The sequence below is a fragment of the Ochotona princeps genome, chromosome 2 (assembly GCF_030435755.1).
Source record: "Ochotona princeps isolate mOchPri1 chromosome 2, mOchPri1.hap1, whole genome shotgun sequence".
Classification (NCBI taxonomy): domain Eukaryota; kingdom Metazoa; phylum Chordata; class Mammalia; order Lagomorpha; family Ochotonidae; genus Ochotona; species Ochotona princeps.
Window position 1 is genome coordinate 127,691,476 of NC_080833.1, and position 71,840 is coordinate 127,763,315.

The 71,840-nt window shown below is 48.0% G+C and overlaps 1 protein-coding gene and 2 pseudogenes across 1 annotated transcript; 1 reads left to right on the plus strand and 2 right to left on the minus strand.

The window, feature by feature from the left end:
* The first annotated feature begins 31,055 nt into the window (after positions 1 to 31,055).
* LOC101518757 (pre-mRNA-splicing factor SYF1-like) lies at positions 31,056 to 33,637 on the plus strand (annotated as a pseudogene).
* Positions 33,638 to 37,433: 3,796 nt separating this feature from the next.
* LOC131478240 (protein FAM50A-like) lies at positions 37,434 to 38,047 on the minus strand (annotated as a pseudogene).
* A 1,655-nt stretch (positions 38,048 to 39,702) lies between these two features.
* On the minus strand, positions 39,703 to 41,383 carry LOC131479619 (parafibromin-like). Its single transcript, XM_058660972.1, has one exon. The coding sequence runs from the start codon at positions 41,381 to 41,383 to the stop codon at positions 39,788 to 39,790; it is 1,596 nt and encodes a 531-aa protein (XP_058516955.1). The 3' UTR covers positions 39,703 to 39,787.
* Between the last annotated feature and the right edge of the window lie 30,457 nt (positions 41,384 to 71,840).

Consider the following 71,840-nt stretch of genomic DNA (forward strand, 5'->3'; position numbering starts at 1 on the left):
CCCAGCATTCCCTGCCCTTGCCCATCCTCGCCCTTCTTTCCCCATCCTCACCGGCCCTTCCCTTCCTCACCCGGCCTTCCCCGTCCCAACCCCCCCTGCATCCTCGCCCATCCTTCCCCAGCTTCACCCGTCCTCCCCAGCCTTCGCTCTCCTTCTCCAGCAACGCCCATCCTTCTGTGTCCTTCTCCGGCCTCACCTGTCCTCGCCGTCCTTGCCCGTCCTCCCCCATCCTTGCTCATCCTTCCCTGTCACCACCCGTCTTTCCCTGACCTCCCTGGCCTTTCCAGTCCTTCCCTGGTCTCCCCCGTACTCGCTGGTCCTTCCGCATCCTCACCTGGCCTTCCCCGGCCTTCCCAGGCCTTTCCGGTCCTTCACCGTCCCCCTCCCCATCCTCGCCCATCCTTCTCTGTCACTGCCCGTCCTTCCCCGGCTTCCCCAGGCCTTTCCGGCCTTCCTCGTCCCCTGAACCGCCCCCCCCCCCCGTCCTTGCCGGTCCTTGCCCTTCATCCCCCATCCTCGCGGGTCCTTCCCGTCCTACCCCCATTCTCGCCCATCCTTCTCCGGCTTCACCCGTCCTCCCCGAGCCTTCCCTCTCCTTCTCCAGCAATGCCCATCCTTCTGTGTCCTTTCCCAGCCTCACCTGTCCTCGCCGTCCTTCCCCATCCTTGCTCATCCTTTCCTGGCCTCCTGGCCTTTCCGGTCCTTCCCTGCCCTCCCCCCTATTCGCTGGTCCTTCAGCATCCTCCCCTGGCCTTCCCTGGCCTCCCCAGGCCTTTCCAGCCTTCCTCGTCCCCTGCCGCCCCCCCAGTCCTCGCCGGTCCTCCCCGTCCCCTCCCCATCCTCCTCATCCTTTCCTATCCTTCCCGGGCCTCCCCCCGGCCTTTCAGGTCCTTCCCCAGCCACCCCTGGCCTTTCTGGGCCTTTCTGGCCTTCCCCGTCCCCTGCCCAGCCTGCCGGCCTTACCTTGCTGCTGCTTCGTTTCTGGACTGTGCCCTCTCTTTCCATCTTGCTCTGTGGCGGGCACAAAAAAGAACACAAAAGTAGCAACCCCAAAGAGTTCCACAAACAGCAACACAAACAGCAACACAAAGAAGAAACAGGAAAACATAAAACATGCGGCTAGCCTCCCCGCCACTCCAAAGGCAACACATTCCGTCAATCATGGAGGCTGCCATTCCCGGAAGGAGGACGAAGGAGGCAGGAAGAGGAGGAACACAAGCGTCCGTCCCTCATCCGCACTCCGCCGGAAGGAGCCTTTGTGCCAGGCAGGGAGGAATGCGGTATTCTCCCAGTTTTAGCATTTCACACATGCGCAGTTTTGTCCCTTCATTGCACATGCATCTTCCACATTTGTTTTATTGAGCATGCGCGGTACTTCAGGGTTAGGGTTAGGGTACAGCTTGGGGTACAGGTAAGGAAATGGTTAGGATTAGGGTACTGGTAAGGGTACGGGTTAAGGTACAGGTACAGCTACTGGTACAGGTACGGGTCAGTGTTAGGGGTTAGGGTTACAGTACGGGTTATGGTTAGGGTTAGGGCTAGGATTAGGCTTAGTGTATGGGTTAGGGTTAGGGTTCGGGTTAGGATTAGGGTTTGGGTTAGGGTTAGGGTAAAGATACGGGTTAGGGTTAAGGTATGGGTTAGGGTTAGGGGTTAGGGTTAGTGTTAGGGTTCGGGTACAGGTTAGGGTTAGGGTTAGGGTGCGTGTTTGGGTTAGGGTTAGGATTAAGGTTAGAGTATGGGTTAGGGTACGGGTATGGGTACAGGTTAGAGTATGGATAACAATTTGGGTAAAGTTTAGGCTTTGGGTACGGGTACAGGTATGGGTTAGTGTTACGGGTTAGGGTAAGGGTACAGGCTAGGGTTAGTGTTAGGGTTAGGGTTACAGTTAGGGAACAGGTGCAGGGTATAGGTTAGTGTTAGGGTTATGGTATGGGTTAGGTTTAGGGTTATGGTTATGGTACAAGTTAGGTTTTGGGTTCTCGTTCGGGTTAGGGTTAGGGGTTCAGGTTAGGGTTATGTGCATTAGGGTTAGGGTTAGGGAACTGGTTAGGGTATCATTTAGGGTACAGGTACGAGTTAGGGTACAAGTTAGGGTATCGGTTAAGTTTAGGGTTGGGGTTAGGTTTCGGGTTCAGGTTTGGCTTAGGTTTGGGGTTAGGATTAGGGTTTTAGGTTAGGGTTAAGAGTAGGTGTTCAGATTAGTGTTAGGTTTAGGGTTAGTGTTAGGAGAATCCATACCTTTGACATCCTCACTGACATCCTTGAAGCAATCCCCCTAGAAATCACGAGATGACCATACTTCTTGTGGCTTAGTGTTTACTACACAGGTTCCCGGCATGAGAGATGACATCCCCAATGCTCAAGAGGAACTGCTGGCTCCTCTCCCCTCCTTTTTGAAAAAGAGACAACTAAGAGGAGCAAGTGAGCAGGGTGCACTGTCTTGAGGCTTCCTCTCCCCAGCCCTGAGGGAGGGACATGGCTGTCTGGGGCTGGGCAGGGGTCTGAGCCGTCTGCTTGGGTAGCTGGGCTCCTCCTGTCAGTATAGCCTGTGTGTGTTCAAACAGCACAAACCTCTGGGTGCTGACCCCAGGACCCACTGGCTCTGTGGCAACTGGAGGCTGTGACTGTTTCCATGGCAAATAACAAATAACATTACAAATTACAAACAGCATTAACAACGATATGTAGGGCTTCTCCCTTTTCTTTCCCTTTTCCCCAGAGACAGAAAAAAAAAACAATAATAATAATGTGGAAACAATGGTCTTATACACTTTCCTATAGCCTTTGACCCTTTGTGCCCTAACTATGTGAAGATTGTCAAAATAATTATAAAAAAATACTATTCTCAGTTAAATAACTCACCATGAACAAGTAACTGAGTATTGATAATCTGTTAATTTTGCTTCTGTATTGATTGCTTCTGCTTTAAGTGTAAGAGACAAGACTAACGCCATGATAGGCATGAAGTAAGAGAGTAGGCCTAAGTCTCATTTCCCAAAGGTGACAGTGCAGGCTCTGGGAGACGGCCCGGAGAAATGCAACCAGACAGAAAAGAGATTTAAGAAGCCCTTAGCCTTGGGTGAAGGCTACAGACTGGTCATTGTCAGCTCTCTCCGTCCTCTGTGTACTTTGATCTGCACTATTTGTGACATGCAGTATGTAACTCAGAAGAGATAATGAACAAAGTGTAATTGACTTGGACGATAGAAAAACCACTTGGGAGAAACGAGCAGGGACCTTGTCAAGACTTCAATGCATTGGATGAGTCATGGACCCTAGCTGGAGCTAGCAATAAAATGTCGTGGCCTTTGCATTGTTGCGTGTGGAACTTGTCTGTCCACAGTCCGGAGATCTCTTGGCCCTAATACACACACACACAGCCAAAGAGACACCCAGGCCTCTATGGGGGGAAGGAGAGTGGTCGGAGCCGCCTGCCGCTGCTGCTCCTCCCGCTGCTGCTCCTACCTCTGCTCCTGCCTCTGCTTCTCCCTCTGCTCCTCCCACTGTGCCTCCCTCTGCTCCTCCCACTGCGCCTGCCTTGCTCCTCCAGCTACTCCTGCTGCTGCTCCTGCCTCTGCTCCTCCTGCTGCTCCTGCCTCTGCTCCTCCTGCTGCTCCTCCCTCTGCTCCTGCCTCTGCTCCTCCCACTGTGCCTCCCTCTGCTCCTCCCACTGCGCCTGCCTTGCTCCTCCAGCTACTCCTGCTGCTCCTCCTGCCTCTGCTCCTCCTGCTGCTCCTCCCTCTGCTCCTGCTACTGCTCCTCCTGCTGCTCTTCCCACTCCTCCAGCTGGTCGTTGCCACTCCCCCTCTGGCCTTTGGAGAAACTGTGGATAGATGTTTCTGTGCAGGAAGCCAGATGCGCAGGAGATTGTGCATTGGGGCAGTCAGGCGGGGAGAGGTAGGGAGCCTGGCAATACTGCCGGGGGAGGGATTCCAGAATGTGCTCAGGCACCAGCGTGTCTGGCCTCCTGGCGAGCGGCCTGAGGGCTGAGGGAGTGGAGGGTCAGACAGACAGACCCTGCCTCCTGCGCCTGCTCTCTGGCTGCCTGCCTTCCTGCCTCAGTGCTGCCCTCTGGCGGCCGCGTGGCCTCAGCACAAGCCGGACAAAGCCATGGGACTTTGTTGTAACAGAGGCAGATGGTTCTCCTTAGGGGGCAGGCGGCCCTGGTAATGGCGGGGTGGTGGAAGGGTGATGGCCCGGTGATGGCGTGGTGATGGCCAGTTGATGGCCGGGTGACAGCCTAGCTATGGCTGAGTGACACCGGAGTAATAGCCAGGTGGTGGCCTGTTGACAGCCTGGTGATGGCCAGGGTGATGGCCAGGTGGTGGCCTGGTGATGGCCTGGTGATGGCCAGGTGATGGCCAGGTGGTGGTAGGGTGATGGCCTGGTGATGGCCGGGCGATGGCCTGGGGATGTTCAGGTGATAGCCAGGTCTGCGGTGGCAGTGCTATCAAACCCCCAGCCCTGCACACAATGAAGCACACACACTCGCACACACTGACCCAGAGAAACAAGCAGCCCCAGGCCTGGTGCTAGCCCTGGGCTGAGCTCAGAGACACTGAAGCGGGAACTAGGCCCAAGCAGGGGATCAAGGGAGCCATTGACCCTGTAGGCCTGCGGGCATGTAGGCGGGCAGGGAGCAGCAGGTAAAGAGTCAAGCAGGCCCAGGGTGGCCTGAGGGTAGGTTGGCCGGCTACAGAAACTCCAGCAACTCCTGCCTTTGCTCCAGAAACCTCACAAAAGTGTGGGCCGGTGGACCAATTGGCCAGTTGCAGAAACTGCAGGATTCCTTTGCTGGGGAAAAGTGCACGAAAATGTTGGGCCTCCCAGGGGCCAGTCCAGGGGCTGAGGGAGGAAGGTACCAGCCTGCCAGACCCCAGCCTCCCGCTCCTGCCCCTCAGTAGCCAGCAGCCCTTCGCTTGCCTGGGCGCCCTGAGGCGGCTGCCATCAGCAGCACAAGTGGACTAGTCGCCTTGCTTTCTCAAGAAACTCCAGTGGCTCTCAAAGCGGCAGCACAGCACCTTGGAGGTGGCTGGACTGAATCCCAGTGGCGGCGGCTGCAGCAAGGGTGGCGGCAGGAACCCAGGTAAGCAGGTGATCCTGGGATGAGAAGGGAGCGGGTAGCAGGGGGATAGACAGGCAGGACCAGGACCGCTGAAGGGGGGATAGGCAGGCAGGTCAGAGAGAAGGGTGTGGTGGGTCAAAGAGAGCCAGAAAACTTACTTTTCAAAAAATTGTTTTAAAAATGTATCGAATGTGTGAGAAATAAGAATGGAAGAGGATTCTAAGTGCATGTCACAGATTGTGCTAAAGGACTCTTAGGCTGTGACAGGCAGAGTGCGTGTGAGACTCAGCGTCTGGGACTGGGAGTCTGGGTGGGTTCACTCTGGGACTGGGAGTCTGGGACTCAGGGTGTGGTTGTGGTTTAGTCTTGCCTGATGCGTGTTCACACGGTGGGAGGATTCTGAGTCTGACACTTAAAGTCCAAGGCTCAGCCAGCTTCTCTCTGTGCTTGAAGTTTTGGTGGCCTACCTACCATCCAACCTGTTTGTTTCCAGGCACCATGAATAGGCAATATGATGCTAAGTGAGTGGAGGGGTGTCTAGGAGTGCAGTGCTTGGTGGGGTTAGCTCAGACATAAATATTCATCAAGTAGGAGGGGTGGAAACAGTCTGACAGACACAGTCTGGCATAGTCTGAGATTCAGTGGTGAGTGCACATGAATATGGAATATTATTCTAAGTGTGTGGGAGGGGTCTCAGACACACACACACACACACACACACACACACACACACACACAGGGCTTTTTCATATCGGGGACCAGGAATGGTTTGGAGGCTGGGTGGGACTTCTCCCTTTGTTTCTCCCCTGTCCCAGATACAGGGGGAAAATGACATTAGTGTGGAAACAATGGTCTTACCCACTTTCCTGTAGCCCTTGACATCTTGCACCCTAATCAACTATGTCAGAATATAAAAAATATCATTGCAAAAAATAAAAAATAGTTTTCTTTAGTATTTTAATGTAATTTTAAGTTCATCACCTTACATAATGCATTCAGTAGTTACCTCATTTTTTGAAGATTGTATTATTTAGTTGCATGAATTGCATGGTTACAGAGAAGAGAGAATTAGAGTGAGAGAAAGAGAGCCTGTAACATAGAAACAATGAGACAGATGTGAAGAGAGGGAGAGAGAGAGAGGGAGGGAGTGAGAGGGTTGGAGGGAGGAAGTGACAGAGAGGAGAAGGAGGAGGAGGAGAGAGAGAGGTGGAGAGAGTGTGGCTTACACTCTCGTACTGTCCAGGGCCGCCTCAGGCCACTGCCAGAAGCTTCATTTGTGTCTCCCACATAAGAGACAGTGACCCAAGGTCTTGGGCAAGCTTCTGATTTCACAGGCTAAGGAGCAGGTGAGATGAAGCAGCAAAGAATCAAACTGGTGCCGAAGCTGGATACCAACTTAGAAGGCAGCAGCATCGGGCGCTACACCTCACCAACCACTCACTTACATTCAACATCTACAGGATGAGTGGTGGATCTCAGGAAGGTTAGCCACATCTCACCCATTAGAGTCGTTGTTTAAAGTGTTGGGATGGTCCTCATTTATTACATGTTTTTCTTTTATTTTTCATGACACATTTTTGTAAGTATATGGAGTCTCCTTTTGCATTCCAAATTCTTCTCCCCATTTTCGCTTCCACCATTTTCCCCATATTATTACAGCAGTACAGGCCTTTAGTAACAGTTACAAGTATAACATGCGGCTACTTCAGTACATCGTTGAATTTTAAATATAGACAGATACAAACTAATATCATATTTCTGTGGCTTGTTTAAATGTTTCACTTGGAATTTTCTTTTTATTCTGGAGTAGAGAGGCTTATTGCAATATAACTCACTTCCCAGTATGTTGGTCTTTATTATCCAGCATGATTGAATAATGGGGAATATATAATATTGTTTTTCACTTATATATTGATTTGCTTGTGCTTTTCATGAATGTTGCCTTACAGACAAAATATATATTTGCCGGGCCTAGCGGCGTGGCCTAGTGGCTAAAGTCCTCGCCTTGAACGCGCCCCGGGATCCCATAGGGGCGCCGGTTCTAATCCCGGCAGCTCCACTTCCCATCCAGCTCCCTGCTTGTGGCCTGGGAAAACAGTTGAGGACGGTCCAAAGCTTTGGGACCCTGCACCCATGTGGGAGACCCAGAAAGAGGTTCCAGGTTCCCGGCATCGGATTGGCGCGCACCGGCCCATTGCGGCTCACTTGGGGAGTGAAACATCGGATGGAAGATCTTCCTCTCTGTCTCTCCTCCTCTCTGTATATCCGGCTTTCCAACAATAATAAAATTTTAAATATATATATATATATATAAGTATATATATATATATACACATATATTTGCCTTACTTCCCTGAGCATAATGGTCTGCAGCTGGGGCCATTTTGCTACAAATTGTAGAATCTTATTCCTTGTAATGGCTGTGTAATATTTCATGGAATACATGTACCATAGTTTCTTTATGACTTCCCTTTCAATGGACATCTGGAGTGTTTCCATATTTTTGCTGTTGCGCATTGGCTGCTGCGAATATAGGATTGCAGATCACTTCCTCACACACAGATTTCATGTCCTTTGGGTGTATTCCCAGTAGCAGGCTAGCTGGGTCACACAGTACACCACTCCCCAGTTCTCTGAGCTAGCCTCTCCATAGTGACTTCCGTAGTAGCTGCACTATGTATATGTAGTAGGTGCCTTTTTCTCCAAATCTGTGTCAGCAGTTTTGTTAGTAGAGTTCTGAATGCAGGCCATTCTCACTGGAGTTTGTCAGAAACTCCATGTGGTTTTTATTTCTATTTCCCTAGTAGCTAGGAAGCCCAAGGATTTTTTTCATATATCTAATAACAATTTGAATTTATTCTCTTGAAAAATATTCACTTCTTGGTCTATTTCTAGACAGGACTGTTTGTTTTTCAGTTGCTGAATTTCTGAAGCTTTTTGTAAATCCTGAACATTAGTGCCCCATCTGTTGTGTAGTGTTGAAAGATTTCCTCCCATTCTGTTAGTTGCTTCTTCTCTTAGTTGATCATCTCCTTTGCTGTACAGAAACTTTTTAGTCTGATACAGTCCTAGTTATTTATTTTGGCTTTGACTGTGCTTTTGGTAACTTTTCTGAGAATTCTTTACCAATGCTTTTATTTGTAGGATGCCCCCTGTGTTTTCCCCTAAAAATTTGCTGTTTCTGGATGCAGATTTAGGTTGTTGATCCATGTAGAGCTGATTTTTGCATAATATGAAAGGGGTGTGTGTGTGTGTGTGTGGCGGGGGTCATCTTTCTTCTTCTTTTTTTTTTAAGATTCATTTATTTGTATTGGAAAGGCAGATGTACAGAGAGGAGAAGAGACAGAGTGGAAAACTTCCGTCCAATGGTTTACTCCCCAAGCGAGCGCAATGGCTGGTGCTGTGCCGATCCGAAGCCAGGAGCTCCTCCTGGCCTCCCATGCAGTTGCAGGGTCCCAAGACTTTGGGCCATCCTCACCTCCTTGCCCAGGCCACAAGCAGGGAGCTGAATGGGAAGTATGACCGTCGGGATTTGAACCAGTGACCATATGCTATCCCAGCGTGTGCAATGCGAGGTCCTTAACCACTATGCTATAGCGCTGGGCCCAGGTCATCTTTCTTCTTTCTTTTGCATGTTGCTACCCAATTGTCCTAATGGCATTTGTTGAAGAGTAAAAACTTTTTCCTGGGTTACATTCGGTTTTCTTGTAGAAAATTCATTGTATGTGCATGTGCGGGTTCACTTTTGGGGTTTCTGTTCTGTTCTGTTCTTTTGGGGTTGTCTTCTGTTTCTGTATGAGCCCAGACTGTTTGGATGACCACCGCCCTGTAGTGTGTCTTGAGATCTGGAATTGTGATTCATCCAGGTATATTTTTATTCCTTAAGATAGCTTTGGCTTTGTGGTCTCTTGTGGTTTCAGATATACCTTTGTTTAGCCCTTCCAAATCTGATAAAAATGCTGTTGGGATTTTGATAGGATGCACAATGGAACTGGATAATATTTTTGGTAATATGGACATTTTAATGATATTGATTCTACTGATTCAAGAACATGGTAAATTTCTCCATGTTTTAATGTCTTATTTCTTTTTGATGTTTTAATTTCTTTAATGTTTTGTAATTTGCATCATGTCTTAGGTTAAGTTTATTCCAAGGTTTATAAGGTTTATTTTGAGAACTTTTTCAGAAGATTTAACAATTTTTTAATTGGAAAAGCAAATTTCTAAAGAGAAGGAGAGGCAGAGAAAAGATCTTCGATCCTTTGATTCACTTATCAAATGGCTGCAATAGTCAGAACTGTACCAGAACAAATCTCTGAGCCGGCAGCCTCCTCCTGTCTCCCATGTGGATGCAGGGTCTCTCTCTCCCCACTGCACCCTCCTCTTCTCCATCTCCCTCTCTCTTTCTCTTTATGCTCTTTCTTTCATTCTACCTATTTGTACTGTTTCTATTCAATGTAATATTAAAAGTTCTAGTCAAAACTGGCCAAAATAAAAAAATAGTAATCTAAATTGGGAAGAAATATAAAGTTACATGCAAGCAAACTTAGAAATACCAGTAAATCATAAGTAAGAATACTTATTTAAAGTGATAAAGAAACTTTAACAAATCAGGTGTATTTTACAAGCAAACACAAATATGGCCTGTAATTGTAATTAATTACTTCATATCAAAACTGTATTTTTCTGTATATCTTCTGCTTGCATACTCTTTGATATCTTGTTTCTATTTTGATGATTTGGTAATATTCTTTATATAACTCCCCCATAGCAGAGTTGATAGTATTTGCTTTACAATTAGCTTTTGGGGACATAGAAGTTGTACCTTCACCCGCATAAGTCACAGCTGTGGTTGCATTGCAGGCTCATATCCTGAAAATGTATGGCAGATATATCACTAGATGTGCATCATTACTGCATATGCTTTGGATAGAAGGATACTTTTATTTTGATGAGACATTTATGGGAATCATGCTCTGAGCTTTGAATTTCACGTGTCCAACAACTGTAAGAATGCCTGGGGACGAGCCTCTGCTTCCACACATTCCTAACCATGTTCTCACATCCCCTGCCAAGGTCACTTTAGAGATGGGTGCAATCTTACTGCAGAGGGACCATTTGCCCACATCCTGAGCCAAGGTGTTAGTGAGTTAGTACTTTGGGTAAATATATTCTTGGACACCAGCTATGGCCGGGTCACCTAGCCATAACTGAGCCGTAGCTGGTACAGAAACAATGACAAATCCTAAAAATATGTTCTATTAGCCTGGAATAGTTGTGAGATCCCCAGGCTCACTTCACCTTGTCCAGATCCAGATCCAGCTGCTATCCATGAGCACCTGCAGCCATCTACCTAAAATGTTATATGAGGAATGGAATGCGGAATAAAGAGTGGCACCCGAATGGATTGTGTTTAATGTCACACTTTGGGGATTATGGAAAAGCTTCCACCACTGAGCGCTCAGGGGATTTTTTCCTAGGCCTGTGGAAGGACCTGGGCAAGCATGAGGTCCTGGAGGTGACTTTCCATCACATCTGTTTCTGCCTCTGATCCTTTGCTCATGAGCACTTCTGAGAGTATACTCAACTCTTTTCAATTACACAGGAACCTGCATGGTTCATTATCCTCCAAAAAATCCCAACCTCTGTGCATGATTTGTGCTTGGCTGGGGGATTTCCATTTCCTTCAAAAAATGAGTTAGCAGGCCTTTGAAGGCTTCCCAAATGCTCGATTTCTACCTGAGTTCATCACTCATAGGCTACAAAAAGAAGAAAGATCAAGTGCAGAACCTAGGACCCTGCACCCCCTCTGCTTGAAACGCAGTAGTTTATGAAGAACAATTTTGGTAGAACTGGATCATAAAGTTTTAGCTTAGTAACTCCCCCTGTGATGAGAGATCAAATAAAAAATAATTAGAATTACAAAGCTATGTAGAGCAGGAGAAATCGATAGAGTTTCAAAAATGCACTCAGCCTGTCAAAGACTTGCATGAAAAACTTGTGTTCACTTCACTACAGCCTAATGGAAAGGTCCTGTGGATACGGAGAAACTTGGGGGATGGCAGCAGACCCCTGGGGGCCTTACTGCAGCCTGTGGCTTTTTTGAAGGGTCCATGGGAAAGGGCCAGATCCAAAGGGGGGGCCTCCTGGCTTCTGACCTGTGAGCACCCCGAGCAGGATCAGACTTGAGAAACAGGTTTGGGGGCAGAGCTTGGCATGGAAGGCGCTACAGGCCAGCAGGTGCTGGAGAGTTTCATCTCAGACACAGCAGGCAGCTGGGCTCATAGCCTGCACCCTCACCCGGCTTCCTGTCGCATGCCGGGTCATAGATACACATGTGCTGACACATGGATACAGAGTGACACATACCCACACACTGAGCCATGGATGCAAACACAGCCTGAGGCCTGCCCTAAGGCGCTGGCCTTGCCTGGGCCAGTGGCTCGGGACTGAAGCAGGTCTTTGGGTTGTGCCTACTGACACTCAGGGGTGTGGAGGCAACCTCTCCAGGAGGGAGTCACTGTGCCAGGAAAGTCTGCAGAGCAGCAGGGGGCTGGATGCAGCCTTGCTCCTGGCTGAGGGCCGGTGCACACAGGGCCTCTCTGCTGGCCTATGCATGTGTCTATGCAGGGAGGGAGGGTGTCCGGGGAGTGGAGCATGGGCCACCCACCCTGAGGAGGGCCTTCCAGCAACAGGCGCATTCTGAGGCCCGACCCTGGATAGACCTGGGTGTGGTTCACAGCAAGGGCTTTGCTGGGTGGGCACTGTGCAGACCCATGCCCATTTAGGGTTTGTTTTATGTGAAGAAAGAAAAGATGAGCTGCACAAGGGAATGGTGAGCTGGAGGCCTGCTGACCTCACCTGCTGACCTCACCTCCCAGGCTGAGTCCTTGAGTCCTCAGGGACCTCACAGGGACTCCCTGGGGCTGGAGCCTGGAAGGCCACAGAATAAGGAGCTCCTCCCAGGCTCAGCCACTTGCCCTTGTGCCCACAGCATGCCAGCCTGGCTCAGGAGCCAGCTGTGTCTGCACAGGAGGTCAGAGTGCATGACCACAGGCCAGTGAGGGACAGGTATCCCTGACATTCTCTGCACAGTGGCAGGTCAGGCAGGTGGATCTGCAGCCACTTCAGCACCCTGGGGTTCTGAAGGCAGGTAGCCCTTCTACCTGGCAGCACAGCCAAGCTGGGGTTTGTCAGCAACCTCCCTGTCCCAGGGCAGGGTCAGGGGCTGGGCCAGCCAAGGGTGGCTTTCCTCAGGCGTCCTGTGCCTTGCCCTAACACCACATGCGTGACATCCTATTTTGCAAAGCCCATCTTATTCCAGAAGCAGCCCACAGGCACATGTAGTGGAGCAGCCTCCATGGTCACCAGAAAGCCCAGAGCCTGGACAGCTATTGCAGAGACAAGGTCAGAGGTCAGAGGTCACCTGACTGCAGACACACACGGGACACAGGCTGTGCCATGACAGAGGTGCTGTGGGCCTTTCTGTCCCACCCCTGGTCTGCCCTTGAACAAGCCCAAGTCCAGCGTAACACCAGGACTGGGACACAACCCTCTAGCAAGTTGAGGTCAGCAGTGCCACCCCTGAGCACTGACAGCGTGGAGGACCTGAGTGTCCAGCAGGCTTCGGCCAGGACAACTCTGGGAGGACAGAGGCTTCAGCAAAGACCAGCTCTAACCCTGTGTCTGGGGCTTTTCCACATGCATGTAGAACAGCAGCTCAGTGACCATCACCACTTGCTGGGACTTCACAGTTGCCGCACTTACAAACTGGGTGGAGGGCAGGCCCTCTGCAGGTTTCAACACCCTGCACGCCAGGAACGCCCTGGCCCAGCCTGATCAGGACAGACACCCTGCATTTCAAGCAGGTGCCTCAGCTGGTGGTGCTGAGCAGCGGTTCTCTCCACAGGGCCCTTCTGTACCTCACCCCCTGGACAGTGTCCAGCCACAGGCGTGGGTGACTGCAAGCAGGTACAACCTTCTGCTGCAGCCCGCGGTGCTCACGGCTGTCTGGGCACAGCAGACAGCCATGCAGGAGCCGCAAGGGCAGCTCCTGACCCACAAGTGGGCACAGCTGACAGCCATGCAGGAGCCACAGGCTGCCCCTGTTTATGGCTGCCTGGGAACAGCAGACAGCCACATCAGGAGTCTCAGACTGCCTGGCTGTTCCCGGCTGCCCCATGGGCACAGCAGACAGCCATGCAGGAGCTGCAGGCCGCCTGTGCTCACAGCTGCCTGGACACAGCAGATAGCCATGCAGGAGCTGCAGGCCGCCTGTGCTCACAGCTGCCTGGGCACAGCAGACAGCCACAGCAGCAGCTGCAGACCGTCCGTGCTCACGGCTGCCTGGGCATAGCAGACAACCGTGCAGTAGTGACATGGACAGCTCCTGACCACGAGTGGGCACATGGTGTTGCTATGCAGGGTCTGTGGGCTCCATGGGCTCCAAGTACGCATGGTCCTTTGGCTGATGCCCGGTTCTCCCCCGGATCCCCAGGGGAGGGGAGGTAATAGGGAAGTGCTGATCCTGTACCAGGTCACACGCGGTGGGCACCAGGCCTAGGTAGGCTCCTCTGAAGACAGGCAAGCCCGAGCACCGTGCCTGTGCACCGCATCGCCTATCTCAGCACCATGTCTGCACACTGCACCGCTGGCCTCTCTGCTCTGAGCCATGCCTGTCTCTGTACCTCTCCCGGAGCCATTTCCTCTCCTAGAAGCATTTGTTTCTTGTGGTCACACTTTGCTACAGCCTCATGCAAAACTGAGGCTGAAACTATTTTATATACAGCGACTCCCAGCCCTGGAAGGAGTTTAAAATAGCAACCAGAACAGTTTCCCCTCTGAGGGCTGGGAGAGAGCCTGCTGGCTTGCGCGCACTTTCCATTTGCTGACCGTGGGGAAAGGGGAAAAGGAAATTGCTGACCACTTTGACGAAATGCTTCCCTTGACAATTACCCTTGGAAGAGACAGCGCTCTGGGCTCAGAGCTGACCCTGGCCGCATACCTGACCCGGGCTGCATGACTGACCCCGGGATACAAGGCAACCTCCTCCCGCTGCCCTGTGAGAGAGGACTGCAAAGGACCTCAACACTGGCAGCCCCTTCCCTCCAGGCTCCCATTCTACTGAGCCCTGGGAAGCCTGCTCTTGGCACCTTCTTGGGAACAGGGCTGGGGAATGCAGCCATGGCTTGGGGTGCTTGTGCAGGCACCCTTCCCCCATGTCTCCTCCTTTGAGCTGCCCTGAAGGCTGAGCAGTTTCAGGGTGCCTGTGACATGAGGGTGAATTCATGGGAAGAATAGCAATCAGTCCACCCTGAGTGCTTGAGCAAGCAGTGCTTTGGATTCTTTTTTAAAAATAAGATTTATTATGTGTTTGAAAGAGGAAGGAGAAACTGAGAGCTCTTCCATGTGCTGACTACTTATTTCTCAAATGCCCACATCCATGGGAGCTGGGCCAGACCAAAGCCAGGAGCCAAAAGTTCATCCAGGCTCCCTGGTGGGTGCTAAGGGCATGAAGCTGGGGGGCTCACCCGAGTTGTGCAGTGTGGGGGCAGACACGCCAAGAGTCAGCTTACAGTGGACAGCACATGCCCACCACAGCGGGAGTTGTTTGTCAGAGTCCAGATTTCCTGTATCTGTCTCTCTTGGGGTCTTCTGTCCAGCAGGCCTCGAGACCACCAAGGGGTGAGGTGGCAGTGTTCTTCTGCAGCAAAAACACTGGAGACAAACTGGTGGTGAGGGATGTTCCTTAATGGGAGAGAAGTCACAAGCTTATGTCGGGTAGGAAAAGGGGGCAGGCAGAAGGGTGGTCCCAACAGTACTTCCACCCAACAATGACACTTTGACAGGCTTGTAGGTATGTCTCTCTTTGGACCATCCAATAAAGTTAAAGGTCAGGCAGCAGAGGAAGCTGTGTCTCAGGGCAAACTTGTTACTTGATGAAAAGCAGGTTGAATGTAACATTTGACCTCTTAGAATTGTTTACAGAGGAAGTCCTAACAGAGTAGGGAAGAGAGACTGGGTCATACAGCCCATGGCTCTTGTTGCATGCCCAGGTGATGTTGGGGTCTGTTAGCCAAGGGCACAGTGTGCCGTGTGCCTATGGCCTCCAATATGGGCTAGGCAGGCAGTGATCCAGGGGAACTCCCAAGGTCTCCTGACTGTCGATTCTACTTTCCTAACCCTCTGTCCTTCTCGCTAGCTCTCATATTTATTTTATTTGAATGGTGAGATGCAGAGAGAGATTTACACACAAACACACACACAATTTTCCACCCACTACTTGACACACTAAATGTCTGCAAAAGCCAGGGCCTGGGCTCCATGAGAGCCTGCAATATGGGTGCAGGCCCATAGCACTGGGACCACGTCCTGCTGTCCTCCCACAGGCTCAGCCCATCTCCCACTGCCCTCCTGCAGTCCTTGGACCACCTCCCACTGTCCTCCCACAGGCTCAGACCACCTCCTGCTGCCCTCCTGCAGGCTTAAACCATCTCCTGCTGCCCTCCAACAGTCCTTGGACCACCTCCTGCTGCCCTCCCACAGGCTCAGATCACTTTCCTCTGCCCTCCTGCAGGCTCAGACCACCTCCTGCTGCTCTCCTGGATGGCTGGGCACCCAGAGAGATATCAACTTTGTCCTGGCACCCAGAAGTACAGGTCTCACTAAGAACATTCCATCAGTCAGTCCCAAAGTTAGAATACAAATTCAGAGATGCCACAGTACCCCAAGACCCTTGGACTAGACACTTATTCCCCAAATTGCAACATGTCTGGAGAGAAATCCAGGCAGGTGTGGAAAAATTGTGGACAGTGCTGTCCAGCTCTGCCCACGTAGCTGTGATGCCACCTGAGTGCCAAACAGGAGAGAAACTGGGCCGAGCTGCCAGGAAATGAGGCCAGTCCAGGGAAGCAGCTCTGTGCCTCTTTCAGGAATTGTGGAAATATGCGATAAGAAAACCTCTGTAATGAGCACAGTCTCTGCTGACGGCCATGTCCCAGGTGCTGCTGACCGTCCAGGCATGGAGAAGAGGATGACAGGGTGGAAGAATGTAGGGACAGATGTGAGTGATCACAGGATGGGCACACTGCCCGGCAGTGTGGGCCGGCTGGTGTGGAAAACAGGATGTTGCTTCCTGGGAAAGCCAGAAGAACTCGCCATGGTCTGTTCACTGATCAGCACGTGGCTGCACAAGCCTCTCTGGGGAGAGCCGGGAGCCAATTACCGAGCTAATGAGCTAGCTTGCACTCCCTGTTTTTGTTTGTTTGTTTGTTTGTTTTTAGTTTTGCTAATTTTACCATTGACTGGAAAAGCCACCTAAAAGGTACTTCCTTGGCTCAGTAGTCTCTTTGATTGTCCATAAGGGATGGCAGTTACAGAGGGCTGGGTCCCTGAAGGGAGTTGCCCACCCAGCTCTCTCCTAAACAGAGTAGCAGAATTCCATCACACACATATCCAGCCCCTCCACACTCTTGCCCACCACCAATGGGACTCCAAGAGCCAAGTGAGAAATGGCCTCTGAAGCTTGTCTCCATGGGTGCGTGGGGAATGAGGCAGCCACAGCTGCTGAGAGAAGGAGGGAAGTGGCCCCAGGGCTCCTGACATTCGGCGTGCTTGGCCTGCTGTCATCTGAAAATGGTCTTTGGGGCTGTCTTGGTTCCAGTGGCTTCTGGTTGGCCAGCAGTGTCCCCTCTGGGTGCTGCTGGGATGGCACACTCCTCTTCTCGGGTCTCTTTAGGTGGAGCTGGCCTCAGGGCTCACATGTCAGGGCATCCTTCCATGTAAGTGATGTGGAAGACACTCTGTGCCGGCCCCTGATCCTAAGACCACCTTCGTCCAGTCGGCTCCTCCTGGCTTCTCATTCCTCTCCTGTCCCTCCACAGGCTCTGCAGGAGCATGGAGTGAGAGAGGAGACAGCCAGAGACCTGTGGTCTGGCAGCAGAGATGGCTCCATGGCGCAGCTGGTGGTCGGCTGGCCTAACCTGAGGTATGTGAGCATAGCCCAGGCCTGGGACTCTGGGTCCTGGAGTCTGAGGAGATAGAGCAGGTGCAAGGGCCCAGGGCGTTTTTTGTGTGAAGAGTGGAAAGTTACTACCCAGACCAGGTATGCATGGCTGCACCTTGTAGGCAGGAGGGATGGGGACAGGGAAGGGAGAGGTTTCCTTCACCACACAGCAGATGTGATCAGATGGGAATCATACTTATGGTGTGAAAGCAAAATAGACCCGTGACGCTTAGGGATACATCACAGGTCTTATGGCGGGTGGCAGGAGTGTCATTAACACGCATTCCTCTCATCCATCAGTTGAACACATCAGAGTATGATAGTCCACCTTCTGTGGCTATGACAAAATCTCGTGCTGGGTGGTGTCCAGGACTAGAGACCCCATCTGTGTGTCCTCTGGTGAGGTGGGTGACATCACAGTCACAGCCTGCGTGAGGGGGTAGTCATGTGACAGGCAGAACGCTGGAGGGGCCAGACCAGCCTCGCCCTGTCTCCGTAACCAAGGTCACAGGAAAAGTCCTCAATCCCCTAAGAGGACACTGGGTGCCTCTGCTGCGCTGTGCTGCCACCGTGCACCCTGAGCACAAGGTCTCCAAACAGGAATCCTGGGGGAGGAACCCAGCTCTGATCTTTTGCAGGAAGTGAGGGGCTTCCTGGAGACCCAGGAGGGGAGCCTTGGGGGTGACTGCTCTGCGTGGCGCGAGGTCCAGCACCAAGCCATGCATCTCCCTTGATGTCCAGGCCTTTCCCCAGAACAGGAGAACCACCAAGTTGTGTCGCAGGGTGCGTTGCTCACTGACAGATGAAATTTCAGCATCCAAAATGGTTGTGTGGTTTAAGGAACTCTGCAGCAGCAGCCACTTTTTTTTTGTAAAATTTTTATTGTAAAGTCAGATTTACAGAGAAGATGTAAAGAGAAAAGATCTTCGGCCTGCTGGTTCACTCCCCAAATGGTCACAATGGCCAGAGCTGAGCCAATCCGTTGCCAGGAGCTTCTGGGTCTCCCACACTGGTGCAGGGTCCCAAGGCTTTGGACCTTCCTCCACTGCTTTCCCAGGCCACAAGCAGGGGGCTGGAAGGGAAGTGGAACAGCCAGGATATGAACTGGCAGCCATATGGGATCCTGGTACATGCTAAGTGAGGATTCAGCCACTAAGGCTGTTCCAGAAGCCGCATTCTGAAGGATGTGCATGCCTCGTGGCTCTGTTAGTGAGTGTCCCTTGGCTATGTGTGGATTTCTGAAGGATGTGCAAGAGGAGTGGATGGCATGGTGTATGCCTTGGTGTCAGGATGCCCCAGTCGGCAGAGGAGCCCTCCAGCAAATGGTCTCTGGTGTAAACGCAACTGCTGGTGGGATGGCTGGGATGGGGGGTGCCTGGCAGGGCTGCTCCTGGGGGATGCTGCTTTCAGAAGCTCAGCAGTAGGACTTGTCTGTGGTGTTGGCAAGCTCCCTGGGCACCCAGTGTAGCTGCCCTATGGCTCATGGGGAACTGGCCCTTAGGCCACCCTCACAATGGACACAAAATGACAAATGCAAGTCAAGTAGCTGCCTAAATGGAGGCAGAATCAGAACAATGTTAGGTATGTTGTGACTGTCCTGAATGCCTGTTGGTGCACAGGAAAGGGCCTGTTTCTGGTGACAGAACACCTTACACATTTGACACTGAAGTCTGTAATGGCCTTGCCCAGAACCGTTCTCCTAAGTCAGAATAAATCCTCCCAATTACTCATTGTGGTGAAGTTGGATGTATATGCCATGATGACCCAACTCAAGGGCCCAGAAAGAAGGAACTGGAGCAGGGTCCTGGCGTCAACTGTGGACACAATGTTGACACAGATGAATCCCACCCATAGGACCTGAGCAAGGCAGGGCCGCAGAACCTACCCAGGAAGGCCACCCAGGAGGAACTACTGAGGAGGACTCACCCAGGAGGGCCAACCATGAGGACTCACCCAGGAGGGCTAAACAGAACGGGCCATCCAGGAGGACACACCCAGGAGGGCCACCTATGCGGGCCACCTAGGACGGCCTACCTAGCAGGGCTACCCAGGGAGGGACTACCCAGGAGGGGCCACCCAGGAGGACTCAACCAGGAGGGGCCACACAAGAGGACCCACCCAGGAGGGACATGTAGGAGGGCCTACCATGTAAGGCCACCCAGGATGGACCACCTAGGAGGACTCACCCAGAAAGGCCTACCCAGCAGACCACCCAGGAGAGGCCACCACCCAGGAGGGCCACAAAGGAGGGGCCACCTAGGCCAACTCACCCAGGAGGGGGCCACCCAGGAGAATTCACCCAAGAGGGCTGTGGGGGATGCTGGGTCCTGGTGGGCAATAGCAGAGCACGCAGCCATGGTGCATGGAGCAGGCCCATGGAGGGTGCAGGGTCAGCTGTGTCCCCAGCAAGACCCACTCCTACCCACGCTGGCTGCATACCCCCTGAGCTCCCTTCAAAACTGTTTTCAGTATTCCCTCATAGTGCTTGGTGCCTGTCCACCTTGGGCTGGGCCTCGGTTTTGCCTTGAGTCTGCCACCTGCTGTGGGCTGCATGCCCTAGCCACTGGCTTCCAGAAAGACCTTGCCCCTATACATGGGACCACTACTGCTGCTGTGGATGATCCCTAGGCCTTACCTCCCCCACCCCACCACCACCTTGTGATTGCACATGGAATAGCCACAACAGGAAAGGTGTAAGGGACAGATGGCAGAGACAAGCTGCTCTAGGCTAAGGGCTTCCTGGGGTGGTGACTGCCAGAGCCCACCACACTTGCACTCCCTGCTATGGTCCCACCTCTGGCTCCCCCATCAAAGCAGGCTCAAGAGCTCCTTGCTACCACCATCATGTGCCATCTGCATTAGGATATTCTCCAAGGGGGATCCCCTGGTGGGATCATGCTCACCCCTTGGTGAGGACTCTCGGGGATCCATGGAGCCTGCAGCTGGCCAGGCGACCTTTGGTGAGGGCTCCCTAGCATTTGAAGAGCCTGCAGCTGGCCACTAGAATCAGTGCCCCTGCGGCAACACCATGCTGACCTCTGGAACTAAGATGAGACCGCCAGCAAGTCCTCACAGCATTAAAAGGAAAAGCGTGTGGGCAGACAGATTGGCAGCAGTGCACAAGCTGTTTGGGCATCAAGTGACCAGTCCACAGAAATGTGGCTTATTTTGTTTCAATACGTATCTGTTTTATCTGAAAATCAGAGAAAGGGAGAAACAGATACAAAGAGGTCTTTCATCTACTTGTCCACTCCCTAAATAGTCACAATGGTCAGCACTGGGTCAGGCCAAAGCCAGCAGACAGAAGCATCATTTGGGTCTCCCAAGCAGATGTTGGGACCCCAAGCACTTTGTCCATCTTCTGCTGCTACCCCAGGCTCATTAGCAGATAGCTGGATGGAAAGTGGAGCAAGTGGGACACCAACCTCACCAGTATGGGATGCTACCAAAACAGTCAGAGGCTTTATTCACTTTGCCACAGTGCCAGCCTGGAAATGCTAATTTCTATCGTCTCTGTTAAAATGGAAGAAAATTAATGTAACTCTCATAAATATTCAGTAATAAATCCAATTGAAATTGTAATCACCATTATACCAACTTAGTCACAGACAGAGCCTCAGTACTTTCAAGGAAGCAGTGTCTGTCCCTAGGAGTGAACATGTGGCTCCACTGGTGGGCAGGAGCGTGGCCAGCAGCTGGGTCAAAGAGAATGAATGCGAGGGGAGACTGAGACAAACCATGATGGAGCCTGCCCATCCCCAGCTGCTCCTTCTGCAGACAAAGAGGGAACAGGTGAACCCAGCTCCCCCCAAAAAGTCCCAAACTCAGAGCTGGGCTCTGAAGGTTGGTTGGCAGATCAGATGGCAATCTCAGCACGGGCACACAGAATCCACATACAACTGCACATGCACATGCAAACATACACCTACACACGCAGGAACACAGAGCATGCACACACAGTCACACAGAGCATGTACACACAGGTACACAGAACATGTACACACAGGCACACAGAGCATGCACATGCAGGCACACACCCTCACATACACAGACACAGGCACACATACATCCATGCACACACCTGCACACAAGGCACAAAGAGCACACATACAGGCACACAGAGCATGCACACACAGATGTGCACAGAATGCACACATATGCACACACCCTAACACACACATGCACATGCATACACCTGCACACACAGGCACGCACATACATACATACCTGCACACAGAGTACACACAGAGAGATGGACAGCCCACAATAGCCATGGAAGTGTTTCAAGGGAATTGGCCAGGCCCTGGTGGTGGCAACCTCACTGGTATTGCTGAGCAGAAGACAAACCTGGGCCATATCCCTGGAACTGGGACTTCTCCCATTGCAGTGGGGACTGACACACTGTGAGTGTCTCCTCCAGGTCTGTCCCTGCAGAGCAGCCAGGAACCGGCTGCTGGAATAACCTGCTGCCCTTCCTGCCTTCACAAAAGAAAGGGGAGGCTGGTGGTCATGGCCAGCTTCCTCTGGGATGGCAACTCGGACTTGCCTGATTATTGTTGCCTTGGGACTGGTGCCCTCCAGAGGACTGGGGATAACACTGGATCTTTCCAGAGTGTCAGTACAAGAGCTGATTGCTCTGGCTGGTGCTGGGGGTGAGTGGCCCAGCACATGGTATGCGGGGAGCAGGTGCCTAGACTTTCCTGGGAAGCCCTTGTGGTGTCATGGGAAGGACTCCCAGCAGAGGGGAGCCCAAGTGCACAGTGAACCTGTGCTATGCCCCCGCCCTACATCAAGAGCCCCTTTTCTCTCCTCCCTCCCTCCCTTCCTCTTCTCTCTTGTTTCCTTTGTCATGTCCATTCCTTCCCTCCCCTCTCCCTCCTTCTCCTTCTCTTCTCCCTCCTCCCTCTCCCTCTCCTCCCCCTCCTCCCCTCTTCCTCCTCCCTTCCCCTCCCTTTTTCCTAAGCCCTTCCCTCCCCTCTCCCCCTCCTCCTTCCTGTCTCCCTCCCCCAGGGTAATGGGGGGTGAATGCATACTCCGCACTCCTCACTCTGCTTATGCAGGGCAGGTTGAGTAGACCCACAGAGTCTTCCCCAGCTGTACTTGGGGCAGCTCAGCATTTGGAGCTACCTCCCTGCACGCCTAGTAGTACCCTGCCCCATCCCTCTGTCATCCTACCTGTTTTGTGTCCCTTTGCTCCTCTTAGGACTCTGGAATAACTGTCCATGCATTTGCTTTTGCCAGGAGCTTCCACTCTATATTGAGCCGTGATGTGGGCACCACAGAGAAACACATCATGGGTTTGTGTGGGGGAGGTGACAGAACCCTGCTAAGACACTTTGAAGAGGAGACTTGGTGCCTATCTTACTGTTGACCCCTTGAGGTGTCCTGCAAGGCCATTGGAAGGGGAGCTGGAGAGCTGGAAAAGAGATGAAAAAGAGCCCCTGTGTGAGACCAGAGCCCCTGTGATATGAACAGAGCCCCTGTGGGTATGAGCAGAACCACTGTGGTGTGAGCAGAGCCCCTGTGGTGAGACCAGAGCCCCTGTGGGTATGAACAGAATCCCTGTGGGTATGAGCAGAACCACTATGGTGTGAGCAGAGCCCCTGTGGTGTGAGTTGAGCCCCTGTGCTGAGACCAGAACTCCCTGTGGTGTGAGCAGAGCCTCCTGTGGTAAGACCAGAGCCACTGTGTGAGTAGAGACCCTGTGTGAGCACAGCCTCCTATGGTGTGAGTTGAGCCTCTGTGGGTGTGAGCAGAACCCTGTGGTGTGAGCAGAGTTCCCTGCAGGTGTTATATCTGGAGGGATTGCCAGGAGGGTTTATCCCTGTCCAGCACACTGGGAGGGGCCCAAGTCCTGGCTGCAGATTTCCAAAGTCAGGTCTGTGTCCGTTTATAATGTTTGTCCCATCAGCACCAAGGCCCACATAGAGGGACAGCTCTGTGAACGAGCCTTTCGTGGCTCCTCACTACGTGCCAGTCAGTGGAAGGGACTCAGTGAGTGCCCCCTGATTCGCACCAGGAAAGCCTGTAACTGCCAGGCCTGTCTAGGGCCCAGACTGCGACTTATAGTCCGGCCCCCGTCTCAGTTTAGAGCTCTGCTTTGGTAATGAGGGCTTGGGAGCTGGCATAAAGTGCACAGCAGATAACCTGCCAAGCACCTCAGCCACCGTCCTGCAAGGGGAACAAGCTTGGAGTGCACGCCTGGCAGGCTGGAGCGTCCAGAGCAGGATGGTGAGATGGGCAGCTCAGCACAGAGGAAGTGCTTCTGCCGCTCTGCCTGGGGCCTGGGCCAGGGCAAGCACTGGTGCCTGTCAAGGGGTCAGGCAGCTGGGGCCTGGAGGTGCTGCTCTGGCCCCCCTGCTGTGCTCCGCCAGCGGCTACAGCCTGGGTGGCCTGGCCGGATGCTCACTGAGCAAAGGGATCTGCAGAGAAGTTGCATCTTCCTGACTTCCACTCTACTTTGCTCTCTGTGAACACTTAATCACCTTTGCCCCGTCCCTGCTTGCCCCAGTCCAGGCCCTTTGAACTAGGCCATGAGATCATAATTTCCTGAACCTCCTCACTGCAACAGTCTCTCCTACACCCCAGCCCACTTTGCTGGTCTACTGACTACCCTCAGGGACCAAGTCAGCGAGCCCCTCACCCCACGCAGGCCATCGGTGTGGGGCAGATCCCTGCAGGCACAGGCGTATCTGTGAGCAGGAACTCTGTTGTGTTGTCCTCCACAAAGCGGTGACAGTCTCTTCCCGGGCTCCGGGACCCAGGCTCATCCAGGAAACCCGCTCTGAAGTGTGCGATTGCTCTGGCAATGTCAGCAGGATGGATCAAAATGGAGGCTGAGGAACGGTTAAAAATCTAAATAATTTGCCCCTGCAATAATTTGCCCCTGCTCGGTGCTGTATTCCTGCCTCTGTTCAGCTGAAAGGCCATGTGACCCCAGGCCTGACGGTTTAGGGGCAATTGCCCAGGTACTCTGCGGGGGTCCACCTGCCTACGTGACACTCGTCCCATCACCTCGATAGGAAGCCCCCACCTCCCCTTGAACTAACCAATAGTGTGAAGGTCCCTTATACAAATGAAGGATACTAAAAAATAACCCTCTGATTGGCTGATTTCTGTATAAGTACCCTAAGATTTGGAGGCTTGGGTCTTGTTCCTGGGAGACCCGGCCATGGTCAAATGAACGCTCCTGACGACTCCTGGCTCCTGGTGATTCTTTGGGAAAGAGCGGCGGTGGCGACAACGATGCCAGCGGCAACTGCAGCAGCAGCCGGGGCACCGCGGTGCTGACTGCGTCCGCGGCGGGCGGCTGTGGCACCCAGGGGGTGGCGGCAGCGGAGGTGGTAGCAGCGAAAGGGGCTCCGAACGGCGATTCCAGCGACCTCGAAGGAGGGAAGCAGCAGCGGAACGTGACCTTGACCACAGCAGTGGCGGGGACGGCCCTAGGTCGCCCCTGACTGTGGAGCTGTAACGCCGGTCCGAAGAGGAGGCGCCTGCAGATCTGTACGCTGACCGGCCTGCCATTGGCCGGAGCCGCCGAGCTGTAACACTGTTCTAGGTTGTGACCAACTACCACCGAGAGAGCTGACAGCCCCACCTCCGCCTGTTCGCTGCCCGCCTGTGGCATATCTGGCCGTTGTGGTCAAGGGAGCCCCGCCTAAGCCCACCTGCCCCAGGCCGAGGCCGATCTGTAGACCGCTCCACGGTCTGACCCCGCCTGCCCGCGGTCCAGGACCTGCGGCTGCTCCAAGGTCCGGGCCCTGCCCACCTGCGGTCCAGGACCTGCTGGCTGCCCCAGGGGTACTGAATCCATCCAGAAACCCTGTCGTCGTGGCCGGCACAACAGAGGCCAGCTCCAGAAATGAGCTGCGCCTGAACTGTTGGCCTGGCACTGTCGCTAACATGACGAGTGAGTATGATGGTGGTGGGGGATAGCAGATGAGTCCCAGCTATACCAGCAATCACAGGAGCAGCCCCCACCCCCAGCACCATGGCTTCCTGAGGTCACATGGCCAGTAGGTATGGGCCAGCCAGGATGTGTGACCCGCTGCCTCAGGAGAGTCCTGGACCTTAGTGAGACAGAAGTCCATCAGAGCTGGCTCAGTGGAAGCAGAGTTTACTGAAGGTAGAGTGTGACAGAGTGGGTCTGTGCAGGTGGGGTCTGGGGGCACCAATTGGGCAACCCAGGGCTGTAAGCTGTGGCAGAGTGAGGAGAGCAGCTATGAAGTACAGGCTGGCATCTGGGGGCTGCGTGTCTCTTCTCTCTTGTGAGCACCAAGCGGTGGCCCGGGGCTGTGACAGTGAGGAGAGCAGGTGTGGGTTCTGGTGGCTTGAGGTGGTCCTGCTTAGCATGCTGGGTCCAAGCTGCCTGCAACCATTTTCCTATGTGTCTTTTTTTTCCCTGCCTGCCTCCAGGTAGGGCCTGCAGGACTTGCTGCGGGTCCTCTCAGCATCAGGTGGATATTTATGGCTGGAGGCCAGTTGTGGGAGGGGGCTGCAGTCACACCTCTGGCAAGGGTAGGGCTGAACTATTCCTACAGTCATGTATTACTCCTCCCCCAGCTGCATTAGTCAAGGTTTTATTTAACTTCCTGGATTTCATGATGCTTTGACACATGGGGCCTCCCTGATCCCTTTCTGGGCAGCGGATCCTTAGCAACAACAAGGGGTTCCCTGCATGCCCTCCCAGTCCTGTGGAGGTGTCCGCTGCCAGGAGGCTCTGAGCCTGAACCCTTAGGGGATTCACATCCTGCCTCAGCCAGCCCAGCTGGGAGCCCTGGGGCCTGACCTGGAAGGAGGGATCTCGGGAAGGTGATGGCCTGACGCCCCCTGCTGGGAAAGGAGTGGAAGAGGACACACTGGAAGACCAGGGCCTGGACCTGATGCCTGGAGACATGGGCTTCTCTGACTTCACCTTGGGCTAGCCCCTCACCCTCAGAGTGGGGGGTGCCCAACTGAAGAAGGCATCTGTTCTTACTTCTGCAGGAGAGTCTGAGGCAGGTGTTGAGCGGGCCCAGGGAGTGGGGGCACAAGGCAGCAGGGAGATGGTCCCAGGCCTTTAGGGCAGTGCTCAGGGCATGGCTGTCTGAGTGGGTGACCATGCTTGAGTCCAGAATTGACAGACCCGGGCAGCTCCCAACATGCCAGCCTGTGTCAGAGATGGGCCATTTTGTTGGGATGACAAAAGCCCAGGCCTGGCAGCCCATGGTCAACACTCTGGTTTTCCCTGTTCCACCTGGAGCCCTGGAATAAGCTTCTCAGCCTGCTCAACTTGCTCTCAGGGTCCAGAAGAGGCACTTCAGAGGGCTGTGTGCTGTGAGCCCTGACGGGTTGCAGGGAGGGTTGTGTGCTGTGAGCCCTGACAGGGGTGCAGGGAGGGTTGTGTGCTATGAGCCCTGACGGGCACAGGGAGGGGTGTGTGCTGTGAGCCCTGACAGGGGTGCAGGGAGGGTTGTGTGCTATGAGCCCTGACAGGCACAGGGAGGGGTGTGTGCTGTGAGCCCTGACAGGGGTACAGGGAGGGGTGTGTGCTGTGAGCTCTGACAGGGGTGCAGGGAGGGTTGTGTGCTGTGAGCCCTGACGGGTTGCAGGGAGGGTTGTGTGCTGTGAGCCCTGACAGGGGTGCAGAGAGGGTTGTGTGCTATGAGCCCTGACGGGCACAGGGAGGGGTGTGTGCTGTGAGCCCTGACAGGGGTGCAGGGAGGGGTGTGTGCTATGAGCCCTGACAGGCACAGGGAGGGGTGTGTGCTGTGAGCTCTGACAGGGGTACAGGGAGGGGTGTGTGCTGTGAGCTCTGACAGGGGTGCAGGGAGGGATGTGTACTGTGAACCCTGACAGGGGTACAGGGAGGGGTGTGTGCTGTGAGCCCTGACAGGGGTACGAGGAGGGGTGTGTGCTGTGAGCTCTGACAGGGGTGCGGGGAGGGTTGTGTGCTGTGAGCCCTGACAGGGGTACAGGGAGGGGTGTGTGCTGTGAGCCCTGACAGGGGTGCGGGGAGGGGTGTGTGCTGTGAGCTCTGACAGGGGTGCGGGGAGGGGTGTGTGCTGTGAGCCCTGACAGGGGTGCAGGGAGGCGTGTGTGCTTACTTTGGTGCAGAGAGGGGTTTTTTCCATGGAGCCTGTTTATGGTGGTTTGTGCTTATTGTACCCAGGCTCTGATGGGCCTAACTAGAGCAGATTGAGAGTGTTGACAAATCACTCATGTGGAGAAAGAGAAAGACAACTGACATGACTCAAGCATTTCTGGGATTTAGATGGTGTGTTTAGAAAAAGTCCTAGCAGGGAGTCAGGACTGCCTGCTGCCCAGTGTTGGTTTGTGGACCTGTTCAGCCAGGCAGGGAGCAGCCCTGTCTCACTGTCGTCCCCCCCACATGTCCTAGGGCATCAGAGGTTAAGACCCCTTTGTGGGATCCTCACTTTTGGGTCAGCCCATGGAGTAGGGATGGAAGGCCAGTGTGACCCTAAAGAGCATGCAGCAAGGCCATCCCAGAGGAGGTGCTGCAGCGCACTCCAGGGAGGCCAGAGCCACTGCTCCAATCCCCATTTCCCCCTGAAAACCCGATCCTTGCCCACCTAAGTATCTCCTTCCTCTTCCCTCCCTGCTTCCCCTCTCTGCCACCTGTCTGTCATTCTCTCTCAATCCCCTCCTCCTTCCTTTCTGTTTTTTTCTTAATTTATTTTTATTGGACAGTCAGATTTGCAGAGTGAGGGAGAGACAAAGAAAGATCTTCCATCTGCTGATTCACTCCCCAAGTTGCCGCAACGGCCAGAGTTGAGCTGATTAGAACCTAGGAGCCAGGAGCCTCTTCTGGGTCTCCCGTGTGGTGCAGAGTCCCAGGGCTTTGGGTTGTCATGCACTGCTTGCTCAGGCTACAAGCAGGGAGCTGGAAGGGAAGTGGAGCAGATACAAGTGAGGACTTTAGCCACTAGGCTAATGTGCTGGGTCCTTTCCTCCCTTCTTTCCTCCTCCCCTCTCTCTCTCGAGTTATTTGTTTTTGATTAGACAGCAGTAGGAAACATTAAGGAAAGGACATGGAAAGGCCCAAATAGACCTTGGTAAGCCCTTGGAATAGGCCAGGTTTGGCGCCTGCTAAAACAACTTCACTGATCGTTCATATAATTACACAGCCCTCTCGGAGAAGTGCTCCATGGGCCCGCGGACCAGCATGCTCACTGCCCACGTACTCCTGGACAGCTGCTGACTTTCTGGAGCTCTTCATAGGTCCTAGATGTTAGTTCTCTGTCGGCTGCAGAGTTTGCACGCATTTCCTCCTGTGCTGGTGGCTGCCTCACGGTGGTTCTGTTCCCTTTGCAGTGCAGATATTTCCTAGCTCACCACGATTCCATTGCCATCTTGCTTTTCCTGCCTGTGCATCTGAGGGTCTTGCCTGTGTCTGTGTCTCGGGGTGTTTCCTCATTGTTTTCTTCCAATGATTTGATGGTGTCAGGGTGTGGATCCTTCATCCGCTTGCATTAGTTGTGTAAGCTGTCAGGAGGAGGCTCGTTTCACTCTTGTGCACGTGTAGATCCAGTTTTTCAGCACCATTGGTAGAAGATACTGTCCTTCCCCCCGGGGTTTGACTTCATTTGTCAAGTGTTGGTTGTAGATGTGTGACCTGGTTTCCGGGATTTCTTTTCTGTCCCACTGTCCATGTGGCTGCTTTGTCCGGTGCCAGGCTGTTTGGATTGTGATGACTCTGAGCACGTCTGAACTCTGTACTGGGACACCTCAGCTTGCTTTTTGTTGTTGAAGATTTCTTTAGCTATTCTGTGTTATTTGTGTTTCCATGGAACTTGAGTATCATGTTTTCTAGATCTGAGGAGGATAGCTTTGGTAATTTGATTGAAATCACACTGAAACTAAATTACTTTCAGTAATATGGACATTTTAATGATATTCTTTTAATTCAATTTGCCAGTAACAGTTTTTTTTTTTAAAGTTCTTGCTCCCTGTTTAAAAATGATCATTAATCAAGTAGAATTATTTTTGTTCCCAGTGACCTTAATTTTCAGTGGAAGATCTAGCTAGCAATTCTGAGCCATCAAGTCAGCATCTCAGTTGGAACTTGCAGGGGGAAGGTGCTACTTGAGTTGAAGTTCACAAAATGCCTGTCGTGCCAGGGCTGGAGCTGGGCATCTCGACTTCCGGGGAAGCTGGGCCCGCATGTTGAGACCACAGGGATGCTGTGCTTCCTTCTCACTCTTGCTCCCCACTGCCAGCTGTGCCAGGGGATTAGTGGGAATGACGACAACTGGCTTCAGGGGATCAAGGTGTGGGCAGCACTTGATGACAATGGCATCCTGTGTGGGCACCAGTTCTAGTCCTCGCTGCTCCACTTCCAGTCCAGCTCTTTATTAATGTGCTTGGGGCAGCAAAGGATGGTCCAAGTCGCTGGTCCTCAGCACCCACGTGTGAGATCTGGCCATAGCCCTGCTCACCTCTGGCTGTTGCCTTCTGGGGAGTGACCCAGAGCATAGAAGATCTCTCTCTGTCTCTCTCTTTATATCTAACTATCTCAAAAAATAAAACAGGTCAGGTTTTGTCCTGGAACCCTCCTCCCCTATTCTTTAGCATCTAGTCATACAGTTCTTAATTTTTTCTTGGGGCCTGCTCACTCACACCTAGAGACTCTGCAGTCTCCACAGACTTTTCTAGTACTGTGGTCACAGTGGCAATGCTGTGGCAGGGGACCATGAGGAAAAACAGCTCTCAGAAGCTGCTAGAATGTCCCTGCAATTGCAGTGCTGGGGGCAGCTTGCCATGGACAGCCCACGCTCACATGTGGTCAGCAGTCATTGCCCCTCTCTGGTGATGTGAGAAGGCTGGACCCCTGGGAGGGGGGCGCTCCTTCTTGCATCTAGCTTGCCAACTGATGGTGGGAAAACTGGGGCTGGGCCGCTCAGTGCTGGGCAGCCTGTAAACCAGGGATGGGCTGCTTCTGCAAGAGGCCCCAGCCCAGGGAAAAAACAGGCATGTTCCATGTCAAAGGGGCATTGCGGAAAGACACATGGGCATTGAGGGGTTAGCTGAGTTAGGTGCCAAGCACATGTCTGGAGCGGCTTGTGGCCAGGGGGCAGTGGCTCTTTGGGCTCCATTGGCCCTGAGTGACCAGCGGTGGTGGATCATGGTCAGGTCTCTTCCTGTCTTTCTTGTAGGTCCCTGGACTTCCTGTGCATTCTGCTGCGCTGTGTTAACAGGCTCAGCACTTGGCTCCTCTGAATGGGAAAGCAAAGCGTGTTCATCTCTGATGCACCAACTCCCCACGGGTCTGACTCCCTACAAGTGTCGTGCCCTCTGCCTGTGCCTTCCCCTCCCCAGCCCTCACCTTTCCCATCTGAAAAACACAGCTCTCCCCATCAAGGTCATTCACTGATTCCTATCGAAAGCAGTCTTCACCAGCTCAGGAAACTGCCTGAAAAGCCATTTTGGACACAACAGAACCACTCCCGTAGGTGTTCCCGGAACAATTCAGGCCCGCATGGTCTCCTGTGCTGCGGCATCCCAGGCAAATTCAGCATGCAGCAGAAGCCCATTGTGCAGTGCGTGCGCTGTACAGTCTAGTCCAGCCTCCGTACATGGCCACCCAGGCCACCAGGGTCAGCGACTGGTGGCTGAGGAGGGAGAAGCAGCCAGCACGATGCTGCCCTGCAGAGCCGTCCTGCATCTGCCCAACAACCTGAGTGTGCGCTTCTGCAGGTAAACTGTAACTTCCAACCCTGATAGGAATTGTGACCTCTGACAGGATTGTTTGTTCAAGAGGATTAGGTGTGCCTTTTAGCCAATCACAGTGACATTATTGGGTGAAGGGACTACCTGAAAACACCCTCCTACCCTCCCTTTCCATCAGCCTTTATAAACTTTGAACTTGTGCTGAATAGACAGGACAATTTTCACCAGCTTTTCTCTGGTGGTTCTTCAATAGAAGAATACCATTGCATCAGGACCAGTGACCTCGGGACCTGTTGGCAGACTTAAAATCCCAAGATGCAGCAACTGGGGAAATCCGCATCAGATGAGGATCTTCCCTTTGAAAAGGAGATCACACAAAACAAGTACTGCATCAAATCCTGGCTCTGCTACATCAAGTTCAAACTGGGGGTCTCCAAACCCAGGCTCAACCAGCTGTATGAGCCGGCGCTCAATGTGCTGCCTGGCAGCTACAAGCTCTGGTCTCATTACCTAAAGGAGTGGAGTGCCCAGGTGAAGCACCGCTGTGTGACAGACCCCGCCTATGAGGATGTCAACAACTGTCACGAGAGGGTCTTAGTATTCATGCACAAGATGCCCCCACTGTGGCTGGATTACTGCCAGCTCCTGATGGACCAGGGCTGCATCACACGCACCCACCACACCTTCAAACACACCCTGCCGGCCCTGTGCATCACACAGCACTGCCGCCTCTGGCCCCTGTACCTGTGTTTCCTGGGCTCACACCCTCTGCCTGAGACAGCCATGTGAGTCTACAGGTGCTTCTTCAAGGTGAGACCCGAGAACGCTGAGGAATATATTGACTACCTCAAGGGCAGTGATCGGCTGGACGAGGAGGCACAGTGCCTGGCCACCGTGGTCAATGATGAACACTTTGTGTCTAAGGCCGGCAAGTCCAGGTACCAGCTGTGGTTCGAGCTGTGTGACCTCATGTTGCAGAAGCCTAACAAGGTGCATTCCCTCTACATGGAAGCCATCATCCGCTGGGGCCTCACCTGCTTCACCAACCACCTGGGCAAGCTCAAGCTCTAGTACTTGCTGGCTACTACAGCCGCAGCGGCCACTTTGAGAAGGCTTGGAAAGTGTACGAGGAGGCCATCAAGACCATGATGACTGTGAGAAACTTCACACAGGTTTTTGACAGCTACGCCCAGTTTGAGGAGAGCTTGATCTCTGCCAAGATGGAGGCAGCCTCGGAACTGGGGTGTGAGAAGGAGGATGAGGACATGCACCTGGAGCTGCCCCTGGCCCGCTTTGAACAGCTCATCGACTGGCAGCCCCTGCTACCCAACAGCATTCTGATCCACCAGAACATGCATAAAGTATAAGAGTGGCATAAATGCGTGGCTCTGCATGAAGGCCATCCTGGTGAGATCATCAAGACATACATGGAGGCCGTGCAGACAGTGCACCCCTTCTAGGCCATGGGCAAGGCCTACACGTTGTAGGTTGCATTTGCCAAGTTTTATGAAGACAGTGGGTAGCTGGACGATGCCCGTGTAATCCTGGAGAAGGCCATGAAGGTGAACTTCAAGCAGGTGGACAACCTGGCCAGTGGGCGGGACCAGTGTGGGGAGCTGGAGCTGTGCACGAGAACAAGAAGGCGGTGCTGAGGCTGCTGAGGAAGGCCACAGCACTGCCTGCCCCCCCGGCTGACTACTTCAACAGCTCAGAGACCCTGCAGAGATGCGTGTACTAGTCCCTGAAGCTATGGTCGATGCTCATCGACCTGGAGGAGAGCCTGAGCACCTTCCAGTCCACCAAGGCAGTGTATGACAGCATTCTGGACCTGAGAATCGCCATGCCCCTCACGGTTATCCACTATGCCGTGTTCCTGGAGGAGCATAAGTACTTTGAGGACAGCTTCAAGGCCTATGAGCGTGGCATCTCACTGTTTGAGTGGCCCAACATGTCCGATATTTGGAGCGCCTACCTGGCCAAGTTCATCACTCGGTAAGGGGGCAATAAGCTGGAGCAGACCTGGGACCTCTTTGAACAGGTGCTGGATGGCTGCCCTCCAAATACTGCAAGACTCTACTTGTTGTATGCACAGCTGGAGGAGGAGTGGGGCCTGGCCTTGCACGCCATGGCCATGTATGAGCACGCAACCCTCGCTGTTGAGCCTGCACAACATGCTCCAACTCTACATCAAGAGGGCGGCTGAGATCTACAGGTTCATGAGTACCTGCAGCATCTACCAGAAGGCCATCAAGGTGCTGTCAGACAAGCATGTCCCGGAGATGTGCCTGCAGTTCACGGAGATGGAGTGCAAGCTCAGGGAGATTGACCAGGCCCACTCCATCTACAGCTTCTGCTCGCAAATCTGTGACCCAAGGTTGACCAGTGCCTTCTGGAAGACTTGGAAGGAGTTCGAGGCATGTCACGGCAATGAGGACATGATCCACAAGATGCTGCAGGTCCACCGCAGTGTGGAGGCCATCTACAATACACAGATCAACTTCATGGCCTTCCACATGCTCAAGGTGTTGGGCAGTGCTACAGGCACCATGTCTGACCTGGCCCCAGGGCAGAGTGGTGTGGATGACATGAGGCTGCTGGAACAGAGGGCCAGGCAGCTGGTAGCCCAGGCTAAGCGGGACAAGTCCCAGCGATCCCAGAGCAAGATCTTGTTTGGGAGGAGCAATGCTGCCTGTGAGGAGCTGGCCGAGACAGCCCAGCAGGACAACCCTGAGGAGATCCAGCTGGGTGAAGATGAAGAGATGGACCTGGAGCCCTGTGAGGTGCTGCTGTGGCAGCAGAGTGTCCCAGTGGTCATGTTCAGGAGCCTAAAGGAAAACTACACCACAAATCTGCCTAGGAGGCAGCAGAGCTGGCTCAAGTACTTGGGTCCCCACTGACTGGATGGAGGTCCGGTTCCACATTCAACCCAGGCCATGCCTGCCACTTGTGGGCCCTTGTGCACTGAATCAGTATGTGGGAGCCTCTTCCCTTTCTCTTAATTGAACAAATGAGTGCTTGTATGAATAAAATAACCTTTTCCAGTGTCATATAGTGACACAAATGCTTATCTTGGATTCACTTTCTTGGCAGTATTTCCATCTCAAAAATGGGCGGGGCATGGGGCTTGGGTGGAGGGAGCTTCCATCTGCATGGCAGCTGCTGGAAGTACCAGGTTAGACTCAATGCTTGGGGCACTGGCCATGACCACGGCTGACACAGAGGGGAGCAAATCCTGGTTTTATGTGGCCTACACACCAAATGGCACCAGAGTTGAACTAGGCTTCAATGCCCATTGACATGTGAGAACTGAATGGGATGCGGGACACACTGGACCAGTCTGCTGCACATACTGGCAAGCACGGGAAACATGTCAGAGGGTTCTGGCTTGGTGGGGGTTACTGCCGATTGCTCTGAAGAGGCTGTAGCTCCCACTGGGTTGTGTGAGGGCCAAACGTGTGGTGGACAGGATCGGGCTTGGCACCAAAATCCATTGGTTTGTGTAGAAGGCAGGGCTGGAAATAAAACTGACCTAGAAATTGCAACCACCGGCATATGTAGAGGCTGATTCAGGCAATGATCTGTGCCAGACCCTGTACTGGCAAGCTCACACAAGAATCTGGTCTGGAATCCTCTCAAACAAAGTTTTCTTGGGGTTCACCCCAATCAAACTGAACTCAGAACCCCAACCAGGATGAGATTTGCACATTCCATGGTCTGACCATGGAGTAAAGCTGAGCCTCTTCAGAGGCTCAGACACAGAAGTGGACAGCAAATGCAGGTGGACATGAAGGATATGATAGTACATTGGAGCCTACTTATAACACCTGCTACTAGAGCAGAGGATAGAACAACTGGATCAATTACTCCAGCCAAGTGTTGGTAGCGAAAATCTGAGCAAGTGGAGGTGCTAACGTGGACTCTGCCTGACAGTGTAAGAGATTTCACCGTGCTTGGAATGGCAAAATTGGCAGCAATTCAGAACAGTCAAACTATTGAAACAACTTGAGCAGTGTTCTCAGAGAATGGCTCACATCAGGGACAGTTGGTGTGGCTTCTCCCTTTGTCTCTCCCCTTTCCCCAGATACAAGAAGGAAGAAAGAAATGTGGAAACAAGAGCCTTATCCACTTTCCTGTAGCCCTTGACCCTTTGAGCCATAGTCAACTATATAAAGGTCATCAACATTTTTAAAAAATGGGCAGGACCAGTCAGGATCCCTTCTTGCCTTAGCAGCAGGTACTGCATGCACATTGCAAAGCAGGACAGAAAGTAGCATTTGTTATTTCATTATGTTGACTTTAGTGCTGTCAGAAAACCAACCCCAGAGGCTTGCCATGTTTTTCCCAAAGTTACACAAGCTTTTCCCTTGAAGATGGCAGAATCATCTTGTTAGAGGCCACAGCGAGGTAGTAGTTCTGTTTCTAAGGGACCCAAGAGTCTGCAGCCAGAGCACACAGAGGACAATGGAAAGGGCAAAAAAAGAGGAGACTTCTGCAATTTTAATATTCCTTAGAAGTTTAGCTTTTGCTAGAAAAAAGTATCTTCCTTATTCTTCTGATCGTGACCAGAGGGGCTTAAAGGGCACTTGGAGACCTCTTCCAGTCAGTCACTGGGAGTTGAAAGTGGAATTACCAGGAATCACTGACCATCTAGAAAATGGATCCAACCCACGCCACCTGCTGGTGACTCACTTGCTCTGCACCTGGGTGTGTGCACCACCTGTTCAGTTTAGTGAGCCCAGGTTGAGCTCCCAAGGGAGTCAGCATTCATTACCAAATCTCTTCACACTGTGCTTAGAAAAGCAAATATTCTCTTTCATTAATACTAGGGCAGTACTGGGTAGTCAAAGGGAACATAAATGAGGCTTGTACAAATGGTGCTGTTGATAAGCAGGGAAAACATAGCATTAAAGACTTGACCCCAGGTGAGAAGAACTGTGGTTTAGTGAATCCTGTAAACCTCAATTTACACCCACATTGCAGTGGGTGTTTTTGACTCTCATTGACTTCAATGGAAATTGTCAGTATGTGATAGTTTTGTGAATTTGAGGAAGTGTTTTTATGTAATTTTTTTCCTGGATATTTCCAGAAGAGAATTCTTTTTAAACATTTTTAATCATTCTTATTTGAGAGGGAGGCAGATATACAGAGGCAAGAAAGAGAGGAGGCAGGGGTCCTTCCAATTGCTGGTGTACTCTCCAAATGGCTGTAAGGTCAGAGCTGAGCCAATTAGAAGTCAGGGGCCAGGAGGTGCTTCCAGGTGTCCTATGTGGTGCCCCTGTAGGATGCTGGCACTGCAGGCTAAGGATTAGCTTGATAAGCCACCATGTGGGCCCTAAGATGAAATTCTTTCAAATTGCTCCTAGAAAGGAAGTCTGTACATTGTAACATTTTCATATACTGTGATATCCAGCGCCAGGCAAAAGGTGAAGCAAAATAAAGCTCTCTGTCTCTCTGGGCACTGTGATTGTTTCTCAGGGACACCTGTCATTCTCTGTCAGGAGGGAGTGACCGCTAGACCTGGATTATCTCCTTTGTGGAAAGCAAGCAAGTCTGTGTAATCATTTTTACTTTGCAGGAGGTGGGAGACAGAAAGCTTAGACCATGCAAATAAAGCAAATGGAAGGACACAGACCTGGGGCTCAGGGCTTCAGAAAGGAGGCTCAGTGAACAAACCTGCCACTTGTTGTCAAGACCTTTGGAAATGCTAATTGGATTATAAAATAGTGGATTCCACTTGAATGAATCCTTGGCCCTGATTTGGTGCCTTGTTTAACATGATACCTAAGAGAAGACAGCTTGCCCCTGGCAGCTGATCATGAATGACACTATCTTCCTGCTTAGAATTAGAAACCGCCATCTCTGCAGATTTCAGCTGACAGTGGGCTTGCAGTCACATTTCTTCCACTCCTCACTGTGGGCTCTCTTGGGAGTCATGCAACCTGCCTGAGCTCCACCTTCCTGGGTCAGTGCTTGGGTTTCTTGTGCTGCTGGACTTGAGCTGGTATTTCTATCTTCCCATTTCTCACCACTGGATGCCAGTGGAGGACCAGGGCTGAAACACCAAAGGCTATGGCTGTTTTTGAGCAGGCTAGGGAGTGTTACAAACAGAAGGATGATCCCTTGTTCCAGCAAGTCATCAAGCCTAGCAATGACCTTGAGTTAAGTGGAGCTAATCGGAAAATGTTGTTAGGCTTCATTCCCTAAGTGTTACATGATATTTTCATCCGGAAATTGAGAATGAGACTCAGAGGATTTCTGTTCATCCCAGCAAGAGGTTATGTGAATCCAGGTTCCTCTGACTTCCACTTGTTCCTCTTGTAGGTGTTGCACAGATCTGACTCCACAAATGAGCAGCTCCTGTGCTCTGAAATGACAATTTGGGACACAGGTGTCATTTTGGGGATCTGACTCATCCCTTATGTAGAAGGTGACGATCTTCTATGAGAGCTATTCCATTGGATTTCTGACATGAGAGAAACTAGGGATCACTTTCATTTCTCTGTGTATTAGTCCAGCTTCCTTGGTTAGAATTGGGCCTGAGTCTATTAACCACGGAGCCACTTTTTCATCACCAATCACCCGCGCCAACCTCTTGGGTTTTCTCCTAGCAAATTTAGATACACTTTAAATGGATTTTACCTAAAACATGAGATTCTAATATGGCTTTATGATGTGGATTTGCCTCAGCATCCTCTAGCGAGCTCCTCCAGGTGGGAGCTTAATGGCTCTCTGCAGCAACTGCTGCATCGTGTCGCCCTTCTTCATCTTGACTGTGTGCCGGTGCCCAGAGCCATCCCAGGAACCGAAAGTGATTTCAATCTCCTCACTCTAGAACTTTGCCTGCTTGGCTTCCCACTCCTGTCAAAACACTTCCCGGAGCCAATTCTCCTGCTCATCACGCTCTCGGTCAGGCAAGAAGCTCATATGCACCTCTGGATTCTTCCCTAACTTCCTCCTCTTTGTGGTGACCCGTTCCATTTCCGGCTCCTCCTCATATATGACTCCCTGCTCTTGCTCCAGAGTGAAGGACAGACCAGAGATCTTCCGCTTGGTCTCCTTGTGCTCCTTCTCCCGCAGCTTGTCCAGCTTCAGCTGTAGCTGCTTGGATCGCTCCTCACGGCGCTGGACTTGAGCTCTACCTCCACGGCATCGTAGTGTGTATAGAACTTCTTGTCACCCTTGGATTTTATGTTTTCCGCTGCTGTCCGCTGCTTCATCTGTTCCATTTGCTTACGCTGCTTCTCTCGCGTCTTCATCAGGTGCATGGCACAGCCTGCCTCGCTTGCAGTGCCCTTGTACTGAGCCATGGCGGCGGTAGTGACAGCAACCCGGGCTGGTCTCCGCAGTGCCTGTAGAGTTCCTGCTGACCACGGTGATGGCTCCCCTGCCGCTGCGCCCACCACGCAGCAACAGCAGCAGCTCTCGCTACCTCCTTCGCCAACAACAGCAGCAGGGGCTGGACTACAAATACAGACATATAAGTTGCTTTGTGGCATGCAAATTTGACTTCATTTGGATATAAGCCCAGGAGTGGGACAGTCAGGTCATGTGGTAGATCAATGTTGACTTGTCCAACTCTGAATATGGATTCCCATAGTTGCTACATCTTGGGGTTTAAGTCTGCCAACAGGCTCCAAGGTCACCGATCGTGAACCACCAGAGACCAGCTCGTGAGGAATGTCCCGTCCATTCAGCACAAGTTCAAGGCTTATAAAGGCTTACAGAAAGGGAGGGTAGGAGGGCATTTTCAGGTAATCCCTGAAAAACAGGGCAAATGGAGACTCTGAGATGGACTATGTCAATCAGAGGATTCTTCAGCGACCTCATCGTGCTTGCAATGGCGAGACTGGCAGCAATTCACAACTGTTGAACTATCCAAACCACTTGAGCAGGACCCTCGGAGCATGCCCCACATCAGGGACCTGGGATGGGTGAAAGACTGGGTAGGGGCCTCTCCCTTTACCTCCTCCTTTACCCCAGATACAGGAAAAAAAATGTGGAGAGGAAACAATAGTCTTGCCCACTTTCCTGTAGCCCTTGAGCCTTTGTGCCCTAATAAACTGTGTAAAAATCATCAAAAAAAAGAAGAAGAAGAAAGAAAAAAACAAGTGATTTTACACAAAACTCTTGCAGAATATAGTCCTTAACCATTTCACCATTTACAGGAAAAAGCAACAACAAAAACAACAACAAGTCACATTTCTTTGCTTGCTTTTGGAAATACACCATTGATTTTATAGTATTTTCATTAACAGAATAACAGAGAAATAAGAAATCAGAAGTGGCTAATGTCCTCACCTTGCACGAGCTGGAACCCCATATGGGCGCCGGATCATGTCCCAGCCGCCCCACTTCCCATCCAGCTCCCTGCCCGTGGCCTGGGAAAGCAGTCAAGGATGGCCCAAAGCTTTGGGACCTTGCACCCGCATGGGAGACCTGGGAGAGGCTCCAGTCTCCTGGTTTCGACTCAGCTTAGCTCCGGCCATTGGGGCAGCTTGGGGAGTGAATCAATGGACAGAAGATCTTCCTCTCTGTCTCTTCACCCCGTTGTATATCCGCCTTTCAAATTAAAAAAAAAAAAAGGAGAAACACATCGGAGACTTGGCTCCACTCAGATAGCTACTCTTTGAAGAAAAATAATAAAAGACATCAGAAGCAAGATGGTTTTGAAAGCTTTATTGCAATCTCTAAGTGTACAACCTTTAGATTCCGGCTTCTACTTTCTAAAGAAACAACTCTTAAGTGATGCTAATATAGCCAATGAGAAAAAAAAAAAAAACACTTCTATCAAAATATACAATTTCAACTACAGACTAGAAGGCTAATATTTACAAAATATCTGGAAGCCAAAAGTTTGCTTCTCTGGATGAGAAGCAGCATCCCTTTGAAGCACAAAGCATCAAACAAAGTCTATAGCAAGATCGATGTGTGAGCGTCTTCATTGGTCAGATTCCAGATAAATTCATAAAGCTTGAGTCTCAGTCTTTGCAGCAACGTATATCCGTGTTTCTGAATCCAGATTTCCAGAAAAGAGGGAACCAAGTAATTCAGAATCTCAAGTGAGATTTATGGCTCACCATGTATCTATCCAGTGTGTCCCAGAACCTCAAGAAAATTAGTCTATCCAAATGCCGTTTATGGTGGCTGAGTTCTAGCACTGTCACGTCCCATTTCTGAACATTTGGATCTAGACGAGTTTCTTCATACTTGAGATGGAAGGCTTTGATTCTGGCAAATATGTCAACTGGTGATCCATCAGGCAAAAGCCACGGCCACCCTTTGAACTGCCAAGCGGGACCTTGCACAAACACTGCCACAACCCGGTCCCAATCTTGAGGCATAAGTTTAAGGGGCTGATCTAGTACTTTGTAAGGTACTGTGACACTACTTACAGTGCCACCTGGTTGCATTTGCTCTTTCCTTCTCTGTATTAGAGTTTCATGTTCTCGTTGACAACCCTGCTTCTTCTTTTCATCGGATGAGACAAATTTGAAATCCTGTAGAAGGTCTTCTACATTGAGCATGGTTATCAAAGACGTGGTAGCTGCAGGAATTATGATGATGGGAGTTTGAGAAGCTTTCTTCTGATTCGTGGGAGGTTTTGCTTGTGAAAGCGGTCTTGGTACTGGCTGTGCTGCAGGTGTCTGAGTCTTGTGGGCAGATGCACCCTCCGTTAACAGTTTCAGTGGCATACCGTGGTAGGTGCCCTTAGTGTCGATTTTGAAGCCTTCCGTTTCTTTTCCTTTGAACCTCTCCTGATCGTATCTGTCGTATGCGGCCAGGATAGGCTGTTTCAAACGCACTGTGGGATCCACTGGGGCTGCATTTGGAGCTGGTCGCCGGCGTTCAGGTGCCCGCCCTTCTTCTCGGTCCTCCACAGACTGCAGAATTGCAAAAATATCCTTTGCAAAAGTCTTTCCTGTGCTCTGTAAGATCGTGTTGCGTGTCCTCCACACTCTCTCCCTGCTGACAATCTCTCGGGTCACATCTACCTCAGCATCTACAAAGCTCCTCGGCTTAAGGGCAGTGAGAGCATCATTCAGGTCGGTCTTGATAGTAGCTCGTTTCTTAGCCATAATTTTGGCTTTGATTGCAGCAATTTTTTCCACCGTCATGTCTTCAGACAAAGACCTAATCCGCTCAGTCTGTACGACCTCTTCCTTATGGCCCTCCAAACGAGCAGCCAGTCTCTCTCTATCCAGACGTATGCATTCTTCATTCTCAAGGCGCGGTTTCTTGGCTTCTGCTAGAACTTCATCTGCAGCTCTTTTGACTCGAGCAGATCGCTGAAGACCTAGCTCCAGGGGGAGGCTTCTGTCAATACTTGCGCACGTTGATGCTTCCCCGTTGAGATAGCCAAGCAGATCTTTGCGGTCCGGTCTTTTAACCACAGGAATATTTTCAGCAGCTGCACGGCGGACATAAACGGGATGAGAAAGGTGCACGTTTCTCAGCAGGAACAGGATGCATTCCAGCGTGTAGTACTCCCTCGGCTGGTCTTTCTTCTCAGCCGCCCACACCACATAGTTGGTCTTGACATTCTTTGGCCAGGAGAACTCCCCAAAGATGACTTCGTCCCCCTTGACCACGATCTCCTTCTTTTGGATGGTGTACTGTCTCAAGACGCTGAGAACGTCCGCCATCTTCCCCAGCTCGCCCTCACCGTTGGTCAGAAATGTCCTGTCTATCCAGCACAAGCTCAAGGTTTATAAAGGCTTACACAAAGGGAGGGTAGGAGGGCGTTTTCAGGTAGTCCCTCCACCCAATAAGGACACTTTGATTGGCTAAAAGGCACGCCTAATCCCGTTGACCTTCCAATCATGTCAGAGGTCACAGTCCCTCTACAGGGATGGAAGGTATGCCTCAGGTCACACCCCCTAGGTAGCAGGCAAGAGACCTGGGGTGATTTCCCACAGCTGCACTTACCCTAACTCCACTCTCAGCAGTGCAGAGTGTAGAATACTTTTCTTCCCACATCCACGCCAAGAGTTAGTGGATATTGAGTGGGATCACATTCAATCTGTGTATGACTTCTGGTAACAGGGCCATGTTCCCGTCTTGATTCTACTGATCCTGGAACATGGTACATGTCTCCATCTTTTAGTGTCTCTTTAAACGTTGAATAATTCTTGGGTCTTCCACATCCTTGTTTAGGTTTTATTCCGATGTATCTAAGGTGGTACTCCCTGTCTTGAATGAGACTGTTCTTTTTCAGGTTTTATTTATTACTACTATTATCCTTCTAAGCACTGTTTGCTAAACCTCTGGGATTACCTTTATTGCCTCCTGCAGTTCCCCTTCCCCCCCTCCCAAGTTTTCCTACACCATTATTAAAGTATAGTTCATGCACTGTCTAATGTCCATCATTATGGGCATTGACAATTGTTGAGAGTCCAACATCCCCTTGTCAAAATACAATGAGCCCTTTTCATAGTTAATCCATCTTTTTCTGGAAGTAAATATGCATACTACATTATAACCTCACATCCGGATATATTAGTGTCCATTTCAGTTGCTGTACATCTGCTTAAATAAAGTCACAATAGAAAATCGATGATAAAAAAAATAGAAATTTGCAATGCCATGAACTCAAACCACATGTTACTATATACGACTGTCTCCAATGCATAACTGCTCTATATTCCCTTAACTGAAAAGCCGCAAAACAAAATCTACTTCAGGAAATGAAAAGAAATTAACAGTTCTGTGGAATTACATAACATGCTGGTGAATGGCTAAGGTTTGAAGAAATGTAAATAAATCAAAGTCCTTGTTGAAGAAAATGATTCTTCTGCATGATCTGTGAGTCATTGAATAATTTTATCAGAAATATTTTGAAGAGATGAAACTAACAGAAAACATCAAAAGCCATGCGATATTGTTTTTGCTGATTTTTGTTGGTGAAATGTGTCTCTTCTTGACAACAAAAAATTTGGTTTTGATTTTTAATCCAGTTGACTATTCTATGATGTTGGATTGAGCTTAAGCCATTTATATTCTGGATTAATATGAGTGGTAATTTTGTCCTGTCATTTTATAAATGGTTTGTTCATTGATTTATAGTCTTCTGGTTTTGTTGGGTTTATTCCTCTTCTCGGTCAAGAGACTGTCTTGAAGTATCATTTGTAGGGCAGATTTGGAAGAAGAAATTTGTTTTAAATTTTATTTACCGTGGAAGAATTTTATTTCATTTTCAAAAACAAAAGAAGGTTTTGCTAGATATTTTATCCTGGTCCGACAATTTTTTTCTTCTAAAATCTGGAATATGTCACTCCATTTTCTTCTTGACTGTGGAGTTTCCTGTGAGACGTCTTCTGTGAGTTTAATTGGAATTCCTTTGTATGTCACTTGATTATTTTCACGTGCACATATAAGTATCTTTTTCTTACGTTTTATTGAAGGGAGCTTGATGATCATGTGTGTTGGTGAGGATCGCTTTTGTTCAAGCCTGTTGGGAGTTCTGTGCCCCTCTTGGATGTTGTTTCCCTATTCTTTCTCCAGATTAGGGAAATTTTCCCTTATTTCATTAAATACATTTGTAAAACCAGTTTCTTTTTCTGCACCTTTTGGGATTCCCATAACTCTTATATTAGGACTCTTAATAGTGTTTTTTACTTCTTGAATACTTTTTTTGGCCTGATCCCTCTCTGTTTCATTTTTTTGTTTGCTTCCCACTGGTGACAAGAAATATCTTCCAATCCTAAGATTCTTTCTTCTGCTTGCTTCCTTCTATTTTGGAGACTATCCACTGTACTTTTACTTTGCTCTGCTGTGTTCTTAATTTCTTATGTATCAGCCTTGATTTGCTTTATTGCTGCTATTTCTTGTGTAACATATTCCTTAAATTCTTTGAACTCTTCTTTGTGCTTCTCATTGTTTATCAGAGGTTTTATATTAAGTTTTCCAAATTCTGTGTCCCCCATTTTCTCAATGTCTTCCTCAGTTAACTTTGAGGTTGGAATAGGGTTTTGCTCCTTTGCAGGGGAGTCTTCAGGAATATTGATGTTGCCTTTGTGTCTTTGTTTGTTCTTGGTCATTGTACTTCTAGTTATCGGATTCTTCTCCTTGGTGCAGGTTTCTAAGCCATGTCACCCACAGGTCTACAGTTCAATTTTACTTATTGCAGTTGGTACAGAGCTCTTTGCTTGTAGTCAGTTGTGCCAATCTCTCCAGCAAGTTCCAGGTCTGGGTTCTTATGTTAGATTTCCACCGTGAACTCTATAGCCCCAGCTTCTGGCCCACCAATCTCCATGTCCTGTGATATCATGCTGAGATTGCACTGTCGACTCTGCAGCCTTTCTCCCACTTCCCTTTGGAGCAGGTCCCAGGATTAGAGAGACACAAGGTGTGCTATATAGCTAGGTTTTTGATGGTGCAGATCTTGCCGGATCTTGTTGGCCATTAGCACTGGGTGCTACTCGGACCTATATTGACACAGGCAATGCCACAGTTGGCATTATTTTTCTGTGGGACCGGTGCAATCCACAGACCTCAATGAGGTCTTGCAAGCTCAGCACATGTGCAGTTCACTGTTGTCCCCTGCAGTCCTAAAGCTATTGCCACAGTGTGAAAAATAGCATCTGATGTGCCACTGTTAGAGTTCTTGATATGCTGGCTGTCAAGTCTGAGGACTAGCCAGACCTATCTCGGGTGGAACGTGTAAAATGTTGCATTGCTGCAGTTCAATGTATCAGAAATGAGTTCACACCCAGCTCAGCATATGCTCAGTACTTTCCCTTGCCTTTGACTTCTTAATAAAAATGGCATGCAATTCGGCTCTAGGGGGATGATTGGGCTGCGAAATCCACCCTGTTCTCACACTGCCTATCTGGGATCTGCTGTTCTATCTCTGCTCCTGGTCAAATCAAACAGACCAGCATGACAGACAGTTCTCTGGGTTCATCTCCCAAGCTCCCAGTGAAAGTCCCTTTCCACCTGGTTGCTGGTGGAGTTCCGGCTGCTGGTGGAGCTCAGATTGCTGTTAGATGAATGCTGCTGGAGTATCAGTTCCTGCAACACAACATCATTGTTTTAGCTGCTTTCCTGTGTCTGTCAGTCTCCAGGTACCCCTCTGCCGTTGTTCTGTCCTGTCCTATTTCCTGGAATGTGACCTCTCTGTTTCATGCTGATTAAATGTTTCTCCATCTGTTTTAATGTGTCCTTACCTTATTCTGCCATCTTGATTCTCCATGGGACTATTATTACAAGTTTGTTCTCAGCCATAGGTTGTTTGTGCATACTAAGCCCATCAATTTCTCTTCGTGGATCTTTGTATTCTACCCCCTTGTAAAAGACATGAGCTCCAAAGTCTGGGTCTTTTGGTTCTCCCATAGATACAATTGTGTCATCTGCAAACAGGGATAACTTGACTTCCTCATTTCCCATTTGAATCCTCAGTGAGATCCCTGTTGGTGAGAAATATCTCATGAAGATATCACATAGTAAAAATACACCAGGCTTCTAGCTTGAGGATGTCAGGTGATTCCTCCACTCTCTAATCAAACACCTTTGCTTTTATAGGGGGGAAATTCCAGTAATCTTTTCTACATTTCTCCTTGGTCATTCCCAGCCATGGGTCTAGATGGCAATAGTTTATCTTGTATCCTATTTGCCTGCCTACAGAAATTAACTGAATAAGTAGACAAGGGGAGTGGACAAGCCACTAAAGCCAAAGAGGGTTCCCATAGAAGTTGCTAACCTGATTTCCAGAGATGATTCTAGAAAAACTGTTGTAGACCAGGTCATGAAAAAAGAATCTTAGAAACCTGAGTCCAAAGTGTGACTGGGGGCAGGTGACACCGTACAACACTGAGAATAGCTGTATGGAAAGTAAAGAAATGGAAAGCTGCTGTTGGTAAAACATAACCTCTTCAGCCTTTGTACTTGGAGTTTGTGTATTTGACTTCTATTGGCAAGCCAAAGAATTGTCCTTTAATCTTAGCCAATGGTACTATGTTTAGCCTTTCTTGTTGAAGGTTCCTAATGGTGACGACGTGTTGGAATATCACCAAAGATTTTAGGAAGCTGTTCTTCTGTAACACAATGTGGAGGCTGAGAATTTGTCAAAGAATACATGACTTAAAATGGAGTATAAAGGTTGTTTCTGTAACAGACTTGTAGAGAGTCATGGCAAGACCATCATAGAATTTCATGCCCATGTTGCCTTATCAGCTAATTTCCCCATTTGATATCTATGAATATAGGGTCTTAATTAAAGAAGCATTGTTCAGAGAGGTTAGCCACTATGTTTGGACTTCTGTTAAATAGTTGAGCTAAATGGTAGGCACCCTTAAGTAGTGACTTGTAGCAGACTATCAGAGGAATGTCACAATGTTCAAATGGCAGTCATCATGTTGCAAGTTAGCATACAACCACCTAGTAGATAGCTATATGCAACAGCCTCATGAGTTAATCCTAGATCAAGAGAACAGAAGTCAGTGTTGTGTGATAGCACAGGTGAAGACATGAATTGGGGTTACAAATGAGTCACAAGGAAAAATAGGGTGGTGAGTAAAATTCAAGGAGTGAAAGAAGCCCATCCAATCAAGATGAGGTAAAGTTGTTGTATGAAATAAGTCAGACCTGCCTACCCTCTGGCAAGACACTCATCCTTGACTATGAATTGCCTGGAAAAACTCTAAGCATTTAGAAGTACCCCCTGACAAGGTAATTCTTGAGCTCAGCCTTTAACAGGTGCTTCAGATTCCATATGGTTGGTGTGTCTGCAAATTAGGGAACTATGAGTCCAGCGGCGTGGCCTAGTGGCTAAAGTCCTCACCTTCAAAGCCCCAGGATCCCATATGGGCCCCAGTTCTAATCCCGGCAGCTCCACTTCCCATCCAGCTCCCTGCTTGTGGCCTGGGAAAGCAGTCGAGGACAGCCCAGGGCCTTGGGGCCCTGCACCCGCGTGGGAGACCCGGGAGAGGTTCCAGGTTCCCTGCTTCGGATTGGTGTGCACCGGCCCATTGTGGCTCACCTGGGGGGTGAATCATTGGACAGAAGAGCTACCTCTCTGTCTCTCCTCCTCTGTGTATATCTGGCTGTAATAAAATGAATAAATCCTTAAAAAAAATAGGGGACTAGTTAACTGTTCTAGAATTTAGAGAAGGGAGAAAAGGCATCTGAGGAAAACTAAGTAGAGAACTATAGGAAGCCACAAGAAGAATTGGACCTTAGTGTGGGCCTAACTTCAAAGGAAAGAAATGTTGCATAGGAAGGGACTAGGGTTATATGAGCAATTTGGCAAGATAAATGATGTCTAATTGGCCACAACGCCAAATAGGGAACCTCACATAGGGCTACCTTAATAGCCCAACTATACTGAAATATTGTTGAAAATGGCACACGGAAACTTATGAAATTCTAGTGGTGTCTGGAGTTGTCCCATGTCAGCGCAGTCTGTTCTGAGGCCCATGAAGCATGGAAATCCACATCTTACTTGCCTTCACTTCAAGTAAAACAAGAAACCAAATGGTGTCTCCTCTCATTGAAGGTGATCTAGGAGTCACAACTGATACTCCTCCTGAGCTACCCATACATTCGCTTTGGCTAAGGACAGCTGGCCTGAGTCTCCATACTTCATGGGTGAGAACAAAATCTTCATCTGAAGTCCATGAAAATTATGTTTGCACAAGGTGTTCAGACAATGGCGTCTGCTCATGGGGCCAGCTGCAATGGATCAAGGATATGAGGACATACTCAAGTGGACCACATTAGCCCTATTCATGTTCTTTCTCACTTTTAATGTAATAATACTGCAACATCTTTGTTTGAATTGTAAGTTAACCTAGCAATAAGGTTGAGTGCAATAACTCAGTAACAGGTTGAAGGGATGGAAGTGCTTTTGATGATGTCCTCTTGGATCCTGTCACCATGCAGCCTACTAGAAATTCATCTGTACATTCCTGTTGACATAGAGCCTCAAGAAGGTAAGTTCAAAGTTGTAGTGTCTGCAGTGAAGACTTCTCTTTTCTGGCATTCTGAATGGTATCTGAAGATACCTGGTGTGGAGAGGAATTGCTTGACTAACAGATATCAGCAATACTCTCAGTACACTTTGACTGTGACCACAGTCCATAAATAACATTCTTCTTTCTATGTAGATTGAGCACTGCAAGAACCCCCAGAGAATAGCATGGAAGATGTATTAACAGGAAACAAGTGCTACACCAGGAAAAGCCTAGCTCCTGATGGAATCGCTGCCTTTTCTGCAATAGCAAGAAAATGTTATCTGAAAGTTGGCCTCCTTCACACAGTGGTATGCTGAGGGCTTGGCTTAATTTTGATAGCGTACAGAGGCAGCACAAGAGAGTCCATAGAAAGTAGCAGTTTTGTCCATATAGCACCTGTATGCCATGGCTATATCTTCTAAGTAATGGTTATCAGCCATTTTATGTGTATGACTCCATTATATGTGTATGCTCAATACTACTCGGGTTGGTGCTTTATAGTAGGTCTCAACCGATAGCTGCATGTCTTACAATGTAAATTCTATGTGTAAACATTCCTGTCTGAATTTTCTTGGAGGAGTTGTTATCCATTCTGCCACTCTGCACCAAAATCAATATTGCTTCTGATTACTGGACTGAAGCAGTTTTTTTAAACACAGTATGAACTGTGAAATGTTTCACACCACAGAGCAATCCAGAGAGGCACATTCTCGCACTTGTGAATCATTGTACTAACAAAACTACTTTGGAATAGAGGTATGGCAACAGTAGTGCTTGGGATATAGTTTGCTTCCTCTGCTAATTTTTTTTTTAAGATTTATTCATTTTATTACAGCCAGATATACACAGAGGAGGAGAGACAGAGAGGAAGATCTTCCGTCCGATGGTTCACTCCCCAAGTGAGCCGCAACAGGCCGATGCGCGCCGATCTGAAGCCAGGAACCAGGAACCTCTTCCGGGTCTCCCACGCGGGTGCAGTGTCCCAATGCCTTGGACCATCCTTGACTGCTTTTCCCAGGCCACAAGCAGGGAGCTGGATGGGAAGTGGAGCAGCTGGGATAAGAACCAGGGCCCATATGGGATCCCGGGGCTTTGAAGGTGAGGACTTTAGCCACTAGGCCGTGCCACCGGGCCCTTCCTCTGCTAATTTTATAACTGCTGCCTATGCTGACAGGATTCTAAATTACTGAGCGATATGTTTGGTTTAGGAATATCTTTGGTGTTTATGGAGGGCTCATTGACATTCCAATGAACTTGATCTCATACCTCAAGATGTTTCCAGCATCATAATTGTAACCTGGGTGTTTGTGCTATAGTCTGGGGCTCTGGGACGAATTAAAGTGTCTGGTACATTCTTCAGGAGACTTGGACTTGATCCAGTCCATCAGAATCAGGTACCCAAACATGGAGGTTTAGAAATAGTACAAGTATACTTGTTTCCCAGGGCCTGAAGCAAATGTGCATGGGTTAGATTGGGAGATAAGTAAAAGTGAGGGCAAGATTGCATGTAGCTTGTTCAAAAAAGTAGCTTGCAGAATCTCTATCCAATGCCCCACCTGGAGTCTTGCCAAAGTCAAATTTCAGAGCTCACTGTAAGACCAAACTACTCAGTTACTTGACCAGTTGGGATTTCATTTAAGCATAAAATGCCAGGAGGATGGTCTCCAGTACCTCACAGGGAAACTTGATCATGGGGCCCCTTCACTGAGGTGAAAGTTGGGATATTGTACTTGAGCACATCCCTAACAAGGGTACAGATCATACAGAATTCTGGGTTGACATGATACATCACAGATGTTAGTTAAAGGTGGACATAGCTCTCACATGGCTAAAAACATTGCATTGTATGAGCAACAGACTCAAGATTCATTTTTTTAGAAATGATAGTCTAGAGGGTAAAGTAGAAGGGTCCAAGGTACTTTCTTGAAAAGGCAACACATGAGAAAAACTGGTAAATTATGGTTATATGTGAAGTTTGTGGGTTCTTAAGTCAATACATAGACTGGGAAATAAATGCAGGTGTACCATTTATTAAGGCAAAAGTTTCCTATCAGAGACGACAAGGTAAATTGCTTTAGCAAGATGTTGATTTTCAATAAGTGTCCTGGGATAATAAGGCTTTCTTTATTCTAATTGGGTGATGTCTACTCAAGCAGGACTAGCTTATGGTTTCACTTTGGCAGGCTCAAACTGGACCTTGGTTTTGGTGGTGCACAGCTTAAAACTTGGGACTTGCTGTGGCTTTTCTCTCTTGGTGGGTCTAGAACATAGGTAGCAACTTTATAATCTATAACCACCAGATGCTCATTACATAGTGCTCACCTCTCAAGTTCTGGCATTTGTATAAGCTTTTGATGTCTTTTTCCTTGCTGAGGGCCTGGACCTGGCCTCAGACTTTTCTCTTAACTCCATAACATACTTTTGGGATTAGAGGTGACATTGTGTGTTTACCCAACAGGGGCATGCACCAGGTCATCATAGGAAGGATACTTCTTCCTTCATTCCATACAGTACTTTTTCCTCCATTACCAAGATTGTATTCTAAGTTGATTTCTGTGTCCTCAGGTATGAGGTACACAAGATGTGTAATATTGCACACCCACTCCTTGCTCTGCCAGGAAGTAGTTTAAATCTAGTGCATTGTCCTTGACCATTACTGTTAGAGAAATAGGACTTTTGTAAGTAGCTAATTTTGCTCCCACTGTCTAGAAGGTTGTCAAAGATATGGATACGATTCTGGATTGTTGCTGTGTGGCAAGCAAAGCCTCCCTATGGGACCAACATCACTATGGCCAACACTCCTGCTGCCAGGAGGCCAATTGTCCTCCTTAGTCAATGATAGTGAAAGAAACAAAGGTTGTTTGCCTCATTTCTGTGTTCAGCATCAAAATGTGGAAACCATTTTTTCTGCTGTACAAAATAATGACCATTATCAGTACATCTATACACTATAGCTTGGTCTTGGGCAAGGTATCATCCATTAGAATCATTTGGGAGTAGGTTCCAGAAACCATCAAACTATTAAAGGAAAACATAGGAAGAACACTCTAAGATATAGAAATAGGGAAAGACTTCTTAGAAAAGACGCCTAAAACAAAGGCAATCAAATCCAAAATGAACAAATGGGACTACATCAAACTAAAAATCTTCTGTACAACAAAGGAAACAATTAACAAAGTGAAGAAGCAACCAACAGAAAGGCAGAAAATCTTTGCATACTACACATGTGATAGGGGACCGATATTCAGGATTTTCAAAGAGATTCAGAAACCCAGGGACAGTGAAAAAAAAAAAAAACCTGTAACAAAATGGGCAAAAGAAATGAACAGACATTTCTCAAAAGAACAGGTTCAAATGACTAACAGACATATGAAAAGATGCTCAGGCTCCCTAGCCATCAGATACAAATGAAAATCACGTTGAGGAACCACCTAACTCCAGTGAGACTGGCCTACATTCAGAAATCGAATAACAACACCTGTTGGCGTGGATGTGGAGAGAAAGGCAACCTGCTTCACTGCTTGTGGGAGTTTAGACTAGTACAACCACTGTGGAAATCAGTATGGAGGGTGCTTGGAAAATTGCAAATAAATGTGCCATATGACCCAGCTATCCCGCTCCTAGGAATATACTCAAAAGGAGTGAAATCTACATGTGAGAAGGGGATCTGTAATCCTATATTTACAGCAGCACAATCTACAATAGCAAAGACATGGAAACAAACCAGATGTGCGTCCAAGGAAGAGTGGTTAAAGAAATTGTGGTACATCTACTCAATGGAATATTATTCAGCTATTAAGAAAAATAAAATTATTCTATTAAAACCAGGTGGTCCCAACTAGAAACCACTATACTCTGTGAAATGTGTCAATCACAAAAGAACAAATACCATATATTCTCATATAAGGAAGCCGACATTGAAAGTGTAACTCCAATTGTCCAATCTATACTGTTTTTTTGATTGTATATTTGCTTTTTTGGCCGTATCCCTTGTGTTTTGATGTTTTTATCTTGGTTTGATTGCTTCCAAGAAATCTCTTTTCTCTAGTAGAATTCATCACATGCTCATACAATGGCATCATTTTTCCCAAGAGACTTCTGTGTTTCCTTTTTGTCACGCATGTGTTGGTTACTCAGCGGCACATTATTTTTTCAGGGTGCTATAATCTGCTGTTGATGTTGTTGTTGTTGTTATTATTTATGTGGCTATTATGAAATGATGCCAATCCAAAAAACAGTAATATTATTTCAACCCCAAACAGCCTGTATCTCATGAAATAAGACATAGTGGAGTAACCAATGAACCAACAATCGATATAAGTTAGATTGATTATGATCTACATCAAAGAATTGTAAAACCTAATATGCTTGTAAGACCCTATGCTACTTGGAAATGGGGAGGGAGAGCAGAGAAATCTTACATCACCCTAGAAGGTGTAAGGAAGATGGGAAATATAGCCTACGAGGATCATAACTGGTAACTCATTGACAACAGACTCGAATCAGCATGAGACAATAACAAAGCTACAAAGGCATATGGGGGGAATTAGGAGCAATCCTAACAATCTCTTAACAGGAGGTCGTATGCATAAAGTGGGGGGGGGGACCCCAGAGTGGAGCAGGCATACAGGAGGAGGTTTGTATCCCAAGCCTGAAGACTCCCAGATCTTCACCAAGGACTATCAGTACGAGCACCGAGGACTACATCCCAACTGCCAAGGAGACCACTAGGAATTGGAGTGCCTTCGGAGGCCAAGAACTCTGAGGTCACCCACCCACCCCCATTTGGATCTACCACATGGGATGGAAGAAGCCCAACTTGTGACTTGCAGGATCCAAGGTCATTGGAACGACAACCAGGAGCACTGAGCGGTCTGCAGAAACAGGAGAACAGTAAACTTCCTTCTGGACTAGGGAGAGGAGCTTACTCTGGTCCTTTCCCGGTTCTGACCTTGGGTCCCCACCCTCTCTCATAACGACCATCAGGATCACTCCAGAAACCCCTCAAAACAAACAAATAAACAAACAAACAAAATTGGAATACATAGATAACAACGAGGAAAACTTAGAAACAGACAGGAAACGGTCAACAGGGATGCACTTAAAACTCACTGGGTGGGACACAAAGATTATTTGTTCCTCACTGGGGTATTGAAGATTTCTCTGCACACCCCTCCTAAAACTGTTCACTTAAACTGTTGACATATGTCTTGTTAGAGTTATAGAGTTAGACTACCTGAAAAACAGCCAGGTTCAGCAAAATCATGCTTCAAGGCTATAAACTGCTAAATACTAAAATTAAAACAGACATGAGACAACTGAAAAGTGATCTATAGTCATTTTAAGGTGTATATAACCCTGTTGTATATAAACTAATAATTGAAAACGTCAATGTAGAACTCACAGGATGTGGTTCAGAACTTGCATTCTTTTTTTTTTTTCTCTTTTAACATATTGGATACTCAACGTCATGTCAACTAATTCCATAATGTTTTTATATATATATATATATAATCTATTTTATTGTATTGTTGTTGACAATTTTTACATAGTTAATTACGGTAAAAAAAAAAAAAAAGGTTCAGGGGGTATAGGGAAGTGGGTAATAGTATTATGTCCATGTTGTTTCCATCATGTATCTGAGGTAAAGGGGGATGTTGAAGGAGAAGCCCCACCCAGTTTCCCACCCAACCCAAGTCCCGGATGTGCGGCATGCTCTGAGATCCTTGCTCAAATGGTTTTAATAGTTCTCCAGTTATGAATTGCTGCCAGTTGCGCTCGATGAGGTTGTCCACTGCTTGACATGGTCCATCATAAAGTCACCGTTTGCCCCAGTATTTCACTGCCAACATATAGCTGAGATAAATGATTGACCTGTTCTGTCTTCTGTCTTTTCCTGGTTAGAGTTCTGAGTCCAGCAGTTCGATTGGGGAGATCTCCAAAGAAACTTTGAGGTATTCCCAGACTAGTTTCTTGTATGTTCTAGCAAGCACAGGGCCCGGCACAGTCCATCACCCCGATCAGCTGGTGGTTTCACTTGCTGGGTTGGTTCTGTTTTCATTCCCGAGTTGCACTGGAACCAATGGGTGTTGCAGTCCAGTCTGGTTCTGTCCAGCACATACTCGGTCCTTACATCAACCAGTGGGAGCTGCAGCCTAGCCGGGGAGACCCACAATAACCCCCACCAGGCCCACACCCTACCCTGGTTTGCCAGTATGTGTAGCAGAAGACCAGTCTGTCCCTCATCCCATTTGGCTCTTGTTCTTGTCAATGGATGCTAAAGCTTAGTTCTATCTAACCAACTCAACCATCCAGCCCTCACTGATGTTGTTGAGTGCCTCTCTGTCTAGCCATCCCAGCCCCTGTCCTAGTTTTCATGCCCTCCCACGGGAATCGTGACCCAAGACGGGGGAACCCACTTTTTCCCTCCCAGGTCTCTCTCAGTCCCGGTTTATGCACTCTTTAGGTGGTTCTGTGATTTGACTTGACAGAATTAGTCCCCAATGCCAGCTACTGCCAGCTGGTGCTGCAGCTATGCCCAATCATCCCTCACCCACTCTAATTTATGCTTGCACCCACAGGAATAATCAGCCCAGCCTGACTTTTACCTGATCTAGTCCACATGCAGCGCACAGGTGTTGCAGCCTTGCTTAGTCTGGTCTGTCTCTACCCCAGCCCACGCTCTCCAGTGGGAGTAGCTGTCCGGTGAGGGGACCAGCCCCTTAATCCCCCTGCCAGTTCTGCCCCTTCTTTCCTGGATCTCACGTGTGCTGGTTGGGTGCTGCATTCATATCCAGTATAGGCAACCACGCCCTGGCATTCCATAATGTGTACTGATTTTGTCGCGACCAAACTCGGACCATCCCACACTCTGTTCTGGTGATCGGATTTGCCAGTGGATGACATGAACTGATTCAGCCTGGTCTGCTCCTGGCCCATGTCGAATGTGTGCCAGTGGGAAATTTTCCATGGCCTATTCTGGGCTGTTTCTTATCATGCTTCTTGCGCTTAACTGCAGGGACTGTGTCCTGCAAGAGGAGCTGCCCAGGCTCCTCCATCAGAACCCCTCCCAATGGCAGATTTTGCGCATGCCAGGGGGTCCTTGAGCCAACCCTATTCAGTTCACCTCCTGTCCTAGCAGGAACAGTGGCTTTTCCTGGTTGGCGTTCACCCCATTCTGGTTCTTGTTGTTGGATGTTTCAGCCCGGCCATGGCTCGTCCATACCCACATACAGCTCACACATGGCTCAGAAGGGGATTGAGACCCAGCCTAGTCAGTCCCACATCTACCCTGGTTCTCCATGACACCAGATGGTGTTGGGGTCTGAACTGGCCTGGTGCATCCAATCCCAGCCCACACTAGTGCCTCAGGTGACTACAACTGTTTCCGAGATAGAACCCAGCCCCCATTCCAGCACACACGCCCCTTGGTGGGAACCTCAACCCTGTTAGGGTGTCCCCTTACTTCCCCGATTGGGCCTGTTCCTAGCCGTAAATCATGCACCTGCCCATAGTTGCTCTGAGGACTAATAGGTACAAGAACCTAGCTTGGTATGACCTGTGCTCCATGCTGGTTTCTAGTTTTGCTTTTAGGCAAAGGTTTGCTCAGTCCTGCCCAGTACATTCCGTTCCATTACCAATTTACACATTTTGGAGCTACTATGCCCTGCTTGCCTGACCCCCAGATCTGGACCATGTGTTCACCAGCGAGAGCTATGACTCGCCAGGGGAGCTTCCCAAGTTCCTCCACTTGATCCACACCCAGAACCCGTTTACATACATGCCATTGGGTTTTAGGCCAGTGCCCGGTGTACTCTGGCCTCCCATTTGGCCTTGTACGAGCTGGTGAATGTTGCAGCCTGGCCCACCCCACAACCTATTCAGGATGCACATTTGGGTGCTGCTGCCTTGCCCAGTCTAGTCCTGGTGGGTCCCTTTACCTGTGATTGATGGCAGGCTCCTTGGTCATACCTAGCTTAGTCCATAACCACCCAAACTTTTAGGTTTACCAGTGAGGCTAAACTTTCTACAGGGTGTGGCCCACACATCCTGCACAGAATCCACCCCAGGATAAGGTTCTAGAGTGCTAGTTAATATTATGGCCCTGCCTAATGTGACCAGTCTCCTGAACCATCATCATGTCAGGCAAAAAAATATCCTGCTAGACAAGCCGGAGCTTATCTTTTGCATGATAGGTGTTCAAAGCTCAGCATTATTAAGTGATTAGAAGTTCGTCAAAGGAAGAGTTACTGGCTTTGGGAATCTTTAGGATTGACTCAGATCCCAGAAACAGTGGGGTCATCCTAGAGCTATCTAAGCAGCGATTCGGACATCCATTACCCCAGAACGCCCCGGTCGGGTGGCCAGCAGGCACAGCCTGGCACCAAATGGTGCACTGGCCGCCCGGGCCCAGCTCAGCGTGAGCACACGTTGGCTGGGATCAGGATCCGAGCAAGACGCTCTTCCCTGTGGCCCCCAGTAGCCTCCTGGCTACTGACGTTTAAACCCACAGGCCCAAGGTTGCGCCCCACCCCAATCCCGTCCGCTGCCCAATGAGGGCGGTGGGTGACCCCGGACCCACCCAGTCCCAGAGACCCCCCCCTCGGAGTACTCACCGGAGAGGAAGCAGCCCCTGGATCCAGGTGGGCCCAGGCCCAGCTCAGCGTGAGCACACGTTGGCTGGGATCGGGATCCGAGCAAGACGTTCTCCCCTGCGGCCCATAATGTTATAAATTGTTAGTGATGTAATGTCGGGGCTTTTAATTGAATGGGATAATACTCTATCAGCTCTACCTTCAGACCAGAGATGGTCTCCCCAAGAAACCGTTGAATTTATCTGGACAATAAGATGCTGGGCTTTATGCTTGGTAGATGCTTGCAATGAGAGAATCTCAACTGAATTTGAACTGTATTAATTCATTAAGGTGGAGGAATCCACCATGGGTTGGGTTTGGGGAGGGGTTTGGGGGAATCTCAGTGCCTATAAAACTGTGTCACATAATGCAATGTAATCAATAAAAAAAAAAAGGATCTTTTGTGAAAGTGAGGGTGTCCACATATAAACAAATACCCAGATGCATTGCCTGTATGAGGAGGTAGAGTGAGTTAAGACTTTCTTGAAGCTTTTTTCCCAGGGGAGTTAGTTTAAGTTGGAATCATAATTGAAAAGGGCCCCTAGAATGAAGGGCTTTGTATCAGCTGAAGTTTCATTCTTCCACCCATGGATATCTTGGTTGTAATCCAGTGCTATATTGGTTTTCAGTGAATTAAGGAACCTTCCTAGGGTCTTCTGAGAGAGACCCAATCCTGCCACACACCCAGCATCCATGGCGTCAGTCAAGAAGAAGTCACAGGACTTTCAATGAATTTTCCCCTTCCTCTTCCCTGCCAATAGCATCTGCCTGAATGAAGGCATACAAGGTTTAAGTGAAGCATGCAATGCTTCTTTTTCCACTCCAAGCCTCTGGTATCAAAATTTTCATCTCTAGTAGCTGGAAGAAATAAGAGCTTTGATTTATTCAAGCCGTAAAAATATATTTTAAAAAACATAGCTAAGATTATTCAAAAGACGGAAGACATGAAAATGGTTTTTAAATATACTGGAAAATGCCTCAAAGGAGATACTGACCAGATGAAAAGTGCAGGTGATCATGTAGGTCATCATGAAAATAGTTGTCTTTAATTACACCAACCAGTTGAGATTCCATAGGGACTGCCTTGTGCATTCAGGAGGAAAGGCAGGCCTTATCCAGTTCTAAGCATATTCTATTTCTAGTCTAACCACATTGTGATGTTATTAAGGATCAATGGCTGCAGGGCCCAAGTGAGGAGGTGGATAATTCATAGTATCCAAGTGCTGTTGGTGATGAAAGAAGAATTCATTTGTAACATAAAATTGGAATTTTCAGTGGATGCTCTACCTGTCCACTTTAGGCACCTAGTTGAGAACACTGGGATTACAAGTGGTTCTCAATTTTGTTTGAATGTCTCAGAAAGCTGGGGTGAAAACAGGAGGCAAGATTTCACGCAAACCAGTGGGTCCATGAGCCAGCGCTGCTCAGTTCACTTTCTCTCCTAGTAGGAATAGTGTCTTTTCCCAACAAGCCTTCAACTCATTCTGGTTCTTGTGGCTCATGTGACCAGACCAGGGAAAAAACAGGCTGGGGTGATTGTTTCTACTGGTGCAATCTACAATTAGAGTGGGTGAGGGTTGTTGGGGCTTAACCACAGCATCCGCTGGCAGAAGCTTGCACTGGGGGCCAGTTCAGTCAAATTAAACTACAGAACCACCTGAAGAGCGCAGAATGTGGGAGTGGCCTGGGAGGGAAAGAGGGGACATCCCCCTCTTGGGTTACCACCCCCATGGAAGGGCGCAAAAACTAGAATGGGGTGGGGTAGCTAGTCAGAGTGACTCCCAGCATCATCCGTGAAGGCTGGATAGTTAAACTGGATAGATGGGACAAGGTCTTGAGACCCATTAATGTGTATGAGAGCAGAAGGGGATAAGTGTCAGACAGGACTAGTCTGCTACACATACTGGCGGGCCAGGGTGGAGAGCGGGCCTGGTTGCGATTATTGTGGGTCGCTTTGACTAGGCTGGGTTTACGCAAGGGCCACTGGTTTACACAAGGGCCCAGTATGTGATGGGCAGAACCTGGCTGGACAGCAAACACCCATTGTTTCCAGTGGAAAACAGGGTTGAGGCGGAACCAACCCAGCAACTGCAACCACCAGCTGATGGGGACGATGGACCGTGCTGGGCCCTGTGCTTGCTGGTGCATACGGGAATCTGGTCTGGGAACAAATCACACAAAGTTTCTTCTGGGATCCTCCCAATGGAGCTTTCAGTCTCTGAACGCTAAACATCAAAAGACAGAGGACAGAGCAAATCAATCAACCACCTCAGCTATATGTTGGAAATGAAAAACGGGGCAACAGATGACTATCGGATGGACTATATCAATCAGAGGATTTTCCAACGACCGCATTGTGCCTGGAGTGGTGAGAGTGGCAGCAATACAGTGCTGTGGAACTATCAAAACCACTCTGCCGGCTCTACCTTCAGACCAGAGATGGTCTCCCCAAGAAACTGATGAGCTTTTCTGGGCAATAAGATGCTGGACTTTTGCCTGGTAGATGCATGCAATGAAAGAATTCAGTTGAGAATTTGATCTGTGGTGATGCAACAAGGTGGAGGAATACATCACGGGGTGGGGGAAGAATCGCAGGGCCTATAATACCATGTCACATCATGCAATGTAAGCCAACAACAACAACAACAACAACAACAAAACCAGAAAAATGTAATACAGCAACAAGGTGGAGGAATACACCATGGGGGGAGGGAGTGGGGAGGGATTGGGGCATCCCCAGAGCCTATGAAACGGTGTCACATAATGCAATGTAATTAAAATAAAAATTAATTAATTAATTAAAAAAAGAAAACAGGAGGCAAGATTTGGTGATCAAGTTGGAGCGAAGGAAGGATACATGGAAGGACCGAGGGAGCCACGGAAGCTGGATAGTGACATAATTTGCTTTGTATTTTAGGGAGATGGCTCTGCAGTGTGGACATGGCATTGGAGGTGTCATGGGATAACAGTTACCAAGCCATTTTAGTTGTCCAAACAAAAGACAATGGTGCAAATACAAGCTTTCTCTTTTATGTCTGAACAGTATTCTGCTGTGTGTGAGAGTACCTCAAATAGTTCAAACAGATAACTAATGCGTGTTTTCCACAAACTTTTTTGATGTCCCCAATTCTGTTTTCCTACGACATTTTCTTTCCCCCTTCATCCATTGATGGACATTTAAGTGGGTTCTATGTCTTAACTATTGTGATTAATAGTGCAATAAGCCTGACATCTCTTTGACCTAATTATTTTATTTCCTTCAGCTCCATGCACAGGAGTGGAATTGCTTATATGATAGTTCTTTTACTAAGTTTGGGAAACTCCATACTGTTTTACTTAACTAATTTCCATTTCCCCAACAATGTACAAGGATTTCCTTTTTTCCATATTATCACCACTACTTGCTGTTTTGTCTTTTTGATAATACCTATGCCAAGAAGAGTGAAGTGATTTCTCATTGTGATTAATTTTAAATGTTTTCAGCCCAGCACAACAGCCTAGTGGCTGAATCCTCTACTTGCTTGTGCTGGGATCCCATATGGGCACTGGTTCATTCCAAGCTGCTCCACTTCCTGCTTAGCTCCCTGACTGTGGCCTGGGAAAGCATTAGAGGATGGCTCACAGCCTTGGGACCCTGCACCTACGTAGGAGTTCTGGAAGAAGCACCTGGCTCCTGGTTTCAGATTGGCTTAGCTCTGGCTGTTGTGCCTACGTGGAGAGTGAACCAGTGTTTGGAAGACCTTTCTCTCTATATTTCCTCTCTTTATATCTACCTTTCCAATAAAAATAAATAAATCTTTCAAAATTTTAAGTGTTTCAGCATAAAGAATAATCATTTTAGGTGATATAAATGCTAATTACACAATGCATACACCTACCAAAACATCACCTTATCCCAGAAATTTATGCAGTTATTATTTACTGCAAAAGACCCGGGAAAGCAACTCAGTCAAGAAGAAAACTATTGTAAGGTGTACATGGGAGTTGACTTTGTTGGTCCAGTTTCACCCAGTTTTATAGGTTAAATATGAGCAGTTCTTTGAGTGTAGAGTATAGCTTGAGGAAACTATATAACAAATCAATTATTGAATGAAAATGAAAATATTAGCCAAAGACTAAAATGCCTGCTTTCTGTGAAGCTATACCTCATTTGTAACAAACCTCCACAGGAAACTTCTGGGGCAACTGGGCAAGAATGGTGTAGGGATGATCAGTCTCAAAGAGGAATCTAGAATAATAAACTTAAATATCCCACATATGTCCTCTGGAAACTCAGATGACATTTTCATGTATGTCAAGGGCATGACTCACACACGAAGCTCAATTTGCTCTTCTGTGTATTTTACTCTTTCGTGTTATCACAGAGGAAAAAAAATCTGTTAACATGTAGCAAATCCACTGATGTAGCCTAAAGAACTCTCAGAGGTGAGGTAACCACTGTAGGTCCTATTGTTGTCACAAGAGAATCTTGGTTGCAGGATGGCAACAAGCCTAGAAATTACTGAGGCCTCGAACTCAGGTTTGGGACTGTGAGGACAGAGGCTCAGCAAGCTCCCCTGCATCTGAATCCTTTGCTGTTGTGCTGAAAGGGAGCTGGAAGCAAAGAGATGAGAGGTGCTCAGCAGAACAAGATGTTTGTAAGAAGAAGCGAGTTTGTTTTCCAGTTAAGTGATATGAAAAATATATCTTCATTTTTGCCATGGAAGCTTTGGCTTCTCTTTTACTACATAATCAAGTATACGGATTTTAACCTATAAATCCTCTTTAAACTCCTCCATGAACCCTCTGTTCAATCCATGTTGACTTTTTGGGTTGGCTAATTCTTTGACCAGTTCTGGCCAGTCGTACCATCTCACATTTTTGCTAACATTACACTTTGATATCTTAACTGGTTCACTCCTAAATGGGTGCAATAGCCAGGGCTGCACTAGGCCAAAGCCAGGAGCCAGAGACTCCATCAGATTCTAGCACTGGATGCAGGGGTTTAACAACTTGGTCCATGATTTGCTGCTGCCTAGGCACTGTGGCGGAGAGCTGCATTGGAAATGGAGCAGCTAGGAATTGAACCAGCCCTCATGTGGGATATTGACACTGAAGGCTACATCATCCACCCATGCTTCCATATTTTGACAGCGTTCTCTTCTTGTTGTTGCTGGTATTATTATATATTTCTGTGCCACTGAGTGCATTTGTCCTGTCCACTTTTTCTGAGTTAGCTGCACATTGTGTTCAGAGAAGTCTTCACAGACGTCTCTGAGGAGAATTTGAATATACAGATGGTTCATCCAAACATAGATCTGTCACTGTACAACCTGTGCCTCAAGACACAACCAAATTACATGGGAACCCTATTCAAGTGAAATGCCTGGAGTTCTGCATTTTGACTAGCCTCAGTCCAGGCACCACAATTTGAGTACCAAGATATTAAACTTCTCAATATTTCTGTGCTCTAGAGAGAATACCTGCCTTGATGACAGAATCAAGGAAAAACTTCCCTTACGACTCTGTCATTTCCCTGATTTTTTATTTATCTGACCACAAAAATCATGTTTGACATAAATCAAGTCACAGGTTTTTATGTTTCTAAAGATATCTGTAAGAGTTAGCTTAAACATGAGAAATTTCCATTTTAATCCTGAAGCTATTGTTCAAATGTCTTTTCTCTGTGGCTTCAAAGTTGTGTATTCCTATTGTAGAACACATCATGGGGTATATCCAAGCAACAGAGGGTTACCTAACCACCTAGCCTTTCCTGGAACAGACTGCTTCAAAACTCCCTTAATGTAAGTACAGAACTTTGGATGCTAAAAGGACAGAAATGAGATTTTAGGATTGTCCTGGAGTTAGCTCTAGACCAGGTGACGCTGTATTAACAATGTCGATTCAGGAATGTCCTATCTGTAATTAGAACTTCTTTCCAGGTATCTTTGTCCCTGTGATTATAGTCAGCATCACTCATTTTTACTCTGATAACCATCATTCACTTGCTGTTTCACTCCATTTTTCATGAACATTTTAAATAATATTAAAATATATAAGTATATATATGAAATGCATGAATTGTTCTCCCTTCATATAATGAAAAAGTAAAACATAAATAATAGATAGTTTAAAAGGCATAAAGCATCAGAAAGTGAGAGTTTCCAACTGTTTCACTCCCCCAAATTGCTTCAGCAGCCAAATTTGGGCCACACTAAAGCCAGGGACCAGGTATACCAGTGCGGTCTCCTACATGGGTGGCACAGGCCCCAATTCCTGGACCATTTCCCATTACATTTCCAGGTGTGTTAGTAGAAAGTTTGAACTGAAGTGGGGTAACTAGGACCAGAACCTCCATTGATATGGGTTGCTGATCTCGTAAGCAATGGTTTACCCAGCTATGTCAGAACACTGGCCCCTTTGTGAACTATTTGAAGTCTCCGTATAATCTAATCATAAGAGAAGCAGATGTAAAGCACTTACAGTAAGTCCCAAGATCAGATTGCACAAGAGATAACTGGCACATCATCAAAAATTGACCCTCTTCAAAAGAAAAAGGAATGTGACTGCTTGCAAACCCAATTAAAGTGATCAAAATAATGCAATTAGGAATTAGGAATGAATTAGTCAGAGAATAACACCTAAGACAAAGGAAGCTGTTAGGTTATTTTGCTCTGTGTTGGAAAATCCATATTGGGCAGTCCAGTGTTCAGACACATGCAGGTAGTTTGTGTGTGTGTTGAGTGTGTGTGTTGAGTGTATATTTGTATAAGTGCATCTGTGTTTGTGAGAGTGTATATGAGTGTGAGTGAGAGTCAGAGAGGGTAATACTGAAGCAAAAGAAAGGGTAACACTTACTTTTTTTAATCATGATCCAAGTTTCAAAGAAGTAGTGATGGAGATTCAGACTAGAGTATATATTTGGATTTTGGAGAGGAAGGTAGCTGCCACCTGTCTAACTAGGCCCACTTCCAGTCCTGGTTCTCATGCTTACCAGTGAGAGTTGCAGCCCATGAGATAGGTGCCTGACATTTCCTTACTGGACCTACCCCCAGTCCCAGATCTTGCAACTCTTCAGCTGATTCTACAGTCTAGCTTGGTAAGATTTGCCCCCAGTCCTAGCACTTGCCCACTGACCCTATGGCAAAGCCTAATCAACCTGCACTTACTCTGGCTCATGCATGTACCAGTAGATATAGTCAGTAAGCCCAGCCTGGCTCTCCTCCCAACCCTGTTCACATGTAGCCCAATAGGTGTGGTGGCCCTGTCCACCCTGGTCTGCCCTCTGTCCCTGCTCTCTTGCTTACCAGTGGGGGCAGTGGTCCAGCAGAGGAGCCTCCTGTAGTCCCCCCACTCTAATCACAAGCCCCATCCCCTAGTCTCATGTGTGCTGGTAGGTGCTGTAGCCTAGTCTGGCATGGCCCACCTCACCTTGGCATTTGCCCATGAGTGCTGTAGCCGGGACCAGTCTGGTCTGCCCCTGGTTCTTGCTCAGACTTGTCAGTTCTGCAGCTTAGCCCAGCTCAGCCTGCCCCCAATCCCAGCTCTAATAAAAACTGGCCAGTGTTTCAGCCTGACCTGGCCCATCCTGAGCCCTGTCCTGGTTCTTAGATCTGCCAATGGCTATTATTAATTGGTCCAGCCTGGTCTGGGATGCTCCCAGCCTTGGTTTTTCTCATCTGCAGGGACTCTGTCCTAACAAAGTAATTCCCCAAGATCGTCTATCAGGTCTCCTCTCAGTGCAGATTTCAGGCACACTGGTGGCTCCTTGGCCCAAACTGACTTAGTCCATCTCCTGATCTTATTTCCCAGGGCCTGAAGCTTAATTGTTTAAGCTGGGACTTAAATAAAAATGAGAACAAAATTGCATGTAAGTAACTTGTACAAAAAAAGTAACTTGCAGAATTGCTATCCAGTGCCCCACCTGGAGTCTTGCCAAAGACAGAACTCAGAGCTCACTATAAGACCAAACTACTCAGTTACATGACCAGTTGGGATTTCATGTAAGCGTAAAATGCCATGAAGATGGTTTCCAGTACCTCACAGGGCAACCTGGTCATGGGGCCCTTCAGTGAGTTGAAAGTTGGAATGTTGTACTTGAACACGTTCCTGACAAGGATACAGACCATACAGAATTCTGGATTGACATGATACATCATAGATGTTAGTTAAGGGTGGATATAGTTCTCAAGTGGCTAAAAACATATATGTCTAATCATCCATGGGGTAAGTACAATTTCTTGTGAGTGTTTCTTTAACCATAATTGTTAAAACAAAAAAAAAAAAGTTTTTTCAACTCCACCAGGCCCAGTGACTAAGAATATCATCGAGTAAGCTGAGATAAGTGTCCCCACTGAACACACTTGCATTGCCCTCTTCTCTGGATTGTAGTCTATGTTGGGCCAAATTTTGTCCCAGAAAGAAGACCTCTCTGTAAAAATGAGTGTGAGGCTGTATGTAAGAATAACAGAAGCAGATGGGCCAAACCCAAGCTTCTTCCCACACGATGTTCTCCCCCAGGCTTGAAGCTTACAACATCTTCATTAGGGAGGGGAGTGTCTTTGCAAACTGTTGTTGAGTTGCCAACCGTATCAGTTCTTTTGATAATGCAATGTATCTGCTATTCAATTAAAACTTTGCTGGAGGGAATGAGAATGTATACCTCAAACCAGAACATGATCAATGTCTTTCAGTTATTTTATATTAAAAAAATAGATGACCAATATCTTTTAATCCTTTTATACCCAAACTCAAAAGGCTGCCTGATAAGTGTTCTACATGCTGGACCACTGTGTTTAAAAACTCACTATTGGGGTGCATACTTGATCTCATGATTAGACACCTTTATCCCCATTCCTGGGTTCACACCTGTCTCAGTCCCTGAGACCCTATTGCTAATACAGATACTAGGAGGTAGCATAACTGGCTCAAGTAATTGGATTTCCTGCTACCCACAAAGGAGACCTAAATTCAGTTCCTTGATCCTGGATTTAGCCCAAAGCCAACACCAGCTGTCACAGGCATTTGAGGAATAAATTACTATATAGGAGATGGGAGCTCTTTTCTCTTTCTCTTTGTGGCTCTGTATTTTGAATGAATAAATCTTGTTTTATTAAATATTATTTATTGTTATAGCAAAGTCGGATACACAGAGAGGAGGAGAGACCAAGAGGAAGATGTTCCTCGGGATGATTTATTCAATAAGCGGCCGCAAAGGCTGGAGCTTAGCTGATCTGAAGCCAAGAGTCCACATCCCCTTCCAGGTCTCCCACGTGCGTGCAGGCTCCCAAGGCTTTGGGTCATCTCTGACTACTTCCTAGGCCACAAGTAGGGAGCTGGATGGGAAGCAGGGCTGCCAGGATTAGAACCAGTGACCATATGGGATGCCGATGCATTCAAGGTGAGGACATTAGCCGTTAGCCTATCATGCTAAGCCCCATAAGCAAATCTTTTTAAATCAAAATAAAATCCTACTATTGAGGATACTATGCATTCTACTCTTACAGAGTTCCTTTACAATATACATTGCTTGTGTTAAAAAATCATAAATGCAAATGAGGAAATGCAAAACCACTTGCTTGTCTTAAACAGTTTATGCTATATGTGTATATTGAAATATTGCACTGAAAAAGTTCAATTACTTTAGAAGATCTCCAGATTTATATTCAGAGAACATCAGGAAACACATTAAAATAGTGATATATGGATGAGTCCCTCTCATGTGCCTTGATGAACATGTATGTTCACTTGCATATTTTGCATGGATTTTCTTTAAAAATTGTTTTTCATGTTACCATTATAAATTCTTTATATTTATTATTAATGTAATTAACAAGCCATTCAATAAACTTGAGCAAACATTTTACACAGCTATAAACAGTTCATACTTTACGGAGCATTTACTCATATTGAGATCTTTTCTGGCTCTCCATAATGGATACTAGGGCTTTTCCCCAGTTCACATGTTAATTTGCCTTTATATATCATTACCTCTTGCAAATGACCTAAAACTGCATGTCAGTAGATGAGTGATGTTTATTCCCAAGATCAACAAAATGGGAAATGTGTGACTCTGAGAGCACCTGAACTCTGATGTACTAATTATAACACCCTCCAAACTGAAAACTTGTACACAAGCCCATCTTTACTGTGTCGCCATATGAGCAATACATGAAAAAGTTCTTGCAAATACAGAATGTAAAGATAAGAGGATGTTGGTGTGGAACCATTTTGAGATCTATGCATAGTTTTTTCTTAATATGCATTTTTCATGAACATCTTGAAGGCTCCTCATGTTATTTATTAAGGTTTTTGATGTTTCATTTGACAAATGTTTGTGACGAGTTTGACAAGTGAGAATCCATGTAACTCCCATGCTTTTTCTTCCCATACCTCACCAAGTTCCATTGCCTATTTGGCTCTCCTCTTCTTCCCCAGCTGTTTTTTTTGGAAAGTCTGCTCTCAGTCATTGTACTCAACTTTCTTTTGCTTTATGGTGCTTCCCTCCATCACGAACGTGGATGCCAGTATCCCTTGTCAACAAGAAGTTTCTCTGGTTTTGCTTATTCTGAACTCATTAGCAATAATGATGGCCTGGCATGCAGTAAGAGTCCAATAATTGTTTGTGGAATAAGTACATGAATGAATGCATAATGCCTTGTAGCTGCCTTGTTTATTGTCATTTACATATTTCAAGAATGAACACTTCATACACTTGTCCTATTTACTTTGTTGGACTGCTGTCACTGTCCCACAGCGATGGACTTGGTGCACGGAGCCAATAATAGCACACATGGACTGCTGACTGATGGTCAATAGCTGATGTTTATTAACAATAACCTTCATTTAGAGGAAGGTTGTCACATAGGCATCCAAGGAGGAGGGTCTTGAGCCATTAACATCTCAACAGCAAGATGCAGCTTGCCAAAACACAGCTGGTTCCCCTAGCAGGTTCTTTATCTAAACCTGTGAACCAGTATGTGTCCTGCTCATTCACCTCCTTATCGATTGCTTCTGGTGCCTTCGGCAGGGGAGTGGGAGGGAGGGAGATTCAACTGGCTATTGTCTCCCATAACAGCAAAGATTCTGAATGTCCTTCTACAGATTGCAACCTTCCTATAAACTGTGAGTCTCTCTCTTTTTTTTTTAATCTTCCTCACAGTGTTACAGGCAGTTAGCAAGTAACTCTCATACAAAATGAAAAGCATCTTGTAATATGTAATGTTTTTGAACATTTGGAAAACATTTCTTTTTCATTGTATTAGCCGGTACACATGACCAGAAGACAGTATACCTAACCACAGATTTTCAGCTACCACTTCACATGAGAGCAGGCTGACAAACTTGGTTTAATCAATAATTATCATTGAAATTTGATAGAATTAGATGACATTGAGGAGGAAACAGCATAGAAAATTTACATGTTTGTTACAGTTTTACAATTTAAGCCAGTTGACCAAGATGACAAAAAAAAAAAAAAAAAAAAAAAAAAAAAAGCAAAGATTGTAATGAATTAAATGTGTGAGGGTAATGTTTGGCTTAGTGACTGAAGTCCTGGCCTTGAATGTACCAGGACTGCATATGGGTCCCGTTTCTACCTGATATTCCCAATACCCATCCAGCTCCCTTCTTGTGGCCTGGGAAAGTCATCAACGACAGCCCAAAGCCAAGGAATCCTGCAGCTGCGTGGGAGACCTGGAAGATGCTCCTGGCTTCTGGCTCCTGGCTCCTGGCTCCTGACTGGGGATCAGCACAGCTGTGGAAGTGGCAGATACTTGAGGAGTGATTCATTGGATGGAAGAGCTTTCTCTCTCCCTCTGTTCCTCTCTGTATATTTGACTTTCCAATAAAAATAAAGAAATCATAAAAAAATGTAGGAGGAGAGATTCAGTGCTCAGCATCATGATGACCTAGGACAGTGAACATGAGTGCAGGGCAAGGTTTGCCTCAGGTCTTACAGGCAACAAGGAGCTGGTTTTTCTGAAATGGTGAGAACGAAGACACCATTCCACAGGACCAATAGAAAAGAAGTCCATCATGAAGGACATGGAACAAAGCAAGTGGCATGATGCTTAGCTGAATTAATTCATTCTTTCTTAGACTCTCTACCAGGTAATGAGCACTTAAGAGATGCTAATTAAGATGAATGCCTGGGACTCACAATTTGAGATTTTCACTTGCTTGCAATTTGAGTATATTTGGGGTATCAGAATTCTGTCAGATCTCTCAGTTGATTCTAATCCACAGCTGATATTTCAGGCCAGCAACATGGAAATGACTCACAGCATGGCCAATCCAGGAAGAGGGATGAATCTTCAGCAGTCATTAAGGCAATTATAGTCCCCTCTCAACAATCAATGTTTAGATAACATGAAAACATTGAGAGAAATTCATGTAATTGAATGGAACAGGCTATCATATCACAATGTTACTCGATGCACACCTGCTCAATGTGTTTGGAATGTACGCAACACAAAATATAACACTAAATGAACAAACAGAGTCCAAAAATACTTATCTTTTGAAATGGAGTGTAATTTTGTATTTTATAAAAAGAAGTTTATAGGTTATACCTCAACACTCTCTTTTACTGCTCATTGCTGATGTAACACCATAGTTTGACAATATTATGATTGCACAATTCACATCAATAAGTGAATTCTCCAGTGAGGACTCAAATAATTTATTGTATGAGAGAAGGAGAATATGATCCCAAAGTAAGATTCACACTCAGGATGTGCTTAAACATGGATATTTCCTTAGGTTCAGAGTAGATTAACATTAAGGCATCTCTGCCCAAGGAAAAGTTCAGAGAAACAAAAATGCAGTAGGGTGAATCTGTTTAATCCCATAACCAACCCTTTGGACTACAGAACTTCCTTTTTCTGGTCTGGAGAATATTCTATAAATGCCTCAAGACAGAGGCTGTTGTGCAATCAACTGCAAAGATTTAGAAGATTCTGCAGGGTCATGGTTACGTTTCCTACTGTCTCACTCCCCTTGACTCTGACTTTTTCTGATTTGTTTTGTTTCATTGTGAAGCAGCTTTGGAAGATGCTTAAAAAACGTTATTAAAAAATCTCAAGCATGCATCCTTACTGGGGTGTTCCAATATTGCCTACTACATGCATTGAGTTCAGATTAGATGTTTACCCCAAAATTTATGTAACCTGAATTCTGTTAGTGGGTTGCCAATAGCATACCATGTGGCACTTTGTAATATCAGCTCCATCATCATCTTTTTGGGAAAAATGTCAGAAAGGAGTTTGGATGGTGTCTAACATCCCTGGCTGACTCACACCTAGGGTTTCTGCCATGGCTTGTCCACTCAGCCCTCAGATACTAGGAGATGGAACCAAGTTTGTGTTTCTGCAAAGTATCTTTTTTTTCTGGGTGTGGACAATGGTAATTAAGAACACCCCTCAGGAAGAAGTAGGAACAGACATAGAAATTTATCAGCAAAGTCTGTGATCCCACAACCAGCATGCTGAAGGAGTGCAAGACTTCTACACTCCATGACACAGGGTGACATGTGATCAGGGATGGTCTTCCCTTAGTTGTGAATATCACATGCTCCTTGAGCAAGCTTGAGGCCCTGTCCCTTAAATCCTCCTCTTGGTAGAGTTCACCTCCTTTCCTGGCCTTGGTCAGCACTGAGAAAGCCAGCCTATCTCATCTATAATAAAACCTACAAAAGATTCTCATTTGATTTTTCCTCTTTCTTCCTCTCAGACTCTAAGCATTCCTGAAACTATGAAAGGACATTGCACATTTGTGTCTCTAAATGAACTACTACAAGAGTTGAAGATAAAAATCACAAAACATCTACACAAGACAAAGGAAAATCCATCACTGAGAAATGAGTTTCAACATCACCTTCCACAGTTAGTTCATTCCAACAGGCATGTTGGAGGACAACCATCAGAGGCCATCAGCCTCCACTTGGTTAAACACCTAAGCAGACCAAGGCCCAGAGCCTCAGACTGATGGGAGCTTCATTGCCACCCTGCCAAGAGGCAGCATCAAGACCAGCTGCACTGTGACAACAGCCACACTGGACATGTGCTGTCTCCACATGGGATGCTCCAGCAATCAGGATAAAGATAAATTGCTTTGGCTAAACATGTTTTCTCTGGTTAGATTCATGAGGAAATTACCTGAAAAGAGAAGAATACAAACCAGTGAATGAGACCATCGTCTTGCCATATCTTCCTCAATGAGAAACACAGAAAAAGTGGAGGAAGAATTTTGGAATTGACGGCTATATTACTTTAATTCTGTTGAAACAAATGTACTTCTTCATGTTTTTGTAGCATTGATGGTCATGACAGGTGAGTTTTCTGGCTTAACAGTCTATATTCTAGGGTTTTTCAATAGTTCTCCATGATTCCTTTCAGGTGGAAATTTTAAGCAAGAGCACTACATATTTAGTCCTGGGTGCTTCCTACAACCAACCATGTAGAGGCGGAGTTCAGTGCGTCCACCCTTGTTGTCCTTTGGTTAGACAGGAGACTCACAGATCTGTCCTTTGTCAAGTTACAGCATCTGGCCTATTATTAGGAAACCTCGGGAGTGTCCAATTGAGAATATACAGCATCTCAATCTGCATTTAATTCCTCTGATGAGTTTAGAATTCATCAAACAACCATGTATGTGGCAATTCATATTTTGTGTTCATTTCTTGTGTATGTATGACACAGTGACTTAGCTTTGCTGGTAATGTGCCCCAAGAAAGAATATTTACTTTCTTTTTTCTTTCTTTTTTTTAAGATTTATTATTATTATTAGAAACCCGGATATACACAGAGGAGGAGAAACAGAGAGGAAGATCTTCCATCTGATGTTTCACTCCCCAAGTGAGCCACAACATGCCGGTGCACGCCGGTCCAAAGCCGGGAACCAGGAACCTCTTCCAGGTCTCCCACACAGTTGCAAGGTCCCAAAGCTTTGGACCATCCTCGACTGCTTTCCCAGGCCACAAGCAGGGAGCTGGATGGGAAGTGGAGCTGCTGGGATTAGAACTGGTGCCCATATGGGATCCTGAGGCATTCAAGGCAAGGATTTTAGCTACTAGGCCATGCCGCTGGGCCCAAGAATATTTACTTTCAAAATCTTGATGTTAACCAATTATTTTCATACTACAAAAGACAACCCCAACTCTCAATCCACAATTATACCTGTAATCCAAATTTTCGTTGGCTATGAAAAAGAGCATTCCTTTCCAGAAATGTCCTGCTAGTCAATGATTGTCATATGCCAGCAAAAGAACTCTCCTTCCTAGAAGTTTAACATTTACTAAAATGTTCTTTGATTATGACAAAGGAAGCTCATTTGACAAGTTTGAATGTTAATCAGAATGATCACCTGCCACAAAATGCAACTGTCCTTTCTAAAATTTTAACCACAAACAAAACTTCATATATCTCTGAAAACCTCTGCCCTCCCAAATTTTAATGTTAATAAAAATTATCTTCTGCCAGGAAACACAGTTCTCATTTCAAGCAATTCAACCTAGACCAAATTTTTCTACATCCTCATTT

What these genes read in the sequence shown, in the direction of transcription:
- LOC131479619 (XM_058660972.1), bottom strand. Translation starts at nt 41,383, where the DNA reads ATGGCGGACGTTCTCAGCGTCTTGAGACAGTACACCATCCAAAAGAAG.